Source organism: Cupressus sempervirens, chromosome 5 (genome assembly GCF_028749045.1).
Source record: "Cupressus sempervirens isolate cs-2001-9-10 chromosome 5, ASM2874904v1, whole genome shotgun sequence".
Taxonomy (NCBI): domain Eukaryota; kingdom Viridiplantae; phylum Streptophyta; class Pinopsida; order Cupressales; family Cupressaceae; genus Cupressus; species Cupressus sempervirens.
Genome location: NC_143122.1, coordinates 288,042,739 through 288,114,827, shown reverse-complemented (window position 1 = coordinate 288,114,827; position 72,089 = coordinate 288,042,739).

Genomic DNA, 72,089 nt, shown 5'->3' with positions numbered 1-72,089 from the left:
TTTATGCCATTAAATCCCTTTATCTTAATTAAAAATATTTAATTAAGGAATCCCTCCCAAAAATGTTTAAATCTTATTTAAACATTATTTCCTTATTTATTAATTATTTAATTAATAAATTGACCAAAAATCCTAAAATAAATAAAAAATTTATTTTTTGCCCAAAACTTGGCCAATTTCCTCTTGACCAATAACCTCTTCCAAAATCTTCTAATCCTTCTTTAATTTCGATTAAAGGCTAATCCCATCATTTCCTACCCCTAATCCCAACTCAAAATATTTAATTAAGATTAAATATTAATACTCATGTTTATTAAAAAAGTTTTAATAAATATCTCGTCAAACCAAACCCTTGAAATAAATAAAATTTTATTTATTTTCTAAAAATTTAATTTATCCTCATCCTAAGAAGTTCTAGACTCTTCTAGAAAGTCTTCATCCTCATCCTAGGAAATTCTAGACTATTCTAGAAAGTCTTTATCCTCATCCAAAGTCTAGACTCTTCTAGAAGATGTCTTTAAACCTAATCCTAATCCCCTCCTAACCTTGTCACATTCCCCAAACATGGGTTAAAACTTACTAACCCAAGCCAAAGTTAACAAATATCTCCTCCTTTAAATGCCATCCACTTGCCTATCCCTAAGCTAATCCTAAACCATCCTAATCCATCCTCTAATCATTTGCACAAGCCTAAACAAGCTTAAAACCTTCCTAATCAAGTCCAAGTCGAAATTGCTCTCATCACCCTCAAAATATCTTCAACCACAAAACTTTATAAAGCCCACAAAGTCATAAATGTTCTTACAAAGCACTTATGAAGGGTCTTTATGAAGATTTTATCCCTTGAGCCTCCTTTGTTGACTCATCCTTCCCCTTTCCTCCATCCTCTCACCATGTGACATGTGTCACTCCTTGATTGGCTATAAAGAAGCACAATCCATGTGCTCTCTTCTCATGCAATCTGAGCCCTCCATGAGCTTTTTCCCATCCTTGCATCTTAGCCCTCAATCCCTCAAGCCTCTTGCCTATAAATTGGATCCTTCCCCTTTGCAAAATAACACAATCCATGAAGTAAAGTTATAATGCTATTTTGAGAGCCAAATCCATACTAAAGCCATCTATCCACACCAAAAATCCACAATCATCCATTGAAGCCTTTGAAAGCATATTGAGCATACATCCTATCCATTTAGATAAAGCCACTCAACAAGAGAGCTTCTCATTGAGAGAACCCTTTAATGGCTCATATTTTCAATTGAGAGTTCATCTTAGTCTATCTTTAAGTTTATGAATTTTGTTTAGTTTGTAGAAGCTTTATTTAAATTTGGTTTCTATTAGCATACTAACATTGCTCATATACATTTTGGCACACCCGATGGGACCCCGCATGGGTCATCTTCATTAGCTTTTTTAGTCAAATTTTGTATGTCATTTGCTGATTTTGGCTAATTTTGCTTATTTTTGTGATTGGTAGGATTGTATAAATTGGTTTTGTAGGTCCACATGAGCATGAAGAAGACAAAGGAACTCATAGTCTATCTCATAGTATTTGCAGATTTTTCAAGCTTATAGGTGGACAAAGCACTTGAAATTCTTCTTCCTCTTCTTGTCTATATTCTTCTTATTCCATCTACTTCTTCTTCTTCTTCTTGTGGGAGATCTTGGCCATTTTTTTTTTAAGGAAAAAAAAATCATACACACTTCTTTTTAGTGTTTAAAATGAACCCCCAAATCATACTTAAATCCATTGAAAAATTAAAAATTTGCAAAAAAGAAAAAATCTTTTAACAAGTGAAATTAAACCAATCTAATCATTTGCATCCTTGCAACATCAAGGTTTTAGATGCATTCATGCAAAGTTAGGAACACTTCATTTTTGGGAATTTAAAAAGAACTTCAAGTTTCCATTTCAAAAGGTTCAAAATCAACACTAAGTGCACACTAAAATCTAAATCAAACTCAAAGCATCAATCAAGGATAAAATGAACCTCATTTGCAAATATGTTAAAGTTCTTTTAAAAATCTCATGAAAACTAAGAGTCCTAAATGGTTGCCAAAATTGTCCTAAAAAGCTTTGTTATTTGTTCCAAAAAAATGTCTTGTTGCAAAATCTTGAATGTTTCTTAGGTTTTTAATGCATCAAAACAATCTAGGAATATCATTTTTGGGCTTAAAATATGCAAACTAGAACACAAAATCTTGAATGAAAAGCAAAGTCCAAAGATTCATTTTCACTTTTGAGTCCAAAAACAATCTTGAATGATCTAAGGTTAAAACAAAGCACTTCAAAGTTCTTAAAACAACACACAAAATCTCAATCTTGAATGCTCAAAGGAAAAAACTTGAATGTTTAATCACTTGTCTTTGAATGCATTTTGCTAAATCACTCTTGAGTGCCATGGATTAAAATCAAGTTTGTTTTTTTTATGAATGCATGATTAAAACAACAAATCCAATCTTGAATGCCATAGATCAAATAATCATCTTTTGGAGCATAAAAAGAATCCACATTTTTGTAATCTTTTAAGTTATAAAAACAAATAAAAATGCTTTGAGTGAGTTTTTCGTTGGACTCACCCTCTTTAATCACCCATCAATTTAACCATTGGTTGCAATCTCAGTGTCATCTATGGGGATGGGTCCACCTAAGAGGGTGTTAAGTGCTCCACGCAAATCAAACTCCACTCACTTGGGTTTTTAGTGGTTTTTCTAAGTTAGAAAATTCTTTGAATGCGCATTAATCTCGCTCACACTTCATTTGGGCATAAAAATTGGACAAATCTTGACATGGAGGGCCTCCAGGCGTGCGCTTGAAATCGAATCTCACACACCTTTGTTTTGGGCTTAAAATAAACTCACACTCAATCTTGAATGCCTTAAAGAAAAATCAATCGATACTTGACGTGGAGGGCCTCCGGGCGCACGAGTTTACCTTCTTGCTGACCCTAACTCTTCTTCTTGTTCACATTCTTCGATCAATTTTATTTTTGTCGATGCTTCAAAGTTGGAATAAACATTGTATCTTAAACATGAGTGCTTGCAAAGTCTAGATCAGAAAACTTAAGCGTCAGTTGGTAAAAGAACAAGCGTGTTTTTTAGCCCAAGATCATCCAAATCTTCTCTCCCCTTGTCGTCTTTCAAGGCCATCTTGGGTGCATAAGATTAGGATCCAAAATCTTGTCTTAGCTTTTTAGGAGGCCTGCTTGGGGATTTCATCACCCCTTGGGACGACCTCAACTCCAGCGTTTCGGCGGAGTATAAAGATCAGGAGGTGAATGAAAAGACACCTCTCTTGGGATCAAAATTTTGTCACTCGAGCTAAGCCTCAAGGAAATTTATACCCTTGAGAAGTGAAAGAGGAGAAGTGGGTTACCGCTCCTCTCGGCTGTGTGACATCTTTTTGGTTTCATCTACGGATTTGGGCTTCACGTACCTTGCGTATATCGACTCCCTAGCTAAACCAAATTTCATCCTTGTAGAAAGCTTCCTAGGATGTTGGTGTGTTTGACGTGCTTGCTCCAAAATTTTGTCTGCTTGTTTGTTCATAGCTTTTGAATGAATGTTTGCCAATTTTGGTCGAAATCCCAGAAAAGCAAAAATCTCCCAACTCAAGGCATATTAGCATAGTCACTGCCTTACCAGAAAATCATCCAAGCTCCCCCGATGCAACCGAATCTATCTGGTTCTTTGCCTTAGAACAATTCCAAATCTAAAGTCCATCCAAATCATCCCCCCAGCCAGCTAGCAACCCAATCCAAAATCACCCAAGCCTTTAAAGAGTTGTTGTTACTCTGCCAAAATTTGCTATCCAATCAATCTATCCTACCAATCAACCAATCTCACCAAGGTTATCCCTCTAACAGAGCATTGTCTAGGGTAATCCAGCTTTGTCTACTTGTATCCCTCATCACCTTGAGCTAAAGGTTGGGATCCACAAGTGGTCAATCTCGTGTCATGCCATAGGATCACTAATCTATCCTTAAGTTGACACAATCACCACGAATCCTGCACATAGGAAAGCAAAACTCTCACTTTTTGATAGCATACCCTTGAAGTCTTCCACCCACAAGAAAGCCAAAAATCTCCAGCCAATCCTCCTTAGGTCTGTCATATAGCTTTGACTCTCCCTAGGAAATCTTTCATCAGCCAATCCAAAATCTGTGCTTAATCCAAATCCAACCATGAGCTTCCGTGTTCATCCATATGCAAGACCCCATCCCCATCAAACTCATCATCAAAGCATGAAGTACCAATCCTATCATGATGTGTTTGGTCACATTGTCCTTGCTCCCGCCACCTCCTATTCCAATGATGATGAAAATCTTGTTGACTATGACGAGTATATTGAAAGCCTTAGAAACATTCCCCCAAGCATCCCCCAAAATCCAAGAGTTATTCCAAACTATCTAGTCATGCCATCTTATATTCCAACTTCCCCTCCATCACCCCATCAACCAAGCTTCCAATCTTCCACCCCCATCACACTAGCTATTCCTGTCAATCCACCTCCACCTTCGACACACGAGTCTCCAAGGAATCTCCTAGAGGAAATACAAGAAAAGTTGCCTCCAACAGTCGATAAGCCATGTCATCTAATCCAACCATGTGAAGTAGTCAGTGATGAAGCTTCCCCATCTATAATATCACCTCCATCTCCCATAGCTATCATCCCCATACCATCCATCAAATTGCTTAAAATCCTTCCACTTCCCGCAAGCATCAAAATCCCACCACCTGTCAAATCCCTCCAAATCCTATCCACATCGCCTCTAAGCATTTCCCAAATCTCTCGTAATGACCCTTATGCATCCATCTTCTACTCACCCATCTCCACTACTGAATCTCCCATCTATCCATCCGTTGCCTTTGAAGAATCCATCCCTTCACCTCCTATCACACCATCCACTCCAAACCAATCCTATCAAGATCCTGCCCAAAAGCATGTTGACATCCCCCAAAGCATAAATGAAGATATCATCGTACCATGTCTTTGATCCATAGTGCAGTCACCATCTCCTCCATCTCCAAAACCTCGAGTCATATCTCCTCCACTACAAGATATCTTGTCATCCCACCAGCTACATCAAGATCCTATCCTTCCATCTCCCCCGCTCCATGCTTCCATCTTACCACCTATCCAAGCTATTCCACCATCTATAATCTACCCTCTTGGTTCACTTACATTCATCCACAGTGGCCCTCTCTCAGCAGAAGAATTAAGAACAGTATCTCCTCATTGCAATACACCTAATAAATCACTTCTACCATTTTCTGCAAGCAAAAAGTTTCCTTAGCTTGTTCAAATGCTCAATCGATGGCACAATCAAGGTCAAGGTTTAGGACCACAAGAGCAAGGAATCAGAGAGCCTATTATTGCACATAAAAATCTAGGATTTCATGGTCTTGGATATGTATCCAAAGGCTCACCATCTAAAGGTGTTGGTACACCACACCCCCAAACCAAGCCTATCTCCAAGCCCACCATGCCAGCCTCCCATCACTCCTTCAATAAATCTTATGTCATCCCCCCTCCACCATCTTTGCAACCCAAAACAACCTACCATATCCCCCCTTCATCCGCTAAATCCATTTTGGGTCCCTATGTCCCAAAATCTACTATCCTCCATCCTCCTATTAGCCATCATAAAAATCCTATTCCATCCATTCCTATGCAAGATCAACAAAAACACATATCAGGGCACATCATCCATCATCATCCCCCTACATGCTCTTTCATATCCTCTCCATCTCACAAAGCTTCTCCTAACCATCTTCCCAAAGCTTACCACAGCAATGTAAATGCCAACTTCAAAATGCATAAAGCTAAAAATCCACATCCTAGGCAATCATATGTCTATTCTAAAAGACATACTCCAAAAAGGCAAAAGCCAATCAAAGAATGCAAAACAATGCAAAAGCCTATGAAAAGAAAATCCAAAACCATGTGGATCCCCAAGAAAAAAGTTGAAACCCAATGCATAATGGCATCCACCATTGCTAATCCCCCATCTAGTGACTCATGTCCCCCATCTCCTAACTCCATCTTAGGTGCCTATATCCCCAAGCACACTTCCACAAATCCTCCATCACACCCGCATCTACCATCTATCCCCCATATGCTCTTTTCACACCTGTCCCAACATGTGCCAATGTTGCTCTTGCAAGCATCCCCATCTCATGCTCCTTTCCAACCTTTTCATCCCTCCATCTCTTACCATCAATCCCATCTAATCCAATCTATTGCATAAATCACACATCCGGTGTACCAACAGCTAGCAACAAAATTGAACATTTCAATAGCCAGTGAAAAATCCCAAAAATGCCAAAATAGCTGAAGAAAACCAAAATCATTTCAGCTAAGTCCAAAGTCAAAAAGTCAAAAAAGAAAAGAAAAATAAAGCGTCCACTGGTGAAAACTTGGCAATTCAAGCGCCTTGGACAAGTACCATGATGAAAACTTGGCAAACAAGTGTCATGCGTAATCCCGCCATCCCCAGCTTAGCCTATCACCCTCATGCTTTTGGTCATCTCTTGACATCCACCTCCATCTTCCAATCTATCCACCTATCCTCCATCCTCCAGCTTCCATCTCACACCATCCACTAATCTTATGTAGCTTCAACCAATCATCTCAGCTATCATCCATCTCCCTAGCCCCTTCAGCTTTTTCCATCCTAGCTTCAATCCTATCACATCCATCATAAGACCTCCTTTCGCATGTTATCTTCTGATTGGGGGCACTATATTCCTTGGAGATCTTGTCTTTTCCATCCTCCCTTGTCATTGGTATCTAGCTCTAGGCTATCCTCATGCAAACCCAATGTCATCTCTTTATATCCATCATAATCCTAGCTATCTACCATCCTATCCAGCCATCTCATCCTACTCCTCTAGCTATCCTTGGTCACAAAATCTCTCATCATCATTGGATGCATCCTGCCAAATCCATATCTTTTGCTATCACCCCACCCTTAGCTTTCGCATCTTGCACAACATCGAACCATCCCACTATCTTATCATCCTGAGCTTTTTCCTGCTTGTAACTATCTTGGTTTGTTAGCTTGTACCATATCTTGATTAGCTCACTTGTAAATATCTTGGTCTGTCAGCTTGTACATCCTCTCTAGCTTAGTACCATTGCATCTATCCAACGTTCGTGTCAGTTCATCCTTGATCAACATCTTGCACCCATCGCACATCTTGGTTAGCTATTCCAACGCATCCTTTAGCTAGATTTCCTGTCACCAAAGTGTTATCTTTCTTAGTTCAGCTTGCCAGACACATCACTCATCCAAATCCACCAGCTTCGGTGCTCTCCAATAGGTCCTTGCAGGATATAGCTTTCCTCATGTCTGATCTTGGTCCGTTAGTACCTTGTCCTACCCATCTCGTTGGCAAACGGCTCTCTTTTGGATTTTCACTTTCTTTTGATTTGGGATCTTCCCTTTTGGGTCTTGAAGTATCTTTTCCAAGCAATCTCCTTGTTCCCTCTTCAAGGTTGCCACGATCTTCCATATCATGGTATGCTGCGAATGGGGAAATTAGAGCATAAGGTCTTGATCAGGTCTTTCGTTTGTTTTTCTTTTATGCTTGTGGGTTCTCCAGTGTCATTTCCATGCTGCTTCCTCTAGGATTCATGTGTGATGCTGAGGCAATCCTTGCGTATTTGTTTTGAGTTAGTTTGTCAGTCCTTTGGATGGTTGGTGAAAAGGCCTTGATGTTCTTGGTAACCTTGGCAATTAACCAATAGTCCTATAGCAAATCTAGTGCTCAACTACATGGTGGTACTTCTCTTTGAAGTATCCCCCCGCTCAAAAAGTTTCAATGGTTTTCCTTCATCTCCATTATCCCCCATCCATATCCAGCATCCGTCTCTCCTACCCCAGCTTATGCATCAGTATCTCTTTGAATCACTCATCACTCTTAGCTTTAGGGATCCACAATCCTAGTCCTAGGGATCCACCAATCCAAATCAATCCACCAAGCCTCATCTTTCGAGATCCACAATCCTAGTCCTAGGGATCTCCGAAACCCATCTTCCACTAATCTGACTCTTTGAAATCCTGTTGCATCAGCTTTATAATCCCCTCATCCATCTCCCTATCCTGGATTCTTTTTTATAGCGCTCCACTCCTTCATCCTCTGCAATCCCTGAGATCTTAAGCTTGCTTCCTCTTGTGCCTTTGATTCTCCCTTTATCATTCTCCCATAGTAAGAGTTTGAGCTAACTAAACCTCTTCTCTTAATCCAATCTGAGTCTCCTTGCTCATTCTAGATTCTTGTATTTTTCAAGAAGCCACCGAGCCTCGCTTTCTCTCTCCGCTGCCTTCTTGAGGGGGCATCTCACAGTCCATTCTCTCCTCTTCTGCTCTAGCCTTGGGCATCTTATTTTCTTATCTTTGATGGCATGCCACTTGCAGCATCACATCAAAGAGGGGCAAAATGTAGACACCTAAAAACCTTTAGAAAATAAAGTATTTTTATTTTCTGAAAAAGTCCTGATGACATCATCATTAATTAATTAATTAATTTTTATGCCATTAAATCCCTTTATCTTAATTAAAAATATTTAATTAAGGAATCCCTCCCAAAAATGTTTAAATCTTATTTAAACATTATTTCCTTATTTATTAATTATTTAATTAATAAATTGACCAAAAATCCTAAAATAAATAAAAAATTTATTTTTTGCCCAAAACTTGGCCAATTTTCTCTTGACCAATAACCTCTTCCAAAATATTCTAATCCTTCTTTAATTTCGATTAAAGGCTAATCCCATCATTTCCTACCCCTAATCCCAACTCAAAATATTTAATTAAGATTAAATATTAATACTCATGTTTATTAAAAAAGTTTTAATAAATATCTCCTCAAACCAAACCCTTGAAATAAATAAAACTTTATTTATTTCTTAAAAATCTAATTTATCCTCATCCTAAGAAGTTCTAGACTCTTCTAGAAAGTCTTCATCCTCATCTTAGGAAATTCTAAACTATTCTAGAAAGTCTTTATCCTCATCCAAAGTCTAGACTCTTCTAGAAGATGTCTTTAAACCTAATCTTAATCCCCTCCTAACCTTGTCACATTCCCCAAACATGGGTTAAAACTTACTAACCTAAGACAAAGTTAACAAATATCTCCTCCTTCACCCACCCTCATTAAATGCCATCCACTTGCCTATCCCTAAGCTAATCCTAAACCATCCTAATCCATCCTCTAATCATTTGCACAAGCCTAAACAAGCTTAAAACCTTCCTAATCAAGTCCAAGTCGAAATTGCTCTCATCACCCTCAAAATATCTTCAACCACAAAACTTTATAAAGCCCACAAAGTCATAAATGTTCTTACAAAGCACTTATGAAGGGTCTTTATGAAGATTTTATCCCTTGAGCCTCTTTTGTTGACTCATCCTTCCCCTTTCCTCCATCCTCTCACCATGTGACATGTGTCACTCCTTGATTGGCTATAAAGAAGCACAATCCATGTGCTCTCTTCTCATGCAATCTGAGCCCTCCATGAGCTTTTTCCCATCCTTGCATCTTAGCCCTCAATCCCTCAAGCCTCTTGTCTATAAATTGGATCCTTCCCATTTGCAAAATAACACAATCCATGAAGTAAAGTTATAATGCTATTTTGAGAGCCAAATCCATACTAAAGCCATCTATCCACACCAAAAATCCACAATCATCCATTGAAGCCTTTGAAAGCATATTGAGCATACATCCTATCCATTTAGATAAAGCCACTTAACAAGAGAGCTTCTCATTGAGAGAGCCCATTAATGGCTCATATTTTCAATTGAGATCTCATCTTAGTCTATCTTGAAGTTTATGAATTTTGTTTAGTTTGTAGAAGCTTTATTTAAATTTGGTTTCTATTAGCATACTAACATTGCTCATACACAAGGGTGACCTATGACTCTCTTTGACTCATTAAACGACAACATATGTCTCTAGGGATCCTAGAACCCTTAGGGACATATTTGAATAGGTAATATGGGTCAAAGGGGGTCATAGGGTGACCTATGACTCTCTTTGACCCATTAAATGACAACATATGTCTCTAGGGGTCCTCGAACCTCTAGGAACATATTCGAATGGGTCATATGGGTCAAAGGGGGTCATAGGGTGACCTATGACCCCCTTTGACCCATTAAACGACGACATATGTCTTTAGGGGTCTTAGAACCCCTAGGGACATATTTGAATTATTCATATAGGTCAAAGGGGGTCACCTATGACCCCCTTTGACCCATTAAACGACGACATATGTCCCTAGGGGTCTTGGGACCCCTGGGGACATATTCGAATCGTTCATGCGGGTCAAAGGGGGTCATAGGGTGACCTATGACTCCCTTTGACCCATTAAATGATGACATATGTGCCTAGGGGTTCTAGGACCCCTAGGGACATATTCGAATGGGTAATATGGGTCAAAGGGGGTCATAGGGTGACCTATGACTCTCTTTGACCCATTAAACGACAACATATGTCTCTAGCAGTCTTAGAACCCCTAGGACATATTCAATGGGTAATATGGGTCAAAGGGGGTCATAGGGTGACCTCTGACCCTCTTTGACCCATTAAACGATGACATATGTCGCTAGGGGTCCTCAGACCCCTAGAAATATATTCGAATGGGTCATATGGGTCAAAGAGGGACATATTCAAATTGTTCATATGAGTCAAAGGGGTCCTAGAACCTCTAGGGACATATTCAAATTGTTCATATGGGTCAAAGGGGGTCATAGGGTGACTTATGACCCCCTTTGACTCATTAAACGACGACATATGTCTTTAGGGGTCCTATAACCCCTAGGGACATATTTGAATCGTTCATATGGGTCAAAAGGGGTCATAAGGTGACTTATGACACCTTTTGACCCATTAAGCGATGACATATGTCCCTAGGGGTCTTAGGACCCCTAGGGATATATTCAAATCGTTCATATGGGTCAAAGGGGGTAAGAGGGTGACCTATGACCCCCTTTGACCCATTAAATGATGACATATGTCTCTAGAGGTTCTCGGACCCTTAGGAACATATTCGAATAGGTTATATGGGTCAAAGGGGGTCATAGGGTGACTTATGATCCCATTTGACCCATTAAACGATGACATATGTCTCTAGGGGTCCTATAACCCCTAGGGACATATTTGAATTGTTCATATGGGTCAAAGGGGGTCATAGGGTGACCTATGACCCCTTTTGACCCATTAAACAACGACATATGTCCCTAGGGGTCCTAGGACCCTTAGGGATATATTTGAATCGTTCATATGGGTCAAAGTGGGTCATAGGGTGACCTATGACCCCCTTTGACCCATTAAACGATGACATATGTCGCTAGTGGTCTTCGGACCCCTAGGAACATATTCGAATGGGTCATATAGGTCAAAGGGGGTCATAGGGTGACCTATGACCCCCTTTGACCCATTAAACGATGACATATGTCTCTAGGGGTCCTAGAACCCCTAGTGACATATTTGAATTGTTCATATGGGTCAAAGGGGGTCATAGGGTGACCTATGACCCCCTTTGACCCATTAAATGATGACATATGTCTCTAGGGGTCCTATATTTGTTAGGGACATATTCAAATTATTCAAATAGGTGAAAGGGGGTCATAGGGTGACCTATGACACCCTTTGACCCATTAAATGACGACATATGTCCCTAGGGGTCCTAGGACCCCTAGGGACATATTCGAATCGTTCATATGAGTCAAAGGGGTCATAGGGTGACCTATGACCCCCTTTGATCCATTAAACGACAACATATATCTCTAGGGGTACTATAACCCCTAGGGACATATTCAAAACATTCATATGGGTCAAAGGGGGTCATAGGGTGACCTATGACACCCTTTGACCCATTAAACGATGACATACATCCTTAGGGGTCTTAGGACCCCTAAGGACATATTCGAATTATTCATATGGGTCAAAGGGGGTCATAGGGGGTCATAGGGTGCCCTATGACCCCCTTTGGCCCATTAAACGATGACATATGTCCCTAAGGGTCCTAGAGACATATTCAAATGGGCCATATGGGTCAAAGGAGGTCATAAGATGACCTATGACCCCCTTTGACCCATTAAACGATGACATATGTCCCTAGGGGTCCTAAGACCCTTAGGGACATATTCAAATCATTTATATGGGTCAAAGGGGGTCATAGGTTGCCTTATGACACCCTTTGACCCATTAAACGATGACATATGTTCCTTGGGGTCCTAGGACCCATAAGGACATATTTGAATCGTTCATATGGGTCAAAGGGGGTCGTAGAGTGACCTATGACCCCTTTTGACCCATTAAACGATGACATATGTCCCTAGGGGTTCTAAGACCCCTAGAGACATATTCGAATTGGTAATATGGGTCAAAGGGGGTCATAGGGTGACCTATGACTCTCTTTGACCCATTAAATGACAACATATGTCTCTAGGGGTCCTAGAACCCCTAGGGACATATTCGAATGGGTAATATGAGTCAAAGGGGATCATAGGGTGACCTATGACCTACTTTGACCCATTAAACGTCAACATATGTCGCTAGGGGTCCTCGAACCCCTAAGAACATATTCGAATGGGTCATATGGGTCAAAGGGGGTCATAGGGTGACCTATGACCCCCTTTGACCCATTAAACGATGACATATGTCTCTAGGGGTCCTAAAACCCCTTGGGACATATTCAAATTTTTCATATGGGTCAATGGGGGTCATAGGGTGACCTGTGACCCTCTTTGACCCATTAAATGATGACATATGTCCCTAGGGGTCCTCGAACCCCTAAGAACATATTTGAATGGGTCATATGGGTCCTTTGACCCATTAAATGACGACATATGTCTCTAGGGGTCCTAGAACCTCTAGGGACATATTCAAATTGTTCATATGAGTCAAAGGGGGTCATAGGGTGACTTATGACCCCCTTTGATCCATTAAATGATGACATATGTCGTTAGGGGTCCTATAACCCCGAAGGACATATTTGAATTGTTCATATGGGTCAAAGGGGGTCATAGGGTGACCTATGACACCCTTTGACCTATTAAAAGATGACATATGTCCCTAGGGGTCGTAGGACCCCTAGGATATATTTGAATCATTCATATGGGTCCCCCTTTGACCCATTAAATGATGACATATGTTGCTAGAGGTCCTCAGACCCCTAGGAACATAATCGAATGGGTCATATGGGTCAAAGGGGGTCATGACCTATGACCCCCTTTGACCCATTAAACGATGACATATGTCTCTAGGGGTCCTATAAAGCCTAGGGACATATTCAAATTGTTCATATGTGTCAAAGGGGGTCATAGGGTGACGTATTACCCCCTTTGACCCATTAAACGACGATATATGTCCCTAGGGGTAGGACCACTAGGGATATATTCGAATCGTTCATATGGGTCAGAGGGGGTCATAGGGTGACCTATGACCCTATTTGACCCATTAAACGACGACATATGTCGCTAGAGGTCCTCAGACCGCTAGGAACATATTCGAATGGGTCATATGGGTCAAAGGTGGTCATAGGGTGACCTATGACCCCTTTTGACCTATTAAATGATGATATATGTCTCTAGGTGTCCTAGAACGCCTAGGGACATATTAGAATTGCTCATATGGGTCAAAGGGGGTCATAGGGTGACCTATGACACCCTTTGACCCATTAAACGATGACATATGTCTCTAGGGGTCCTATAACCCCTAGAGACATATTCAAATCGTTCATATGGGTCAAAGGTGGTCATAGGGTGACCTATGACACCCTTTGACCCTTTAAATGACGACATATGTCCCTAGGGGTCCTAGGACCCCTAGGGACATATTCGAATTGTTCATATGGGTCACCCTTTGACCCATTAAATGACGAGATATGTCTCTATGGGTCCTATAACCCCTAGGGACATATTCGAATCATTCATATCGGTCAAAGGGGGTCATAGGGTGACTTATGACACCCTTTGACCCATTAAATGATGACATATGTCCTTAGGGTTCCTCAGACCCCTAAAGACATATTCGAATTGTTCATATGGGTCAAAGGGGGTCATAGGGTGCCCTATGACCTCCTTTGACCCGTTAAACCTATGACCCCGTTTGACCCATAAAACGATGACATATGTCTTTAGCGGTCCTAAGAATCCTAAGGACATATTCGAATCATTCATATGGGTCAAAGGGGGTCATAGGGTGCCTTATGACACCCTTTGACCCATTAAACGATGACATATGTCCCTAGGGGTCCTAGGACCCATAGGGCCATATTTGAATTGTTCATATGGGTCAAAGGGGGTCATAGGGTGACCTATGACCCGCTTTGACCCATTAAATGACGACATATGTCCCTAGGGGTTCTAGGATCCGTAGGGACATATTCGAATGGGTAATATGGGTCAAAGGGGGTCATAGAGTGACCTATGACTCTCTTTGACCCATTAAATGACAACATATGTCTCTAGGGGTCCTAGAACCCCTAGGGACATATTCGAATGGGTAATATGGGTCAAAGGGGGTCATAGGGTGACCTATGATCCTATTTGACCCATTAAACGATAACATATGTCGCTAGGGGTCCTCAGACCCTTAAGAACATATTCGAATGGGTCATATGGGTCAAAAGGGGTCATAGGGTGACCTATGACCCCCTTTGACCCATTAAATGATGACATATGTCGCTAGAGGTCCTAAAACCCCTAGGGACATATTCGAATTGTTCATATGGGTCAAAGGGGGTCATAGGTCACTTGACCCATTAAACGATGACATGTCTTTAGGGGTCCTATAACCCCTAGGGACATATTTGAATCGTTCATATGGGTCAAAGGGAGTCATAGGGTTCCTTATGACACCCTTTGACCCATTAAATGATGACATATGTCGCTAGGCATCTTCGAACCCCTAAGAACATATTCGAATGGGTCATATGGGTCAAAGGGGGTCATAGGGTGACTTATGACCCTCTTTGACCCATTAAACGATGACATATATCACTAGGGGTCGTCGGACCCCTAGAAACATATTCGAATGGGTCATATGGGTCAAAGGGGGTCATAGAGTGACCTATGACCCCCTTTGACCTATTAAACGACAACATATGTCTCTGGGGGTCCTAGAACCCCTAGGGACATATTCGAATTGTTCATATGAGTCAAAGGGGGTCATAGGGTGACCTATGATCCCCTTTGACCCATGAAACGACGACATATGTCCCTAGGGGTTCTAGGACCCCTAGGGACATATTCAAATTGTTCATATGGGTCAAAGGGGGTCATAGGGTGACCTATGACTCCCTTTGATGCATTAAATGATGACATATGTCCTTAGGGGTTCTAGGACCCCTAGGGACATATTCGAATGGGTAATATGGGTCCAAGGGGGTCATAGGGTGACCTATGACTCTCTTTGACCCATTAAACGACAACATATGCCTCTAGGGGTCCTAGAACCACTAGAGACATATTCAATGGGTAATATGGGTCAAAAGGGGTTCATAGGGTGACCTATGACCCTCTTTGACCCATTAAATGACGACATATGTTGCTAAGGGTCCTCGGACCCCTAGGAACATATTCGAATGGGTCATATGGGTCAAAGGGCCCTATGACCCCTTTTGACCTATTAAACGATGACATATGTCTCTAGGGGTCCTAGAACCCCTAGGGACATAGTCGAATCGTTCATATGGGTCAAAGGGGGTCATAGGGTGACTTATGACCCCCTTTGAGCCATTAAACGGTGACATATGTCTCCAGGGGTCCTAGAACCCCTAGGGACATATTCGAATCGTTCATATGGGTCAAAGGGGGTCATAGGGTGACTTATGACCCCCTTAGACCCATTAAATGACGACATATGTCTCTAAGGGTCCTATAACCCCTAAGGACATATTTGAATCATTCATATGGGTCAAAGGGGGTCATAGGATCACCTATGAAATCCTTTGACCCATTAAACGATGACATATGTCCCTAGGGGTCCTAGGACCCCTAGGGATATATTCAAATCATTCATATGGGTCAAAGGGGGTCATAGGGTGACCTACGACCCCTTTTGACCCATTAAATGATGAGATATGTTGCTAGAGGTCCTCAGACCCCTAGGAACATATTTGAATGGGTCATATAGGTCAAAGGGGGTCATAGGGCAACCTACGACCCCTTTTGACCCATTAAATGATGAGATATGTTGCTAGAGGTCCTCAGACCCCTAGGAACATATTTGAATGGGTCATATAGGTCAAAGGGGGTCATAGGGTGACCTATGACCCCCTTTGACCCATTAAACGATGACATATGTCTTTAGGGATCCTAGAACCCCTAGGGACATATTCGAATCATTCATATGGGTCAAAAGGGGTCATAGGGTGACCTATGACTCCCTTTGACCCATTAAACGATGACATATGTCTATAGGGGTCCTATAACCCCTAGGGACATATTCGAATCGTTCATATGGGTCAAAGGGGGTCATAGGGTGACCTATGACAGCCTTTGACCCATTAAATGATGACATATGTCCCTAGGTGTCCTAGGACGCTTAGGGACATATTCGAATCGGTCATATGGGTCAAAGGGGGCAATAGGGTGACCTATGACCCCCTTTGACCCATTAAACGATGGCATATGTCTCTAGGGGTCTTATAACCCCTAGGGACATATTCAAATCGTTCATATGGGTCAAAGGGGGTCATAGGGTGACCTATGACACCCTTTGACCCATTAGACGACGACATATGTCCTTAGGGGACCCCTAAGGGCATATTCGAATCATTCATATGGGTCATAGGGGGTCATAGGGTGCCCTATGACCCCCTTTTACCCATTAAATGATGATATATGTCCCTAAGGGTCCTAGGGACATATTCGAATGGGCCATATGGGTCAAAGGGTGTCATAGGGTGACCTATGACCCTCTTTGACCCATTAAATGACGACATATGTCCCTAAGGGTCCTAGGACCCCTACAGACATATTCAAATCGTTTGTATGTGTATGGGTTAAAAAATGAAAGGATATATATATAGTATTTATACTATTTTATGATAATAATAATAATAATATAAATAAACATTAAATATTAATATTATCATATCTATAGTAATAATAATAATACTATTATAGCTATAATAATAATATATATATTAATACTATATTGTAGCATAATAATAATAATAATATAAATAAACACTAAATATTTACACTATTATATCTATAGTAATAATATTAATACTATTATGGGTATAATAATATTGATACTATATCTATATTAATACTATATATTAATATTACTATATATTAATACTATTATATATTAATACTATTGATACTTTATATTAATACTATTATACTATTAATACTATTATATATTAATACTACTATACTATTAGCTTAATAATAAATCAAAGTCGAAAAATTATAGCAAGTTTTTATTTTGATAATATTAATATAATTATGGCAAAAGAGGGAAATTATAGCAAGTTTTCCCTCCAAAAATTCACTTTGCAATATCGGATATCCGATTTCAAATCGGATATCCCATTTAGGATTGGATATCCAATTTTACTGGCACCAATTTCTAATAATTCCTTGTTCCTGCAGACCTGACAACATCGCTTTTCCACTTTTTTTTTTCACGAGTTTTGAAAAAAGTCGTGTTTTGGGGCCCAACTAATCAAAAAAATTTCAAAAATATAACCTTAGGTGTTCGAATTTGTCATCTGAATGGGGAGCAGTAGTCGTCGAAAGGATAAACGTAAAAGGAAGATATCTAATGAAGACATTGCGACATATAGAGAAAGGGACACAATGGAACACCAAAGAAAAAGACAAGGTATGCTAAATATCAGTCAAGTTGACGATGAATTAATCAAAGGTGAAATCATAGAATCAAATAATGAGTATGTACAGTTGGGGAATGAAAATGTACCTATTGAAAATGATAATGCCAAAATTGAAAATTTGGAGAATGAAAATTTTGAAGAAAAAATGCCACCAAGTCATAATCCAAATTGCATAATTGACCATGTCGAAGATGACAATGCACAGGAACCTAATGGACAAGAACCTTACATATCTCCTAATTATAATCGGCATGAAGGTTCTAAAACACCAAAATGGATAATTGAAATTGATGAAACGATTATTGCTAGTTTGGAAGGAAAAAAGTCAGAAAGAACCATTCGGTTATGGGCTTCAAGACTATATCAGATGTTTTTTGGCAACAAGACAGTGGTAGAGCAATGTCAGTTTTTCATGCACTTATTAAAGATGCAAAAGATGAGACCTATGCTTTCCAAATCGAAGATTCGTGTCAATAAAAAGTTGGAAAGAAATGCCATTATTGTGAAGAATCTTTTCAGTGCTTTCAATAGCATTGGAAAAAATAGCAGAGAGAAGGATAATAGAGCTGCTCAAAGGGTCATTACAACCTCTTTGGTAAGTCATCATTTGAGAAAAGGGTAGATATATGAGACAAACTTGTATTGATTTGAATCTAAATCATACTACTTTAAGAAGAGCACTTAGTCGACGAGAGAAAATTGATGATCCTCTTCAAAATGAAACATGGGCATTTGGTGGGAGACTTCCATGCTTTGATAAGAAGCTATCCGACGATGTGAAGGAAGAAATTACACAATTTTGGCACTCTAACTCACGAGTATCACCCAATGCTAAAGACGTCTTAAAGTTGAGAATTGGCATTAGAGATCGCACGCCACATCCTAAACACCATTTAGAAGTAAGTCAAACTATGTTGTTCAAACAATTTAGAGAGAGTCATCCAAGTCTTCATATATCACAAAGGGATTTTGAATCTTTGAAGCCATTTTATTGTGTGCCACTCAAAATTTGAAATACATGTTGTTGCAAATATCATGTTGAGTTTTCTATGCACCATGAACTATTACGCTCCATCCGTTCTACTTTGCATAGTAAAGAAATGTTGGAGGATTGTGGGGCTAGTGAGCTTCCAAAATCATCAAGAGACTTGCTAGATCAACTCTTATGTCGTAGAGTTGATGGTTGTTCCTTTTATAGAAATGCTTGCTTAAATGAGAAGTGTTCAAAATGTGCTGGCTTATCCAAGTTTGACACATGTTTCTATGAGGGGTGCGAACAAGATCTTGGAAAGACAATACTAAAAAAAAGGTATATGAAATAGTGAAATACACAGTGAAGAGTGGGAGTGAGAGCTCTAGATGTGAATTGGTTGGAAAAGATATCAATGTGGCTAATTTTATTTCAGATTTCAAGGAAAATCTTTTTTACAAGTATGCAAGACATAGTCATAGGTCTCAGTGGTTGGATCAACAATTTAGAACGTGTAAGGAGACTTTTCCCGTTGGCACTATTATATCAGTTGTTGATTTTGCTGAGAACTACACATTGCAACCTCAAAATGAGACACAATCTCAGTATTACAACTCCATTCAGATTGCAATTTTTGTTCACATAACATATAGACATGCCCCTGATAGTGCGGAAGATAATCGAAAGATTATTAGAGAGTATCATTTTTATATGAGTGATGATAGATCTCACTCTCACGAGTTTGTGCAACATTGTTTTGAGAATTTTTTTGATTTCTTACATGAGCATGCAATTTCTATGGATAGACATATTATTTGGTCAAATAACTGTACAGGTCAATTCAAGAATGCTCGCATGTTTTATTGGTTGTGTAGGATGCATGTAGAGAGAGGGGTGCCTCATATTTGGAGTTTTTTTGAGTCTAGCCATGGAAAAGGGCAACATGATGGAGTAGGGGCATGTGTGAAGAGAGCTCTAGTTAAGGGGCAACTGAATATTTCAACAACAGAGCTTCTTGATGCTCATAGCATTGTTGATTGGTGTAGTTTAGCATTATCACAGGGGGGGACTCTTGATTCAATGGTACGCAGGTTCTTTTGGTTGGTTGAGGAAGGGTCCATAGGTGATAGATCAAATTGTGCTATAATGAGAGACTCATCAAAAATGCATTCATTTCGGAGCTCTAATTTTAGTACATGGACCATTTGGACACGACAACTAGCTTGTTTTTGTCGTACTTGTTTTCAGTGTGATTGGGATCACTGTGAGTCAAGTGAGTGGGTGGACACATGGGCTCTACATTATCTTACTTCATTTTCTATCATACCCTCTATAAAAAATGATGACATGGAAAGTTCACTTGAGCATAACCATCTATCATATCTACTTCAACCAGGACATGTCTTTGCATTGGTTGCACCACAGGGGAATGATGAGAAATCTGATTATTGGTTAGCATGTTGTGTAAGAGGCAAACAAAAACTTGCACAACCGATCACAGATGATGATGGATTCACGTATCCAACCGGTTCAGTGGTTGTTGCTGGAACATGGCTGCGGACATACATGCTTAGAAGGAACGAAATTCCTGCATTCGAAGACTATCAGAAGCACAAAATAATTCTCATATATTCACATCTTATTATAGCAACAAATGTAAAGTTATTGAAGCATCAAGGAAGACCAAAAGTAAAAGAACTTTTTACTAATGCTAATGCTGATCATGAAGCCCTATTGGAGACCCTAAAACAGAGAGAGGACCCTATTGGAATACTCGACTAGATATATATACTTCTTATGTTATTTTCTTCATAATGATTTAATGAATTGATGATTATCTTGTTTAATACAATAAGTTACTAATTTTTTTATGATATTGGAATGTAGGTACATCATGAAGAGTTGGAGGGGGGTGGTATTGGGGAGAATTTCTAAAATTTATGATGTATTATGATGTAAAATGTGTAGTTTTTGGTATATGGTTTTTTTATTTTGGTAGGTTCTTTGTAAGGAATTATAAGAGGAAGATATTGAACAAGTTTTTCCAAATCATATTTGCATGTGATACAAGGTTATAACGACAATTTTAAGAGCATTTATAACTATATGAAAGATAATTGCATGCGGATATCTTATTACAAATTTGGTTTTTTCCTTATTTGACATAAAGCTGAGATTATGATTATTAAAACTATTTTTATCAAACTAATCAAATAAGAAAAATCTAGAAAGTATGGATGAACAATTAGAATACTTGATTTCTTCCATTTTGCAACCAATCATAGCATTTGAAAGCATAAAGAGTCATAATATTGTATAATGTTTTGAAAGACTTTCATATTGAAAAGTTGTATGAAGCACATTTCGGATAAGCCATGAAATCCATGAAAGAAGATAGCATGTAGGAGAAGCAATTAAAGCCAATAAGCAAGATAGCACATGCATAATGACATGATATGAAGTTGGATATGAAGGCTATGAGTGGATGAGAAAGTAAAATAGGGTACGCATGGTTAGTTTGATTTTCTTTTAGTTGTAGCCCTTGAGGGTACGCATGGTCTATATGGAAAGAATTAGGTTCTTTGTTTGGTGGAGGCATTTTCGAAAGCTTTGAGACTTTAGGAGGTTCATTAGTGTTATAAGAAGTGAAGGTGTCAAGGAAATCATCACTTGACATAGGTTCATCAGCATGATCTTGTGACACATGAGTCATTAGAGGTATCAACAATCCCATCATAAATGAGATCTTGGATTTATGTTTCAACACTATGGAATCTTTAGTTTTATGAAATTTTCTTCCATGGAGATTAATTTAAGAATGCCCCATGTGTATGTAAAGGTCTTAAGGGAGATTAATTTAAGAATGCAGTATTCTCCTCTAACCTTTTCTCAAGTTTAGAATTGATTTTTATCATGTGCTTAGAGAGATGAAGGTAAGAAAGATTATTTGTCTCTTCTAGCTCTTTGTATTGAACATAAAGAAAGAGAGATGACAAGTGAACAAATTTAAGTGTAGTCAATAGATCAAGGAAACCATTTAGTGAATGAAATTCTTAGTATGCATATCATACACCATGAAGTTAGAAAATACCAATAGCTCTAAGACCAAAGAGCCATTTTAAGCATGTTCAAGAACTAGAGACATAGAAAATCAAAGTCAATTTATGAAACTCCCCTTAGCAAAAAATGCAAACAAATATTTGCATTTGACGTTTTGACTTGGTTGAAAAAGTTTGACAATAATTGATAATATTGCAAGCTTGATGTTCAAAAGCAATTTTTTTTCCAAGAAAGATAGTGACACATGGAGTAGTCTTCAAACAATCAAGCAAGGCACAAAGCAACCTTTCATGATACAAGTCAAAGGGGTCAACCTTTCTTGACAACTTTTTAAAATCTAACTCCTAACGGCTACAAGTCAGTGCCATTAGCTCCAAGTGGGTGGGTGAACCACAGTGACACCCTTGTTCGAACCACATAGACCCTCTATCGTCCGTGGCCACCCCCTGTCGAGGAGTCTCCAAGGTGCTCTAAGTGCATTTTGAGGTCGATCTTTTGAGGGTCATAACTCAGAGCTTGTGAGGGCTATCAATGAACTATCGAATGCTACAGGACGGTGATACTGAGGCCTAAAATAACCTATCTCATTTTTGAGAGATCACATTCCATTTGGATTCAGCATAACGATCTCGCTCGATGCCAAAACTCGCAGTGTGCCTTAGTTCATAGGTGCACCACAACGTAACTTTGAAACCGCTGATCTTGGCATCAAATCGTCAGTGCCATTAGCTCCGGATGGGCAGGTGAACCCTAGTCACACCCTTGTTCTAGCCACGAAGACCATCCATCATTTGTGGCCACCTCGTACTGAGGAGTCTCCAAGGTGCTCTAAGTGCATTTTGAGGTCGATCTTTTGAGGGTCATAACTCAGAGCTCGTGAGGGCTATTAATGAACTGTCAAATGCTATAGGACGGTGATACTGAGGCCTAAAATAACCTATCTCATTTTTGAGAGATCACATTTCGTTTGGATTCAGCACAATGATCTCGCTCGATGCCAAAACTTGCAGTGTGCCTCAGTTCATAGGTGCACCACAACGTAACTTTGAAACCGCTGATCTTGGCATCAAATCGTCAGTGTCATTAGCTTTAGATGGGTGGGTGAACCCTAATCACACCCTTGTTCTGGCCACGAAGACCATCCATCATTTGCGACCACCCCATATTGAGGAGTCTCCAAGGTGCTCTAAGTGCACTTTGAGGTCGATCTTTCGAGGGTCATAACTCAGAGCTCATGAGGGCTATCGATGAAATATCAAATACTACAGGATGGTGATACTGTGGCCTAAAATAAACTATCTCATTTTTGAGAGATCACATTCTGTTTGGATTTAGCATAGCGATCTCGCTCGATGCCAAAACTCACAGTGTGCCTCAGTTCATAGGTGCACCACAACATAACTTTGAAACTGCTGATCTTGGCATTGAATTGTCAGTGCCATTAGATCCGGATGGGCGGGTGAACCCTAGTCACACCGTTATTCTGGCCACAAAGACCATCCATCATTTGCAGCCACCTCGTACTGAGGAGTCTCCAAGGTGCTCTAAGTGCATTTTGAGGTCGATATTTTGAGGGTCATAACTCAGAGCTCGTGAGGGCTATCGATGAACTATCAAATTCTATAGGACGGTGATACTAAGGCCTAAAATAACCTCTCATTTTTGAGAGATCACATTCTGTTTGGATTCAGCATAGCGATCTCGCTCGATGCCAAAACTCGCAGTGTGCCTTAGTTCATAGGTGCACCACAACGTAACTTTGAAACCGCAGATCTTGGCATCGAATCGTTAGTGCCATTAGCTCTAGATGGGCGGGTGAACCCTAGTCACACCCTTGTTCTGGCCACGAAGACCATCCATCATTTGCGGCCACCCGTACCGAGGAGTCTTCAAGGTGCTCTAAGTGCATTTTGAGGTCGATCCTTCGAGGGTCATAACTCAGAGCTCGTGAGGGCTATCAATGAACCGTTAGAGGAGACAAGTTTGTAAGGATGGAGTGGCTTAGTTCTTTTTCTAAAATAAGTTAGTGGGAAGGCTTTATTAGAGGGTCTTGGCCAAACTAGTGGGGTGTTTGCCCACTCTCTAATTTTAGAGACAGGTAGGTTTTGGAGGGAGATTAGGGGAGCTCTACTACAACTATCCTTACCCTAGCTTGGACCAAGGTTGGTATCTCAAACTTGTTTCTTTTCCATTTCTTTCTTTTAGCATGGTTAAGCAAATATGCAAGTGTGGAGTTTATCAATGGAGTATGCATTGCATTGCATTGTGGAGTAGCATTCATGTGAGTGCTTGAATGGTGTTCATTCCATGTAGATTAGTGTGACACCATTGTGCATCTTGTTGTATTGTGTGGAGTATTGTGAGTATGAGGTTTGGATTTCATCTATTTCCCTGTTGTATTATGGGTGTTGATATTGTGTTGTGAAAATGTGATGTGCTCTTGAAAATTTCTTGTTTTATTTCTACTTGGTTTTGTTTTCTTGTTTTGTGCTTGAATATTGTTATGGGCGTGGGACTTACACTCACCCTTGTGGGAAGGGAAGAGAAGTCTAGGGTGAAGGGCTTAAGTTGGGTTCAAAAAATGTATTAAGAACCTTAGAGTATGGGCTCCATTGTATGCCATAACATTTCATATATTGCTGGGGGTGATAAGGAAAGTATGGTGTAGAAAGGAAGTTTGAGGAGTTACAGCTGATGGTAGTGGGTTTGGAGGAGGAAATGTGGAGGCCCCAAGAGGGCATTAAATGGTTCATTTATGATAGCCCCAAGAGGGCATGAAATTTTCTGAATTATGATAGCCCCGAGAGCGCATGAAAATTGTTTATTGCAAATATGGTTTGGTATGGGAAGTCTCCATTTTAGAACACACCTTCACCCTATGTTTATGGTTCCATCTGTGAAGCCATTGTGAAATAGTCTTGGGGGAAATTGTTCAAGTTTGAAATGTAATGTTTATACATTGAAAGATTGTATATGTATCCCAGTTTGAGCCTTGTTCCCTAGCACAGGGGTGGTCTCTTTGAGGCCTATGGTTGGGTGGAAAGCACCCATGGTCCTTGTTATTTTGTTGTGTTGGATATGTAGATTTGTGTCCAAGGGAGCAATGGAAATGGCTTGGAATGATCATCTTGCAGATTGATGTTGGATGAGAAAAATTGAAATTGTGCCCTCATTTGTGAAGGAGGATTCACCAGCTTGTTCATGTTCTCAACGATCATGTTGGACAATGTTCATGCTACTCATTGTCCATATCTTTCAATGTCCATGTTCCTTATGATTTTGAAAAGCCCCTTATGTTGCCCCATTGTGATGGAAGGAGATTGTATCATTGTTACCTAATGTACGTGTAGAAGAAATAATTGATAAGGTTGTATATGCATGTTTCATTTGGAGTTTATATTGTTATGAAAGCATTGGTACGAGTCATAGATTTGCTTTGACATCATTGTTATCATTTGAAAATGTGAAAGAAAGTTTTCTCCTTGTGGTATTGTAAATGACTAGTTGATAATAACAATCCATAGATGTTATGTGATACCATTGATTGTATAAATTTAAAACTTAGTAGATTGCTTACAATCTTGTTGTGCACTCAATAATTTGGAAGGAAAATTTTATGTTCATATCACATGCATGGATAACATTGATTTTAATTACCAAGCTTAATGCAATTCTAAGTAAGGAAATCATCAAATTAATTTTATGATATAAGAAAATGAAGTTTGTTGTAAGAGAAGACATAATAAAATCTATGAGATACATTGCTGTAGGCATGCATTTTCCTCTCTAGAAAATGTATGGTAAAGGCAAATAAATCCCTTCCTTAATACAGAGCAATATAATATTAAAGAATATTCCCAAATTCTAGACTGCTATCCAATAAAAATAAAAATAATAATAGCATATAGAGACTAATGAGTGTCCTAGACTAATATATTTTCTAAGTGACAAAATGGTACACATTACAATATTGTGACCTCTAAGTCACATCCAACACTCAAATAATAAATTAGTAATTAAATAAATAAAGGCATATTAGTGTGCATGTTAGAGAATATGACAAATTTAAATATTTAACTCAAAAATAAAATAAAAGCCAAGATTGATTGGATGTACATATAATAGGGTTAATATGAAGTAAGTTGTTGGGATGATGGGATTGGAGAATCAAGGATAAGGATGGATGGTGGATTAAAATAATAACTCAAATCTAGTTTTATCTAGTCAATAAAGCACATTGATACATTGATACATATATGTCAGAACGACAAGGTATGTTATATACAAACCTTATTTATATGCTTGTACCTAATCCTTGCATAAACAATTCATCTAACAAATTTAAATTGACACACTCAATACGATGGTGTAGTAGGATGTGTTTAAATATAGATCATGAATTATTATTGAGTCAAGTACTTTGAATTGGCCCTTAGACTTACTAAGAGTTCCTCATTTTATGTGCTTACTAATTCGTACTATGAAACTACTTTGAATCTTAACATGCTTTGATAATAATAATATTGATAGTGAGAAAGTGAGTTTATGGTGAATAGTTAGATGTAATAATGTAAAAGGTAAATGTAATAGTATAGTAATTATAGTAATTAAAATAGTAAATTTAAAAGCATGGCAATGTAGCTAGATTAGTTAGTAGTTGATGAGCTAGATAGTTAGTAATTGTCTTTTGTTAGAGTGAGTTTAATTTATGTATTGAAATAGTAATTTTTGTGTTTAGAAAACTGTAGTGAGTGCTAGTTTGGTGAGGAAGCAATGTTGATAGAATGCATAAGGATGACTAAATAGAGTAAAGAGGAAGAAAATGACTCAGTATTGGTCCAATCTTCGAGAGGACCTATAACCAGTAAGATATGGATGCAAGCACATGATACACATTTGGCACATAAAACAAATTGTTTATTCCATAAGTTGTGTAACTAATGTGTTGAATGATGGATACTATCAATGCAAGTGGCCCCTTCTCCATCATGTAGAATTCAAAGCTACCTTTGGGGCATATCTTTTCTAATTTCCAATGGTTAGATCCAATATAGTGTGGTAGATAAGTGCACATTTTCTTATTTGACTAAGGGTGCTCATGTGATGAGTACTAAATCTAAATTCTCTAGATACATGTGTTTAATCGATTAAGATATACTACACTTCCACACCATATAGTAATTGTCACATTAATATATATTGTAATGATTAATGAATGTGTGTACATTGGTAATGAGGATAATAAGTAATTCTGATCCCCTTCCCTTAAATGCTAGAATCACGACCTACTCCATATGATACAACCGATAGACCCTAATAGAATATTAGTATCAGAGGCTTGTTAGGATATGAATTACCTCACTAATTTATGAGTGTTGTATCTTGAACTTGCTCATTTGACTCGTGACGCTAACTTGAACTAGACTGTCATCCAATCTATTTGAAAACCACCTGTGACTAAAATGTTAACACCTTCACACTATCCACATGAGTCTTGAACTCCTATTCAATGATAACCTTGTTTTACAATATGTAATTTCTTATTCGACTTCATAAGCTACAAAAAAATAAAAATTTTGTTGTGTTTTTACTAGTAAAATTTAGGGCATGACACATGATCCACGATAAATTGAACAATACTAGATACTAAATTAATATGTATATCATTGTGCACATAAATGACAAAAATATATATCAAAATACATGTATCCATAGACAAAATTTTACACAAATATGTATCAAAGATCATGTATCCATAGACAAAGTACTCAAATATATATATATATCAAAATACATAGATCCATATACAAAATGTGGCTGATCCTGCCATTAGAATGTGTATAATATCAATGTTTTTGTATACAATGTGGCATATGCCATCTCAAAATGTCTCATGATGCATCCTACGAAAACTATACTATCCTAGGGTGTTGGTGGATGATCAAAATGCAGCCTCTTCGCTGCACTAGGTGGATCAGATGCCTCCTACATAAACAAAAAAGGAAAACCCAAAGTTAGACTACTAAATTTATATGATTCTACGTATCTAACATTGAATTACTCAAATGCATAATGATCTTTTCCGTAATGGAGATTAATACTATCAAAATTTCATAATAAATACCTCTCTCATCGACCTCCTACGCCAGTCAAGAGTCCTCTCGTATGCCCTCGGCAATGCTGGTACCTCTCTGATTGTGGGCTGTATATGTTCAAATACCTTTGTCAGATGAATCTACAATTTAAACTTTAACATTATAATTCATAGCATGCTAAATTTATAACATATTTAATCATGAATTCAAACTAAAACTTACTATTGTAGGCTCCTCCATAGGAGTGAATGGCCGCGTCATCAAATCTACATAACTGTCCCGTCGAACCTCATGTGCACTAGGAGTCTCCTATGAGATACAAAATAGTAGTTGTTAATATCATAAAAATTATTTTTGAATTTATTTATGAAGATAAGTGATGCAGGAGCATCCCATTCTCATTAGGGGAACATTGAAGATCGAAGGCATTACAGAGGTCATGGAACATCTCTTGAAGTCAATTGGGCAATCCTTGCACCAATTATGGCTCATGGAAGCATACAAAGTTATAATGTTGGACTCATATGTGGAAAAAAGTTGTAATTGGGCATGAGATAGGATTTTAGGATTTCATATGGTAAATGAGTCATTTGATAGGTTCATGTAGGTTGTCATGATCATATCTTGTCATTAGACAAGTCAAAACGTTCTAGAATTGAGTTTTGGGGTTTGAACAAGTAGGCCCTAGTTTTTAAGCCATTTTAAGGAGGGTTTTGAAGTTTGGGTGTTTAGGAGTGTGACCAAGACCTATAATCTTGAAAATCCTTAGTGTGCTGGTCCCTTTGTTGAAGCCTTGGCGTGTCTAATTCCTCCTTGTGTCCCAGAGTTGAAAGGTACATAAGTGGTGTCCAGAGATTTCTTGGTGAGGAAAGAAAGAGAATCAGTGAGTTGGCCCTTGGGAAGGAAGAAAACTTGTTGTGAAAATGCCTCCTAAAAATCAAATGGCTAGAGAACTTGAAGAATTGAGAGAAGAGTTGGCAAAAGAAAAAAGAGAGAGGAGAGAAATTGAAGCATCTAGAGTGAGGGAAGAAAGATAGATGAGAAGAGAGAGGCTGAAGCTTATTGCAAGGATAGAATCCTTAGAAAAGGAAAGGCAAGAATCTAGAGGAGAAGAGGTTAGAGGAAGAAATCATGGAGAGAACCATGAAGAAGAAGAGGTTGGTAATGCAAGGCAAGAGCATGAGACAACAGATGATCTTGAAGAAAGGAGATTTATGAGAATCATTAAGGCAGTACAAGGTAATGGTGGGAAGAAACATATTGATTTTCCAATATACTAGGGTAAAATGGATAGTGAAGAAGTGCTAGGGTGGATAGAGGCCCTTGAGAACTACTTTGATCTTGAAAAGTAGCAACAGAAAGACTGAGAGGAACATCACTCACTTGGTGGACTAGTGTTCATAATGAGAGAGAGGAAAGGTGGTGCAGGGCACCTAACCTATGTGGTAGGGGGGAACAAGTATCTATGTTATCGGACACCTTGCCACTCCATGAAAGTGAGGATTCAAGTAGATTAGGAAGTTGGAATAAAGGTTTGCTCCATATTTTACAAGTTGTTCTATGTTTTGTAATAAAGGCACATGTAAAGCCCACAAGCATTTTGTTGTGGTTATAAACCAAGTGACTCCATGGGACCAAAAGGCCTTAGAATAGGGTATTTAGAGTCTAAACAGTATTAGCAAAAAGTGGTTGTTTGTTTGTTTTATGGTTGGGAACACCTATATGGTTGTTCCAACAGTCATGTAGACCTTTTTATATGTCATATGTGATCTCAGTTGAAAGGGGGAGATCAGAGTGTACGGTGGTTTGGAGAAAAAACAATAAAAACTTCAATTTTCTAGAAATTTATTGGTAATCGCTCAGCTACTACGCTAGTACAGATCCATATGGAACTTTTATGATTGCTAAGTGTATGAAATAGTTGTAGGGGTGAGTTAGGAAACTTTTGGTTTTGGTTTGACTCAAAAAGGAGTTGGGGTTTAAAAGTTATCTACATTTTAGTAGAAGGTGGTTTGAAAAGCCTTATTTCCTAGACCCTTCCACAAATGCATCCCTAACTTGCATTCCCACCAGTGGCACCCTCTAAAACTAAGGGATATGCAAGTTAGGAGACTAGGAAACATAATTCTAGAGGTTGGAGGCCTGGAGAGAAGGGCAACTATTTTCCCAAGTCGGCCCTAGGTCAAGCAAGCCCATGTGCTTGACCGGTTTTTGCAAGGTAATTGGTGACAGTCATGGTTGCAAGCACTTCTGATCAATTTGAGTGTTGGAGTTGGATGCATTGACTATGTTGGAGATTTCCTTAAGTGTTTTGGGTCTTGGGAACCCACCTTGCCCATTCTTCCTTGAAGCCCTAGCCTAACTTGATCAACTAGGCCTAGGTACCAAGAAGCAGTTTGGAGGGTGCTGGAGCAAGATCAGCCCAAAAGATTTTGGATTCTTAGTAGGTTCCAAGAAGGATGTTTGGACCTATGGAGAAGTCCCTATGCTATTAAGGGATACTGGGAGAAAAGTGCAAAGAAGCTAATTGGAAGGCTACAAGGTTTGTAGGCCTAGAAGTGCAAAGGTGTGTTGGGAGTTTGGTGGAACCAAACAAATTAACTTGTTTGGTTTGGAATAGTATGTCCATGATTGTCTCCATTTCTGGTGATAGTTGGTGAGGCTTTTGAAGTGGGATTTCCTTATTTGGCTTGGAGGTTGAGTATACCCGGAGTGGGTAAGAGGACTTGTGGGAAGTCCTAGAATCTTAAGTTGGATTGTGACAACCATTTATTGGCTTGTGGAAGGTAGTTTCTGCAGACTCTGCATCAAAAGGGGATTGAATAAGATTTCAAATTAGGAGAGAATGAAGACCATGGTGAGAAATCAATTCTTGCCATCTGATTTAGCATTTCAAATTTAAAGATAAGAAGGAACAATTTGAAACAGAGGGATATGGATGTCATGTCCTATACTGAGAAATTCCATACCCTGAGTATTAGGGGAGGACTGGAAGATGAAGATGAGAAGGTGGCTAGATACATTAATGGCCTCAAGTACAATATTCAAGATGAAATAGGATTGAATGTACCAAGGACACTTGGAGAATGTTTTTAGTTGGCAATCCGGGCAGAGGAGAAGTTGAAAAGAAAGAGTGAGAGGTAAGAAAATTAGAGAGGAGGTGGAACCTTGAGAGGAAGAGGTGTAAGAAGTCAGTTTGACACTTCAAACAATCAAGACAAAGATAAAGGAAAAGAGATTACATCTGAGACAAGAGGAAGTTTCAGGGGAGGAAGATTTGGAAGTGGAAGAGGTAATAGTGTTTTCACAGGTAAATGCTTCACATGTGGAGGAGTAGGCAATCAATCCTACAAGTGCCCTGAGAAAGGTGTGGATTTCACGAAGGAGGAGAGGAGAGTCACCTTGACCCAAAGAGAAGAGGAAGAAAAGAAGTACGATAATGTAGACCTTGAACTTGAAGGAGAATCTTTGATGGTGAGAAGAGGACCACAAATGCAGCAGCAAAAGGAGACCAGACCATCCATTTTCAGGACAAATTGCATGAGCCATGGTAGGATTTGTAAGATGATAATAGACTCTAGTTCCTTTGATGATTTAGTGTCTTATGAAATGGTAGATAAACTAGAATTGAAGAAGTATCCTATTGATAGACCATATAGGGCATTTTGGGTCAGTGATGCACAAAATATTGTTGTAAGGGAGCAAGCAATAGTGGATTTATCTATAGGAGAATATAAAAGATCAAGCTATATGTGATCACATTCTAATGACATGCTGCCATGTAATCCTTGGAAGGCCTTGGAAAGCCTCAAGGAACACTATTCATTTTGGCTCATCAAATGTTTATATAGTACACAAAGATGGTGTGAAGTTTAAGCTAAATCCTTTGACCGGTCATGATGAGGAAAGAGTTATTTGTTTTGGCAAGAAAGAGTTTGTGGACTTGCAGGAGCAGAGGGAGAGTAAACATGATATGATAGATCTGCCACTAAAACCATCTCTTTTGGTTATGAAGGATGAGATTGTTCAAGACAAAACTCAAAATTTTGCTTACAAGCAGACAGTGACAGCAAAAGGAGTGATGATAGGAATAGTATGGTGTCCTTTGGTGACGAGAGTGAACAAAGAAGTGAACATATCCATGGAGGATAAGAGACAGGGTCAGCATGACCTCAGAAATGAAGTTATTCAGCCTTTGTCAAGGATAAAACATGACTGTTCACAATTAGCAGGCAATAAGGTTACCATGACTGGTAACAAGGATCCAATGCTTTTTGTTTCTAATGATTTGTATGCAGGTGTGCAGGGTAATACATTGCAGGTGCAAAGTTGCAAACATCCCTCTAGAAGGATGGGAGGAAAGAAGATAGCACCCCTTAACTCTTGGAACAAGAGTTGCTTTGAAGGTGGGGTGTTTGGTGCAGGGGCACCTATTAAATCATCTAAGAGAGCCTTGGTATCATATGGAGATAGAGGATCAAAGACATCATTGATTGTTAATTGGGATATATTAAAACCAATAATAGAATTATGTAATAAACTTTGTACTTTGAAAGAAAAAAGTCATAAAAGTCCTAGTAAGGACCTAAGGGCAACATGATGTAAAATGGCCAACAGAGCCATATGGGGTAGTCTTAGGATAGTTTCATACTTAGTTGCATTTAATAAATCCATATGACCAATTTTGAGTCAATGGAATAGTTTAGAAAGTTAGGGAATGCATAAAAACTATAGTTTGAAATTTGAATTTCAAATTCAAACGGTCATATTAGTTTTGGAGGGAAAGTAGTAATTTGGTATTTGTTTGATTAAATAAACCTTTGTAACCAACTTGGTCGGTTGGACAGGTGCATATAAGCCTATTTAAGTTGTAATGAACATATGCAAGACATGAATCATTATTGGTACGAAAAAAATCACAGAAATTGTATAGAACAACAATCATACTTTCCTCTTCATCAATAAAAATAAATAAAAAATAAATGATACTTATACATACAATGGGGCTCTCTGTACGAATGAAAATCCCTAATGATCTAGGACGCCGAATCTGTACAGGCTCATCGCCAGTAGCCACACCCTATATACAATAAAGAATGTAATTAAATGAGATTACCACAAATATTTTACAAGAATGCATCAATATTTAATCAATTAGAAAACATCTAATTACCTTTCCTTTGTCAATGCATGCTGGCTCACCCCCTACACTTTGTCCCCCCGGGGCAGGTGGTATCTGCAAGATAAAAGAAAGATTAGCAACCATATATGCTACAATATCAAATAGAAAAAAAAAATGCGAACACAACATAATGTACCGTAGATGTCTCAAGGCCAAATGAAATGGCCAAGAGTGTAGCATCATCTATCTATCTGAGCTCCTCCTTTGTCATCAACTAAACATGAATGAAGATCACATACATGTAAAAGTCAGTATGGCTTAAAAATTAAAATTACTCTATTATAAAAATTAACTTTAAATCACATATGTCATAACAAAAAAATGTATACACGTACCGACACTGAAGGAGTCCATGCCTCTGCATTCCCCTCCTCTCTCGCATCAGGGTCTGTAGCCTCTACATGTGCGTCTGGTGTATCCTCGTCTAATACAAAATGATACTCAAGAAGATCACCTATGGGACCCAGGAAAATATTCTTGCATGTAATGCAAGTGTGAGGCACACAAATGTGTGATGAGCTAGCTGATGATGAACTGGCACCAACATCATCAACACGAGGAGGTAGGACTGACCTAGCCTGAGATATCATTAGGCTACTCAGCCTATGAATGGCTCTGATGGTCTAAGAGCTAACCTCTGCCATAATATCTGGATGCTACACTCGAGGAGGGGGGGAGATATCAGGGGGGGGGGACAAAAGTGCCAAGTTTTTTCCATTGGGAAGAGGGTCTATCCTGAGGAGCTCCTAGTCCTAAGCCCATGTTGGGCTTCATGCTCCAATAGTTCACTTTAAGTTTCAACACAAATTCAGCATATAATTTTCTAAGGAAATAAAATGGTATGTCTAAATTTCCATGTGGAGGGATATCAAAGACCATCCACCAACGGTCCCAAAAATTTGCACGTATGGCGTCATTTGTGCACCATTTAATCGATAGTTTGGTTTTTTTTGGGTCAATTGGTATACCCGTTTTTGGGTTAGCAAAAAGGCTAGCCAAATCGTCTTTGGTTATGTTAAGGGCTGCGACCTCATCATAATCCAAACCATCATCAAACATCTGGTGCATTTCATCACACCAACGAAGAGTGGCATTTTGTTGGTTTGTAAGGGTTTCAATGTTATCCACTATGGTGTTTAACGTGGATAACATAAGAGCCAGTGCAGGTACATTATTGTATGTTCTATGCAAACCTCTCAACTCAGTGAGATTTTCATTTATCAAATCCTCGATTCAAGGAGGGTTTTGAGGAGGTAGAGGATCATTTGGTGGAGGGTTTTGTGGGGATACTAGATCGTTTGGTGGTGGGTTACAAGGAATATTATTCCCTGCCTCAGTGTCATCATTTTGATCAGCCATTCCTATTGAATTGCAAAATGTAATATATATTTAAAAAAAATCTAAATTTTAACCATTTTTGTCAAAAAAACCCTAGATTCAACTAAAACAAACAAAATCATGTTAAAATCTATTAAATTTAGGTTAAAAATGAGTCGGGGGGGGGGGGGGGGGGGGACATACCTGATATCTGATATCCGATCCGCTATGGCAATACTAGCCCCAAATTCACGTAAAATAAGGGCCCGTGGGTTTGTGATTTTATTTAATCCAATGTACAGGTATCAGATATCTGATATAGCACAATAACATAAAATGAGTACAATATATATAATATAACATATAATATATAATATATATTACATTTTATATATTTTAATATTATATTTTATATTTATTATATTAATTTACTATATATTATAATATAAAATATTATATTATATAATAATAATATTATTATATTATATTATTATAATTTATAATATATTATACTTTTTTATTATATATTATATTATAAGATATTACTTTTTATTATTATATTATATCTTATATATATATTATATTACATTACTATATATTATAATATATTAAATATTATATTATATTATTATAATATAATATGTTATTATAATATAATACATTATAATAATATTATTATAGTATAATATTATAGGATTATAATATAATAATAATATAATTATTATATTATAGTATAATAATAATAATTATTATAATATTATTATATTATAGTATAATAATAATTATAATAATATTATTATATTATAGTATAATAATTATAATAATAATAATATTAAATAATAATAATATTATTATTATAATATAATAGTATGATATATTATTTAATATGATATATTATTTAATATACTAATAATAATAATATTATTTAATATAATAATAATATTATTATTATTTAATATGATATTATTATTATATCTTATTATTATTTAATAATAATATTATATTAAATAATAATAATATCATTAAGTAAATATTAATATTAAATAATAATAATAATATTAACTAATATATCATGCTATTATATGATTATAATTATTAGTTGAATATTTGATTTAAAATCGGATATCTGATATCATATCGAATATCTGATAAGGCTCGGCTTAAGCTTCTAGGTTTGGTTCGTGGATAGGTAAAAAAAAGTCAGAGCAAATTTTGAAGCGCTTTTAGGCGTCTTCAAACTCTTTTTTTTTCACATCACCACTTTTTGGCACACCATGATCCTGCACATACCCCACTACTAATGTTCAAGAAAGGGAAGAGGTAAAATTTCATATTTTCCTTCTATTAAATTTTATTGCTGTTTCAAAATATGATATTTTTTTCATCCAAGAAATTGTCAAAGTTGTCTTGTCAGTGGTATTTCCTTCTTCGAGTATAGGACATGCATATGAGGTTATGGTATGTATTTGTTTTGTATATATATATTAAAGGATTGCATTTACAAATGAATACATTTTATTTTATTTTAGTTTTATAGTAATTATCAACAATTCTGGGTTATTAACATGTGTTATTTATCTTTTACCTATTGCAGGTACCTTGAAGACTGTGTACAAATCCTTTCTCATTTCATTTTGTTAGGAGTTTTGAACGTCAAAGATGGGTCAAACATGACAAAGGCTAGAGGTATGGATGTAGATTCTTAGTTGAAGCTCTTTTGTGATCGAAATTTGGATTGCTTGTATGTATGATAGAAATCCCTAATGCCTACTCTACAATTATAACATTTTATCACTTACCATATAGGTTGTGCCTCGTGCTAGCATGGGGTCTCCGACATAGGTTGTAGTACATATTTTTTTTTTTACTCTATTTAGAATCCCAAATACCTAGTGTACAAATCTAACATTTCATTTCTTACTATATAGAATGTGTCTTATATTAGCACCGATTCATTAATGGTTGTGCCTCCTACTAGCACATGAGATCCGACTGAGGTTGCCATACATTTTTTTTTCTCCATTTGGAATTTCTAGTGTCACTCTACAATTCTAATACTTTATCACTTACCATACAAGATGTGCCTCATACCAGTATTGTTTCAATAGTGGTTGTGCCTCTAACTAGCATAGGAGATCCAGCTCACGCTTTAGTATGTATTTGTTTTTTACTCTATTTAGAAATCCCTAACACCTATGTCTACAAATCTAACATTTTATCACTTACCATATAGGTTGTGCCCCCATACTAGCACCGTTTCATAATTGGTTGTGCTCCCATGAGTAGTGATTCATCGGTAGTTGTGTCTCGCATTGTCACTCTACCTCATCCTTTTGCTAGGAGTCCTACCCATCCATGGAGGAGCCCATTACTATTATCATTCAGTCCAAGTGTGGGACAAGTGATGTTGGCAAAATAAAATAAATCAAGTTAAGCATTCCCAAGCGAAAAAGACTAAATACTTTCATACCTGCTGTAGAAATACATGTGAAACAAAAGTAGAATCTTGTGGGTCACAATAAAAAATTATAATAATTGTTGACATATTATTTTATTTACACTTTCCAATAATTCAGTTGGTTTATTAAATCCTGACAACAATGTCCATATGATCTAATAACTTGATCAGGTTTTACAAAACCCAATTGAGTTATGTAGAACTATTACACAAAGAGAGTGTTAGAAATGTTTAGAGTAACTGAGAGCGGGGGGGGGGGGGGAAGGGTGAATCAATTACTCAAGGTCAATATGTACCACTTGAACAATTAAACAATAAACACTCATTGTTCTACCTATCCTGTTGTTGCTTAGTCTCTACTATAAAACTATCTTAAACATAACTTGCATTGCATAATGAAAACATTATCAAATGTAAAAACACATAAATAATTCATCATATTTTGACACTAGGATTTTATTTGGAAACCCAATTTGGGAAAAACCACTAGCAATATGTCACTCTTTTTCACTCTTTCGAAGTGATCCCTGTTAGGATCCAACCCTGTTAAAGGGTACAAAATACACTATTAATTGTGAACTTGCTAAAGTATTAAATCACCCTATTAGAAGTGACCTTGTCAAAGGACTTTGATCATTCCATTAGGATGTCACCTTGTTAAAGGATTTACATAGGCTATTAAGTCTTAAATTTACTGTTAGGTCAACCTTTGTTAAAAGGATTTCAATACAAACTATTTACATTGATAATGAAGAAAACAATAGGTTTTGATCTATGATTACAACTCACTTTTGCAAGTTTAGATATCTGTTTGGTCCTTATGTTGTTTTACTGATAAGATTTCCACTGACATCTCTAATCTTGACTCTCTTGGAAACCCTTCAAGCAATCAATCCACTATTCTCAACAACACGTAAGCCTTCTACTCAGTTTCACTTATCAATATCAGCATCATCTCTACAAGATTTCTCCTTTAGCTTCGCATTCACTCACACACTTATGCATTTATGATCCACCTTTGTATGTATGTGCCTTATAGACTTGCACTTCTTCAATCCCCCTATAATTTGTTTAGCTCTATACCTCTTTATATATGCAATTATTGCTTTACTGTTTCCTATCACCATCGTAGATCTTAAGGTTTACAATCAAGTTCAACTCGATTCATTGTATCTGTCCATCTTCTTGATCATCCTTTATAAACTTATCTAGAATCTGTCTGTTAGGTCTTTACCTAATCCTCTCCTTGAATTTAATGATCCAACTCATCAATCTTATCTTCACCACAATTTACATCTTCTAAGAAATCAATTATGTTGGCTTGATCTTAAAATTTTCTTAAATTTATTTTTATATTATCACTTGACAATCTCTAAATTCTAACACTCGGTCATCATTGAATTACTTGGTTGTTGCAAAGATATCTGGATCGGCATCAACTATCTTGCTCAGTCGATGCTAATGCTCAGTCAACACTAGATTTTCTTGTCACTAACTATAGCTTGGTTGACACTTGCATTACTTGACATTCCTTAGCCTTTTACTCTTTTACTTGGCTTGGCTTGACTTTATTGACATAAACAATTGCTTTGGTTTATCAAAGTGTATCTAATCAAATGCCCATTGTAACTCCCTTTTCATAACTTCAACCTTTCCTCTAGGTAAAATTGTTATGATCAACTTCTCAAACCTCTTTATCAATCAAATAGATATGACATTTAGATTAGGTAGCAATATGTATCATCAATAGATCTGACATCAATGTCAAAACAACAATTGTTCTAATTGTAAGTTTCCAATGATTTCCTTCTTTGGCATTGATGGCAACATCTCAAATATCTCAATACTAGTAATCTCTCTCTCTCTCTAGTAATCTTTATCTTAAGTAATCTCTTCCACTTTATATTTCTCCCTCTTTAGTAATCTCTCCCTCTTTGGCAACAATTGCAAAGACATGTAGCTATCTGAGCTTCAAACTCTTCATACATCATAATTATGTAAATTTTGCATGTTTGGTTGATACCCGTCATCTATCTATGACTAATCTATTTATGCTATACTGAATTATCTACCCTAGGCATGTCCTAAAGTAGAGTTGTATTGCACCACTATGTAGAATATTTTGATTAGCACATGTGACACAATGCACCTTGTCTTCTTAAGTAGCTTTGGTTAGGGAAATTACCCCTAGTTTACCTCTAAGATATTCATGAGCATCTTTTGGTCAGGGTTTTGTAAATATATCAACAATCTATTCCTTGGTATTCACATATTCTAGCATCACTTTTTTGTCTTGAACTAATTCTCTCAAGTAGTGATACTTGATAGAAATGTACTTTGTCTTGGTGTGCATTAGTAGATTCTTTGAAATGTTAATAGCACTTGTGTTATCACAATAGATAACCACTAAATTTTTAATCTCTTCTTTCATACCTTTTAGTAATTTCTTGATCCACATTATGTTTGAATAGTTCACTACAGCTACCACATACTTGGCTCTGGCTATTGATTGGGAAATACAATTCTACTGGTGCTTTTTATGTCATCAATATTTCTTGCCCAATTTGAGTCAGTGAAAACCTTCAGTCCAAATCTATTGCTTCTCTTGTAATATAATCCATAGTCTTATGTACCTTTGAGACATATCAATATCCTTTTTATAGCCATCATGTGATTCTCTTTAGGATTTTCTGAAATCTAGCAACTATCCCAACTGACAAAGCAATATTTGGTCTGCTTTGAACAAGATATTGCAATTTTGCAATCATGGATCTATATAGGGTCTAGTTCACATCAGTAGAATCATCATTCTTAGATAGCTTATGTCCTATAGACACAGGTGTATTCATTGGCCTTGAATCTTCCATACCAAATGTCTTTAGTATCTCCTTGATGTATTTAGATTGTACAATGAAAATATCAAACTTCATTTGACACACTTGTAATCCAACAAAGAATTTGATCTCACCAAACATAGACATTTCAAATTCCTTCTTCATTTCATCAATAAATGATTTGCATAATACTTCTCTTTCTCCAAATATTATATCATCAACAAATATTTTAGATAACAATACTTCATTTTTCTTGCCATTCTTCAAATATAGGTTACTATTATCATTTGTCCTTCTAAAATTGATGGGGATGCAACCCAAGAACAGAATGGACACAACAGAAAAAGGGAAATTGTATTAACTAAAAAATAAGCTAGTACATTCAGTATAGAGAAAATAAACTTCAAAACATGCCCTAAGGGCTTACAATAGCATAAATGTGGAGATAATTTCTTCTTTCAGTACCTCCTCTCAAACTCCACTCCGAACTGCCTTTTACAATGCTAGGAATCTCCTTAAATAGACCCCAAAGGGTTATGGACTAGGAATACATTCTAGAAAGTGCTAGTAGGCATCCACCAACCAAATAGAAGGCTCCAGAAGCTGCGTTAGAAGTTGGCGCAAATCTAGAAGAATACAGAAACGGTAACCGAACTTTCGGGAGGCATAACTTTTGAACCATAGCTCCGATTGATGAACCGTTTACATTTCTAGAAAGCTCTCAAAGTGCTCTATAGCCCTATGGATGAGCTTTGCTGTCCCCCATTTTTTGGCCCTTTTTGAGGTCATTTAATGCCCCTAACCTGACTTTGAAGCATTCTTAGGAGGTCTCCAAAACCCAAAAAACTGCAATAACTTTCAAACCGTGGGGCCTTTTGACCTGATTCTTTTTTTGGAATGCTCTAAATCACAATTACATTCATCTGGCCAATTCACACCTTCTAGTTTACCAAAATGATGGCCCAATTACATACTCTTATTTTTTCAAGATTTACTAGCACATTGATAGTGGAACTGTGAGAGTTGGAACCTTTATTTGACCCAAATGGGTGTCCAAAAATGAAAACACATGAAACAGAAACTAAGTCTAAGTACATTTTTTTGGGTGACACAGGATTGCCCTTATAACTCTGGATGCTCCTGCATCAAAAATCAATTTTCATCAAATAGGTATGTAGTATTTCATACCATGCTCTTGGGGCTTGCTTCAATCCATAAAAGGTTTTTTTCCATTTACATACCATGTTCTTCTTGTCTAGATCTACAAATCCTTTAGGTTGTTCAATGTACACTTCTTCCTTAAGTATACCATTGAAAAATGTAGATTTAACATCCATTTGATATAAATTGAAATTCTTGTAGGCTAAATATGCAAGTAGAGTTTTGACTCCTTCAAGTCTTGCCATAGGAGAAAAAGTTTCTCCATAATCAACTCCTTCTTCTTGTGTATATCCTTTGCATACCAATCTTCTCTTGTTTCTTATTACTTCACCATTCTCATTAATTTTGTTCCTAAAACCCACTTTGTCCCAATAACATTTTTGTCTTCAGGTCTTGGCATTAAAATCCAAATATTGTTCTTCTCAATCTGGTTAATTTCTTCCTTCATTGCTTGGATCCAATCTTCATTGTCTAAAGCATCTTTTACTATCTTGGGCTCAAACTCACATAGTAAGCATGTCTCATCTTTGAGTCTTCTTCTTATCATAACACTTGATTCAACATCTCCAATGATTTGTTTAGGTTATTGATGTCTTTGCACATATTTTTCTAGCATAGGTAGTTTCCTTCTTGATTCTTCTTCAAGTTCATCTCAAAAAATAATCTTAGGCTCATTTCCTCTTCCTTATTTTGGCTCTCATGTTTTGCATGTTTGAGATTTTCTATTTGATGGTTGACATTGCTATCGCTGACTCGACATCTTTAGTCTATTGTTTAACACCCACTCTCTGCTGCTTGGCAATTTGCATTTGCACTCCATCATTTTCTGTCTATTGGGAACTTGTAGCTTGATTTTTTTTGTTCATTTTGAGTGTTGGAAGCATCATCATCCACATAGATGAATATAATATAGTCTTCAGGTTCTTCATTACATGAAGTGTAACTTCTTCCTACAAACTCATCAACTTTCACATTTGCACTTTTCACAACTTTGTTAGTGTTAGAATTTAAACACTTATAAGCTTTTCTTTTGGTGGAATAACCTAGGAATATGCCTTCATCACTTTTTGCATCAAGTTTTCCATTCTTATTATCTTTCAGTATGTAACATCTACTACCAAAGATTTTGAAATATTTCACATTAGGAGCATAACCATACCATAGTTCAAAAAGTGTAACATTTGTACCTTTCTTGACTTGTACTCTATTTAGGGTACAAACAATAGTACTAACCACTTTTCTCCAATATTTCTTTGATACACTCTTCTCCATCATTGATGTTCTTGCACAATCCATTATTGGTTTGTTTCTCCTTTTAGCTATTCCATTCCAAGGAGGGGTCCTTGGTGCTAACACCTATCTTTTATTTCCTCTATCATTGCAGAATGTATCAAGAATTCATTTGAAATGAATTCACCACCTCTTTCAAATCTCAAACACTTCAGACACTTCTCTATTTATTTTTCAATTCTAGCTAAATACCACTTACATAACTGAAAATCATCAGATTTAGCTTTAAGAAACATCACAATCATCATTCTAGAGTAGTCACCAACAAATAGAATGAAAAACCTATCTCCATAATAACCTTGAACATCAATGGATCCACATAGGTTAGAATGAACCAATTCCAAAATATCGCTAGTAGTGTTTGTTTTTCTCTTTAAAATAGACTTGGTTATCTTTCCCAATTGACATTGTTTACACATAGCATTGTCAAGCTTCTTTAGTTTAGGCAACCCTCTTACTGATATTCACTAAATTGTCAAATTTCACATGCCATAGTCTTTTGTGCAATAACCAAACATCTTCTTGTTGTGCAAACATACATGTATCACTTGATAGGTCTACATAGAATAAGTTACCTTTTGTCTTCTCACCAGTTCCAATTGTCTTACCATCACCATCATGTATCTTGGCCTTCCTATTGTGAAATTCAATTCCATAACATGATTTGTTCAACTATGAAACACTCAAAAAATTATAGTTAAGTCCTTCAACCCAGTAAACATTGTCACATGTTATCTTGTCAATTAGTTGAATAATACCTTTACCTTTTATAACACATGGGACATCATTACCAAATTTAACACATCCACCATTGTATGCACCAATATCTTCAAATTTATCTTTATCAACAGTCATATGATTGGAACATCCACTATCAATTATCCATCTATCACTTTTGTTCACATAAGAAATTAATACAGTTTTCTCATCTTCATCAGAATCATCTTTCATAGCAATAGAGACAACTTCATCATTATTTCTCTTAGATTCATTGTCAGTTCTTTCTTCAGAAATATAACAATATTTATTACCTTTTTCATCCTTGCTTCTCTTGTAGTCTTTGTCATCTCTTCTTCCTTTGTACTTGCTTTCCTTCCTTTCAGCCTTATCTTCTCTGTTAAGACATTTGGGAGCAATATGGCCAACTTCGTTACATGAAAAAAAATGATAGGTAATTTACATTTGTATTTAACTCTTCTTCTTCCAAATATTTTTACAATGAGGGATTTAAGTTCATCAATCTTATCATTAGAACTATCACTATCACTCTTAACATGTTTACGCTTCTTTTTGCTATTAACTGGTTGTGACTTGAAAGAAAATTCAATGGTAGTAGGTGCGTAGTTATCAAAATTAGACATCTCAAAAGAAATAATTCTACCAATTACATCTTCTAATGTCAAATATTTACCTGGTGTACATCTTGGTTCTTGGATTGTAGAGACTCTAATGGCATAGATAGGCAATAGAGTCCTCAATACCTTACTTATCATTGTTTTATCTTTGATTTCTCCATTTACACCTTGAAATGCATTAATAACCTCATTGACTCTTGTGTAGCATTGTAGTATGCTCTCACCTTCCATCATTATCATGTTATCAAATTTACCTCTTAGGCTTTTTGATTTGACTCTTAGGACACTCTCATCACCTCCAAATACGGTCTTCAATCTATCACACATCTTCTTTGCACTGTCACAATATTTTAGGTCATTAAACTTGGCATAGCTTAGGGCTGAGGCAATCTCCAACATTGCTTGGTTGTATTTTGGCTTCTGTTTCAGTTGTTCAACAGGGAGAGGAGTAGTTTTTATCTTTACATATTCATTTCTCATAAAATTGACAGCATCACTGATATAGGATATGTGCAACCTCATCAAGGTCTACCATGCAGGAAAGTTCTCCTTCTTAAACTTGGGCACATCTCTCTTATGACTCATGATGTTTAGCTTTAAGTACCTTCAAACTTTTCTTGATGACCATTGAACTCTGATACCAATTGTTGGGGGGGGGGGGGGGGTGGTGTAAATTAGTTACTCAAGGTTAATATATACCACTTGAATAATTAAACAATAAGTACTCACTATTCTATTTGTCCTATTGTTGCTTGGTCTCTACTGTAAAACTATCTTAAACATAACTTGCATTGCATAATGAAAACATTATCAAATGTAAAAAGCATTAATCACAGTTTGAAACTAGGATTTTATGTGGAAATCCAATTTGGGAAAAACAACTAGCAAAATGTCACTCTTTTTTACTCTTTCAAAGTGAGCCCTATTAGGAGCCAACCCTATTAAAGGTTACAACACATAATGTTAAATGTGACCTTGTTAAAGGATTTAATCACCCTATTAGAAGTGGCCTTGTTAGAGGACTTTGATCTTTCCATTAAAATGTCACCTTGTTAAAGGATTTACACAAACTATTATGTCTTCAAATGATGGTTAGGTCAACCTCTATTAAAAGGATTTCAATACAAGCTATTTACAATGATAAGAGAAAATTGTAGGTTTTGATCTGTGATTACAACTCACTTTTATAGGTTCAGATCTCTGTTCGATCCTCATGCTATTTTATTGATAATCCTTCCATTAACATCTCTGATCTTGATTCCCTTGGAAACCCTTCAAGAAACTAGTCCACTCTTCTCAACAATAGTTAAGCCTTCTTCTTATATTCAATATCAATATCAACATCATCTCTACAAGATTTCTTCTTTACCTTCACATTTACTCCACACTTGTGTGTTTCTGACCCACCTCTATATGCATGTGTCTACACTTGCACTTCTTTGATCCCCCAATAATTTGTTCTGCTCTATATCTCTTTATATAGGAAATTCTTGCTTTATCATTTTCCATCACCACTGTAGATCTTGGTGTTTACGATGAGGTTCAACTTGGTTCATTGTATCTATCCATCTTCTTGATCATCCTCTCTTCTCTAGAATCTGTCTATTAGGTCTTTACCTAATCCTCTCCTTGAATTTAATGATCCAACTCATCAATATTATCTTCAACATAGTTTACATCTCCCAAGAAATCAACTATGTTGGCTTGATCTCATGATTTCCTTGAATTTATTCTCATACTATTACTCGACAATCTCTAAATTTTGACACTAGGTCATCACTGAATTACTTAATTTCTGTAAAGCTTTTTGGCTCCGCAATAACTATCTTGCTCAATCGATGCTAACGATCGATCAACATTAAATTTTCTTGGCACTAATTGTAATTCAGTTGATGCTTTCATTACTCAACATTCCTTAGCCTTTTACTCTTTTTCTTGGCTTGGCTTAACTTTCTTGACATAAGCAATTACTTTGGTTTATCAAAGTCTATCTAATCAAATGTCCATTGTAACTCCCTTTTCATAACTTCAATCTTTCCTCTAGGTGCTATTTTTGTGATCAACTTTTCAAATCCTCTTCATCCATTAAATAGATATGACATTTAGATTAGATATCATCAATAGATTTGACATCAATGACAAAACAACAATTGTTCCAATTGTAAGTTTCCAACAGAAAGATGGGGGACTATTGGAGAGAGAGAGAGAGAGAGAGAGGGGGGGGGGGATATGGGTTAGGCATTAGAGGTTTGAAAAGAGAGAGAGAGTGAGAGAGATGGAAGCTAGGGGATTGAAAGAGGACAAGGGTTAGGGATTAGGGGTTAGTGATAGAGGGATAGGGGTTAGTGGTTTGAGAGGATAGAGAGAGGGGGGTTAGGAGTTAGATAGAGGTACAAAGAGAGGTTAGGGGCTTGATAGGAAGGGAGGAAGAGAGATAGATAGAGAGAGGCAATGTTAGGAGTTAGATAGAGATACAAAGAGAGCTTAGGGGTTAGACAGAGAGAGATAGAGGCTAGGGGTTAGGGATTAGGGGTCATTGAGAGAGAGGAGGGTTAGGAGTTAGACAGAGATAGATATAGGGGTTAGGGGTTTGTGTGTGTGTGTGTGTGTGTGTGAGAGAGAGAGAGAGAGAGAGAGAGAGAGAGAGAGAGAGAGAGAGAGAGAGAGAGAGAGAGAGAGAGAGAGAGAGAGAGAGAGAGAGAGAGAGAGAGAGGTTAGGGGTTTTAGAGGGATGGAGAGAGAGAGTGGTTTAGGGTCAATGAGAGAAGGAAGTTTGGGGTTAAAGATGTGGGGTTAGGAGTTAGATAGAAAGAGATGCAAGTTAGGGGTTTGAGAGGGAGTGAGAGAGAGTGTTAAGGGTTAGCCTAGAGAGAGAAGGGTTATAGGTTAGAGGGAGTGGGTGTTAGGGGTTACTGAGAGAGTGAGAGAAAGGTTCATATTCATAACCTAATATGAACCCCAACAAAAGCCTAATCTAAATCCTAACAAAATCATGGTTAGAATAGTATCATTAGTCATAACCTTAATCATACTTCTTTCACTAACCATGATTATAACCCTCACCCTAATAATTCCACTAAACCTAACCATTATCATGTAATATTATTCCTAACCATGATGTATAGCCTAACTCTAATCCTAATTCTTAAACTAATTCTAAACCCTTTACCTAACTATAATCCTAGAATTATCCAAAACATATTTATAAATATTAATCCATAATATTAACCCTAACTTGAAATCTCAACCTAATAAAAAACCCTAACCTGAACCATAAAACTAACCATTCATTTTAAACCCATACCCTAATACCAATCCTAATCATAACAATGGATCTAAAATTGTTGGGAGAGGAAACTTGAGGTTGTGGGTCACCCCTATGGTCTTGGTCTCAGTTTTGAATCTCCCTCTAGGTTACTCTGGTGGAAACAGAGTTTGAGCTATCGGTCTTTCTTCTAGTGGATTAGTCTCTTCCCACCTCACCTCTATTTGAAACTCAACTTTACATCTGTAAACCCAAGGTAAGGCTAGGTGAGACTTTGGGTTAGGTCACAGGGACACCATTGGGTTACAAAAAAAGGATCTTAAAGCCAAAACTTGATCCTAAAATTAATTTCTAAACCCTAATTATAAATGCTAAACCCTAAATCCTAAATATTGAGATAAATTATAAACCTTTATGGCAAACCCCAATCCTAAATGCTAAACCATGGACCTAAATTCTAAACCCTAACTGTAACATGAACCTTACATATAATCATAATCCTAACAATTCTATAAACTTAAACCTTTATCCTAACCATTATACTAATACTAAAAATAATGTATATCCTAAACTTAATGACAATCTTAATTCTAAGGCCTAATCTAAACCCTAATAAAAACCCAAACCTTAACCATAATACTAATTGTGATGTAAATCCTAACTTTGATGATACATCAACTTCGTCAAAAGTATCATCATCCTAGATATGTACATTATCATAGTTATATACACTCTTGTCTTTTCTAGGATGGAATCTTGATGTTAGAAAGCCTAGAGTAGTTTTATACTTAGGGTCCTTGAAATCTGCATGAATTAGTTTGATTTAGGCCTTGTTATTCTTCCCTATAAGATCTTTCCCTTTGTAACCCATGCATTGCATTAGTTCATATTCCTTTTCATATATTCTAGTAGAAATATCACAATGTTATACTTCTTTGTCTTCATCCTCTCCTCTATAGAGCCATGCCAAAATAAATTTCTCTTTATTATTGTATGTGAGAGATACAAATGACTAGTTAAAAATACCATCATAAATAACATAATTTTGTGGAATTGATGGTTTCATAGCTTTATAAGGTTTTCCATAATAGCAAGGAGATGGGGTGAAGATATGTCAATAAGAGTACAAATTCCATCTTATAAGCTTTTTCTCAGAAGTATTTCATCATAGCTACATATTTTTTTTAAATCTAGTTGTTCATTATAAGGTTCCATGTTTTGAGGAACAAGGGTTTCAACTGACTATTTTAGTGCATTGTAGGAATAACTAGTATATATAGGAATACTAACTTCAACTCCATTACATGGATACTTTAAATATTAATGCTATCTAGAAGAAATAACTTGTATTTCATGAATCCATGGTCTTCCTACAAAATGTTGTAATCTAAAGGAAGATCAAGCACTTGACATATTACATCTCATTCCAAAAGTCCTACCCTGATCAATAATACCACTAGAACCTTAGAGGAACACTCTTATTCATCATAGGATTTGGTTATTATTTTCTTTCTAGGATCGACAACATGTTTAGAATATCCTAGTTTTGTGATAAAATTGAAAGTAACCATTTCCTCCATATATCAAAACATGTTTAAAGCAACATTTTTGGATTGTGATTTCAAAATGCAAAGGTTGCTTATGTGGATGACACAAGGAGTTATCTTCTTCTTCAGAAAAAGATAGCTAGTGAGGTGAGGTTATTTGAGATACCATGGATTTAAACTAGTCCAAATATAAATATTTACTTATTTTGGTAGTTGTGAGGGTTTTTTCCAAGATCTCCCTATGAGTAGGTCAAATATTGAGTGGCTCAAAGATTGAGATTTGAGCATTGGTTCTCTATAGTTATTCAAGAACACTGAAACTAGTAGAAGGTGATGAAACAATTTTTTTGTATATCGAGGGCTTTAAAGAATTTGTACTTTGTTTTTAGTTGTAGATGTTAGTTATTCCGAAGATGTTGGTTGATTTGAAGATAAAGGGTCAAATTCCTTTAGAGTAATTTTTCTTGAGACCAAGTCACACAATTTGCAAATTCACACTCCTTAGCCTTCTTTTTTTAAATGATCACATTGCAATGTTTAGATTATGATGGTCTAAGCCCATTAATGCCATTTTCATAATTTTGTAAGTGTAGTTGAATTTATCATTTCCTTTAGGATTATAAGATTCCCCCTTATCATACTTAGGGAAGGGCTCTTTGAATGCTTTTTAATGCACATTACTATTATGTCCATTAACAATGCTATCACCATAACCAATGAGATCCTAAATGACATGATTGGTTGTCATGTAGTTATTACTTTTTTGATTTTTTTTTCCAATGGTAGTCACAATAATAATCATCTTTCCACCATTTAGGTGTAAGTTTAGGTTCATAAGGTCTTGAATTGTCATGTAATGTGATGTTGTTTTTTTCAAAAGAGTTTTTTCAGGATGAATTGCGAGATTATCCTAAAGGAGTAAAATCATGTTTATGTCTTGGTGCCCATGGGTGTCTTTCAATAAGTTTCCATCTTTATTAGGAGGTTGTATTACATTTTCACTAGCTTTGGTGGCCTAGACACCACTAGTCAGATTGAAAATTGTTAGTTTTGGTTTTGGATTGGTGATATCAACCACTCCATCATTTATAATGTCTCTAATACTCCTTGTATTTTATAGATTTTGAACTATCTTTATTTTCTTTATAGAGAGAGATTTCACCAATTCTTAATAAGTAGGTATTCTATTTTAAGGGCACTTTCCACCATCATGTCAAATGTAGGTGGGCCTTGTAGTTGGATGTTATATCTCAATTTAGGAACGAGATTATTGATATAGATGTCCATTTTCATAGATTTAGGTATTTGATGGATATCAAGAAAAGAACTTCCTCCATCTCTAAAGGATAGTGAGGAATGGTTCCTATGTTTCTTGTTTTATATTATGGAGACCTAACATTGTCACATGATGTTGTATGTTGTATGAGTACTATTGGAGAAGTAACTTGATTAGTTCATCAAAAGTTTTATTTCGAGTAGATAATTTTGAAAACCATTTGACTATCTGACCACCATGTCTTAATGGAAAGAGATTCATTAGATAGGTTTATTCATGCATGAAATCCATATAGAGATCACATAGAGTTCTTAGATATGATCTTGAGAATTTGAGTTTCTTGTATACATGTTGAATTCAGGAATCTTAAATCTAGAAAGAAATGGATGCATTTACAAATTATTATCAAGGGGAAATGGAAAAATTGTGTCAAGAGAATATCTCATAGAAGGTTTATATTTTTTCCCTTTTCATTTCTTGCATTGTATATTTTAAAGCTTGTAACTGATTAGTGATGATTAACATTGGTGTCTCTTCTTCTTTAGTGATGACAATTTCAATGTTTTTGATAAGAAAAATAGGTTTTGTAGGGATCTTGAAACCAAAAAGTTGTTACATATTAGAGGGCTATAAATAGAACCACAAAAGTCCAGAAATAGAACTATGGCCAATAGAAAGGCCGAATCGAAAGATAGGCAAAAAGCCAAACAAACAAAAAGACCTAAAGAAACCAAAGGATGGAAATTGTTAATCCTTTACTTATTCCTTCACCTTCCTTTCAAGGTCTTGCATAGTTTCAGCCACTTCATAGGATTTTTGAATCTACTCAGCCATTTTCTCTTGGTTCTTCAAGAAGGTCTGATCCAACTGGCTATGGGTTATGTCTATTATGGTTTCCTCATCCATCCTGTCTTCAGCTTTGTCCTTTTCCTCATTGTTAAAGTCCACAGGTAGTTTAGCTTCTTCTCTAGCAAGGTAAAGGAAGTATTTCTCTTTCTACTATTTCATGAGGATTTTCATAATCTTATGGAAGTATTTATTATTTTGACATTTGGGTATGTGGAGGATCATAGTGGGCCAAAAGTTGGCAATGTGAAAATAATCTAGTCTAAAAATGTCCAAAAGGGTTTAGAAATTTGTGTTGACTTTTTTCTACCAATCCTAACACTAATGCAAAAGAAAACTTTAACTAACCTTATTAGATCACTAATATATCAAATACTTGATATAGGTGTATGGGTTTAAAAAAAAACCAAACACTTATTTTTTCATTTTATCCAATTTAAATGACATTCCAAATTGAGTTTTGAGCAATTTTATTGGGTATATGATATTCTATAGCCATTTTTTCATCTGAGATTCCATCCCAGGATAAGTAAGTTAATTTTTGTTTTGTCTTTGCACTTCATTTTATTCATTTTTGTTAAAATTTAGGTTATTTTAATGAAAATGCATTTTTTAAAATAAAAATTTGTTTTATAAAATGTTTGTTCAAATTATAATTATATACTTATTTACAATATAAATAGCATGGGTGACACCAATTGACCTTCAAACACTCCCCCATCAAACAATGACCCCCAAAACAATCCACAACCACCTCCAAATGAAATATTAGCCCCACAAACCCTCCAAAAATTCATAATTTAATATAAGAAAACCTAATCAATTAAGGACTATCCAACAGTCTTATAACAATATCCCTGCATTGTCTCCCATGCTATCCACCATCAATACTATTGTGGGTAATATTTAGACCATTGTTGAGCAACATAATGCAAGTCTTCATTAGCCTTACCGGATGCATGCCCAGTTTGATGACAACTTAGATTATGATTAGGTTGCAACCCTTCATATTAGTAAAAGAGATTTAGTAGACCTATTTGTTGACCCCAAAACTAGTAAAAAGTTTTGACCGTAAGAAACCAAAATTGTCAATAAAATGGTGCACCAATGAGGCCATTAAGACTCATTTTTGAGATTCTTGGTGGATGGTTTTTGAAAAACCACCACACAACAATATGGAGGTACTCTTTTATTTCTTGAGAAAGATGTATGTTGAGTTTTTTCTTGGGAAGAAAATGAACTATTAGAGCATGAGGCCCAACATGGGTGTAGGAGGAGGAGCTATGAATGGTAGACCATTTTCCTAGTGGAGGAAAGACAACACATATGCCCCCCAATAGCCACCCTTTCTCCAATGCAACATCATGATGTCATTGGTAAGGCTATCTTAGAGTCTATTAGAAACATTCATAGATTGAGCAGTCTACTAGTCATATGAGATAGGTCATTGTTTTCTCCTCATGTTGATGATGTTGATATTAGTACATCAGGAAGTACCCCACATGTCTGTGTGCCCCATACTTACATTATATGAAAGAATCTTTACTTGGGTCTCATTAGTGATGTAAAGTTTTAGTTTATAGCTAGAGTTCCTCAGATTATTGGCTGAATTCCTATGAGTCTTTCCCACATGATGTTGGGAAATCTATCACAATTTGGCCAATGAATAGGATTGATATTTGGTGATTGAATCCTCTAATGTTTAGGTCCTATAAAACCTAGGAGGATGCACCTTCACATTAACTATTTACAATGATTTAATGCTTCTGAATGCAGGCTTTCTAAATGATGCCCTTGAGATGGCAAGTAATTCTCAAGGATAAATCACAAGTGTAGAAATAAATACTTTTGGAATACTTTAATAGGTGATTGAAAATATGAATCAGAATGGATAAATGACATGTAAATGAATAAGGCAAAGAAATGTACACAAATTACAATTGTGTATTGACTCAAATGAATCAAAGAAGACAAGTCCTTTATCTAGTTGGGAAAATGGAGTCAACCTTGCATGAATTTATCATCAAACTATTTTAGAGATGGCTAGACACATCATCAACTACTCGACAAAGAAATTGAAAGATATGAATCCTAGTCTAAATGACTTTAACCCTAGTGATGGAGACAAATTAGACAAATATCACATAGTATGTAACATTTGACAATCAAATATGCATATTAAGTTCAATCTATCAAACAGTAGTTCTAGATCTAGGAGGACAATATGGTACATGCAAATATTGAAAAACCAATTATTAAAATTGAGATAAAAATAATATCTTTTATTGATTCAAAAAAGGAAGTACAATTGAGCCATGCTCAATTGCATTACCTGATCAAACGTAGAATCATTCAACTAGTATCTCATGATCTTTATAATGTTTTTATTATGATCACTATATCTTAAATGATCCTGGTATCCTTTATTAAAAATCAAAGGATGCATAGAAGCCTCAAATCATCACATCGCTTACTAACTAAAACGTAAATGCAACTGAACACATTTAATATTACAATGCAAGGTTAAAATATTAATCTAAAATATTTGTGTCAACTTTGCCACTTTCTAAAATATCACATGCTTTGGATTTGAAAAAGTGATTAAGTCTTTAATAATCATATATATATTTCATTCCAACATATTTCCATATTCTTGATGAATTCTTTTTATCCTTGCTTGTCTGTATAATAGTTCTTACACAAAAATAATTATATTAGTTTACTATTTTAGTAAAAAAGAAATATAATCTTACCTATAAATATTTATAGCTTTGTAAAGGTTTAACCAATAACCCTACACATAATTAATCATATTAGGGTTGTCCTAAAAAGAATGTGAAAAGTAAGATTTAGGGAAATATTCATTTAATTTCCAAGAGTATAATAGGCTCTTCTTAAGTAATATTTTTAGAGATAAAATATTTTGAGATATAATATGTTTAGAAAATCAGTATATCAAGTTTTATTTGGAAGAGAATAAATTTATAGGATTTAACCTTAATTGAGATTGGAGATATAATCATAAAATTCAATGATGCCTTTAAAAATATATTTTTCTCCATTAATACATTAACCTAATATGTGAGAAATTTTACCTTAATAAATCAAAAATGTACTTTGAGAAAAAATATCTTACTAATATTTTAAAAGATGAAAGAAAACAAAATTTATTAATATTACCTTTCATATTAAAATTGGGAAGCTATAGTTGGTTCCTCAAATTGCTAGTCAGATTCCTATGAGTCTTGTCCACTCAATGCTATGAAATCCAACATAATTTGGCCAACAGATAGGTTTGATGCTTTGAGAATCAAATTCCCTTGATCTTCAGGCCCTGCAATACCAGGTAGCTTCATCTTCACAATAATTGTTCATAGTAATTCAATACTTTTGAATACAGGCTTTTTGGATGATGCTCCTAAGATGACAAGTTATTCTTAAGGAGAAATCACAAGTACATAACTGAATGCTTTAATGGATGATTGAAAATATGAATGAGAGTGAATAAATGACATACAAATGAGTTAGGCAAAGAACCACACAAATTGCAATTGTATATCAACTCAAATGAAACAAGCAAGACCAATCCTTAGTTCAATTGGGAAAATGGAGTTAACTTTGCATGAACTTATCATCATAATATTTTAGAGATGATCGATCATACTATCTATTATTGGATAGAGAACTTGAAAAATATGAGTCCTAGTTTAAATGACTTAAACTCTAGTGATGGAGACCAATTAGATAAATATTAGATAGCACATAATATTTGGTAATCAAAGATGCATAATAAGTTCAATCTATCAAACAATAGCTTTGGATCCAAGAGGAAAATATCATATAGAAGATATTGAACATAAATTTCCTAGATTGAGACAAAAAAATATAATTAATTGATTCCAAAAAGGAAGTACAATTGAGTCATGTTTAGTTGTTTTACCTACTCAGACTACAATAATCATCTAACTAGTATCTTCATGATCTTAATTGTTGGAAATATTATGATAGGCTAAGTTACTGAGAGGGGAGGGGTGAATTAGTAACTTATCAAATTTAATCCTTAATTAGCAATGTGTATTCCGATCTAATTGCATGTATGAGAAACTAAAAACATTAAAGCACACATAACACTTTTGACACACAATTTGGTGACCTAGAAACCTTCCAAATAGAAAGTAAAACTAGGGTGGGGATGATACCCACAAGCTTTAGTACTGCAGTATAAAGTTGGCTTGTTAAGGCTTACATTGATCACTTTTGATGATCTTCCCTATTAGGAGCAATAAGGATGGCTAGATCCACCTTGCTAAAGGATTTACAAACATACAATGAAGTATGCACTCGATAAAGAGATTTACATAAGACTATTAGGTCTACCTTGTTTAAAGGATTTGACTGATCCACCTATTAAGATGAAACTATCTAGAAATTATTTTTCTGAATGACATACCTTTGAGTGTAAAAATCACCTTGCTATGATAGATAAATCTTTGTTGCTCCTTATACTGCTTGTGGCCTTATACTTCACCTTTCTACTCTTCTCTACTCGTTATCTTACTTCTATTCATTCATTCTTACATACTTTGGATGTGATAAAATACAATACATAAATAACAATCTAATTAACAAATTACAAAGTCGACCACAATACAAGTTTACACAAAATGCACAAAGTTAGCCCATATTATAGGAACTCAGGTTCTAAAGACTGGCTTGGTGACGTTCTGATACTCGAAATCCACTATCAATGCTCAGCATCATCATGCACTCAGTAGATGTAGAGGCTCGGTCCATACTGATCAATTCCAGTAGTCTTGAACTTAGTCTGCACTAGTGACTTGGTGAATATTGTGAAAGTTGACATATAAACTAAATCACTTGGTTAACACCGAGTGGCTCAATTAACACTAGATTCTCACTCTTGTAATTGGGAACTCGATAAGCACTACATGACTCTATTTATATTGACAAAATTGGCATACATTGAGGTGCTTGGTTTATACTATTGATCATTACCACAATAGTGACTGCTTGGTGAAAACTAAAACTGTCCCTTGGACTTAGCAGCAACTGTAGAGCTTAGTAGATGTTGAAATTCTTGGTTAACACTATTAACTATACAATATGCTTGGTAGATGCTTACAGTTTGAATAAGTGTATGTCACTAATAATAAACATGATTGTAACATCAACAATCTCCCCCTTTAGCATTAGTGACAAAAAAAATTATCAGCCAAAATTGAATTCAAAATGTATAAGAATACTTTATTTTTATCCATCACCTTATGTATTTGACTCAATAGAGTATACTGTTTTTGAGATTTTTCAAAATTGGTTTTGTAAGAGATGTACATGAATAATACTATAATGCTCCCCCATACATAATATTCAGTATACCATACATTTAATACATCTCCTCTTTACACAATATACATTATACAATCTTCTCTCCCTTTTTGAAATTAATGCCAAAGATGTATGCCATATATTCACTATACAGTAATGCCAAAATATGACAAAGAATCTAAATGTACCTTCAAAATTAATGCCATTGTCTTGTCCCAATTCTCTTGCAATAACTTGCATGTGTGCAATGCAATTTGCACTTTTGCTGGTAGTTCTATCATGTGGTCTGCAATTGAGAAGTTATTGTCATGGATGAGTGTTTTTGCATGTGCAATGTGTTTCTACAATGCATCCATGTTTGGGAGAATCATGCCCTATAGTTCTATCAATGTAGATCTTGTTCTAGTGTCTTCTCTTAGTAATTCAAATTGCACATCAATTAGAAATTTGATCTTGTTGTAATGGGAAGAGCTATAGCTTGGGTCAAGTCACAACTGCTGTGCACTTGCCTTCATATCCTCATCAATATTTGATAGTTTATCTATTATTTCCTCAATGGAAATTTAAATATCACAAAGTTTACCGAATAGTGAAGACACATTGTTGCAAGAGATCTCTAGTGAGCCTAATATAGTAGATAATTATACTTGATGGATATCAATTTGCTAAGCAATATGTTCCAAAATTTTTTTCTCGAATTTCTTCTCAGCTCTCTGCAACAATTTGTCTTGACCAGTCATATCTTCATTAAATTTTTGAACTCCCTCTGCTAGCTGAATCAAAATTGGTTGAGAAGTGTCAACCTCTATATTTAGAGCCTTGACAAGGATATTCTTTGCATCTTCTATTATTTGAAATTCCTTATTTATTTCTTCTCCAAGCATTTTCTGCTTGGCTTTCTTTTGAAAAATTTCTCCAAATGCTTGCATTTGATTAGGATTGGGATTGGAGATATCCCACTTAGAAATAATAATCTTGTCATCAAGATCAATGTCTTCTTCCTTTTCTTTTCCTTTACCCAAAAATTTTGTGCTCGGTTGAGGCTTGGTCTCAATCGTCCTTGCACTTATTGATTGCATGCCAGGAATAGAAATAATTATGGAATTAGTAGGACTTGTTGAAAAGGTATATACAATACTTATTGCTGAAATGCCAATAGTAGAAATACCCAGAGTTACCAAAACTGATGTAGAGGGAAGTGCTTGTTACTCAGTAGATGAAGTGCTTGTTACTCGGTAGATGAAGTATTGAGCTGGACAGGTGCAAAGATTGTTGAGCACTTGTGCTAACTGTGTTTGTCACAATCAATCTTGTTGAAGCTTTCTCTAGGCTTGATGTTATCACTATTTGGCTTGGAGAATGAGAAAGTGAGGCTATGCCTACTACAATAATTTTCTCTATGTCAGTCTCCTTAGTATCTTGAACATCTAGAAAATCCTCCTTGATAGCTTCCTATCCCTGTTCTTCCTCTTCATCATCTACATTGTCAAAATGTGTAACTTCCTCATCATCAATTTCCTCATCTTTTTCTTGTTCATCCACCTCCTTATCACTAACATGCACTACAAAATCACTCATCTTGTGAAGAAGATAAATGTTCTTCCAAGTGTTTGTAGCATTCTTTACTATATGTTCAATGTCATTTAACAACACAAGACAAGTGTTGAATCTCAAAGTAGGCTTTTCTTCATTTTTCTTTAGAGATTCCTTTACCTCCTTGTCATTCAAACTTGGCATGAGTTGCCTTAGGGCTTGCTCATATATGTCTTTTTTAGTTTTCATGGCATTCTCCCATCTTGGCTTAATTTTCTCCATTAAAACATTAGGAATTTGATGAGCAAGCTGATCTGAGGAATATTTCCATTTTCCCATTTTAGATATTACCAAGTCTTCTATTTGCTTCTGCTCCTCTTTAGTCCTAGTTTCATACTTTAGTACCTTGAAGTTTTTTATCCCAAGTCTTGATTCTAATTCTTTCATCCTTTCTCGAAAGGTGGGTGGAGGCCTCTTAAAGATTATATCTCCTTCTTTATCTACTTTCTTCTTGGTTGATCTTCTTCTAAACACAATAGTGGATGTCTTGGCAGGCTTGGTAATAATTACCTTGCCTTTATTTTTCAATGGCTCTTCATCCTATTATTTCTATTCACCTTCCTCTATATCTTCACCTTTACCTTTAGTCAATAAAAGAGTGGAACTAGTTTTTAGTTTGGCAATTATCTTCTTTCCTTTGTTGACTACCTGAGGGAGTTTGAATACAAGTTTAATTCTAGCCTTTCCTTCATCATAAGTACCAAAATCATTGATCAGTGCCTCAATTATGTCCTTTTTTTCATCTATATTTACCTCATAACCAAGAGGTTTTACCTATTGGAAATGAGAATGGAGTAACTAAGAGGGGGAGGGGGTGAATCAGTTACCACAAAAACATTTCATAGTCCCTTAGATGTCTAAAATCTTAATCTTAGTTACAGATTACTGAAACTTGATAATGCAACAAATACTAATAATTATTAAGAACTGATAACCAAAACAATTCAGCAATCATGAACACTAGAGACACCAGATTTAACATGGAAACCCAATATGGGAAAAACCACCAATGTAACTAGTTACTGTTTTTCACTCTTCTAAAGTGAGCCCTGTTAGGAGCCAACCCTGTTAAAGGTTACAAAACACACTGTTAGGTGTGACCTTGTTAGAGGATTTAATCACCCTGTTAGGAGTGGCCTTGCTAAAGGTCTTTAGAACAATTCAACTGAACTGTCACCTTGTTAGAGGATTTATAGAATGGCTGTTAAACCAACTCTGTTAAGAGATTTTGAGTTCAATGTTACAATGGTTAGAAAGCAACAATGAAATGACCTGATATAGTGTGCAACTTATCTTTGCTGATTGCAGATCTCTGTTATGCTTGACTAGATCCTTACTGATCAAATACAACTTTGCAGCTCCTTTAACACATCTGATCCTCCATCAGACTTTTCTCAACATTCGCCTCTTCATACTATAACTCACATTCATAACTTTTTCATAATCACACTTCTCTATTTTTGATTTGCAACTTGAGTGACCATATATACCTTCCAGATTATCTTAGTCGGCTCAAATCACTGACCAATAATCAAACAATATACAATAGTCAGCTAGAAATAATTAAAATTACAAACTAACAAATCCCTTTACTGGCCGATCCTACTCGGTTAATACTGTTCAAAAAATAATTCCTGTGTTAACCAACTGAGCTCGGTTAATATAGCGAACTCCGTGACAATCCTTCAATCACCTGGAGAACTCGGTAAGTATTGAGTTTCCATAGATGACTGAGTGAGCTCGATGGAAATTGTCTTGGTAATCACTGAAACCTTCATTTACCTTCTTGACTCGATAAACACCAAATCCTTCGTTTACCTTCCTGACTCGGTAAATACTAAATCCTTTGTTTACCTTTCCAGCCCGGTAAACACTAACTTTTCTTCGCTTACCTTCCTAGCTCGGTAAACACTAACTTTTCTTCTCTTACCTTCCTAGCTTTGTAAACACTAACTTTTATTCGCTTACCTTCCTAGCTCGGTAAATACTCTGTCACAGTTTCCTTCGATCACCGAGTGAGCTCGGTAAGTACTGAACTTCCTTCGTTAACCAAGTTAGCTCGGTAGAAGCTATCTCTACAGTGTAATATACAACAATGCTCGGTAGAATCTGTAAACTACTATGCTTACCTTCTGAGCTCAGTAGACTCTGTCTAATGACTGATATGACATTTGTGTAACATCAAAGACAACACTCAATTTAACCAATTCTATCCAACATTACACATACTATCCTTGGTCTAACCACTTGAATATAAACTTTGCCACTATCAACCATAAAACAAACATCATCTTTGTAATCATCAACTAATTTCTTGGGAATCTTGAATCTATTATTCATCATTTCTTTAAATGCATCAAAGTAGTTGTCCATAATGTTTGGATAGTTCTCTCCCATTTTAGCCATATACTCATTAATTTGATAAAGAATAGGTACATCCTTTCTCCATACTATTGTACCCTTAGATGGGAAAAAAATTTATACATTGAAAAATAGACAAGTCAAAGTGAACCAAATTTACATGAATTATTTTTGGAAGTTATTCTACTCTCCATGTTCTTGTTGAATTGGTTCAACATTAACTTGGCAAAGTCAAGTGATAGATTATTCTTGACCACTTTATATGCTAAATCTATTACTTCACATGACACACTATTTAGTCTTCTCAAGCTATAAATCTTGTGAGCAATGACATGTATTCCAAACTTGAGTTCCATATCTATCACATTGTTAATCTTCATTCCTCTTCCATCCCACTTGGCAAGGCTTTTCTTCTCCAATTCAACTCGACTTAGGGTATTGGTCATTTTTTCTTTTGCCAACATAAGAAGACCATTAATCTTGTGGATCATCTTCTTGGTTATCAAAATGGGTTGATCCAACCATAGCTGAGCATTGTGCACTCAACTAAGGACATATCTTATCCATTTGATTTGAAAATGCTGTGGCATATGCGAAATGTGAGCTAAACCTTTTGTTTCAAGATGTTGATGTTTCGATTTTAACACACCATTGACACATAAATTTTCAAGGGCTTCATCCATTTCTAATGTATTGATATCTTGAATAGCACACTTAAAATACAAATGGATATCATTGATTAACAATACCTTTGTGGAATTTGTTATTGAACTCCACTCGGATCTAGGGTTTCAATGATAGCAGGACATAGTTTGAAATATGGTGCCTTCCACTCCATGCCTCGAACTAACATGTCAGATCCTTTCTTCAATTTTCTGCTGGTGGATGCCATTTTTGCTCGGTATAGTTTTCAATGACACGAAAGCCTTTAATAATTCACTTGAATTTCTTGGATGCTTTATAGGTTTTCTTGTACAGATAGCTCTCAAAATTTTGCGATGAAAAATGACTTCAATTTTTCCCTTTTATCAAATTTTTCCATAAAAACCCTGGTACGGTTGTTCACTCAAATGATAGACTATCATCCACTTTTCTTGCATTGAATGCTCGATAGAGTCATTCATGACTCAGTAACCATACAAATCTTAGTTGCTCTCGACATTGCTAGACTGGGTCTTACAACCTGACCTCACTTGGTAAGGCCTGTAACCTAATCATATTCAGTAATGGTGATTCCTATGCATCTTGAATGATGATTTGGACCTTTCATTCTACTAACTGGAGCTGATGTGAGATAGCTTCAGAATCCTAGTTCCAGTTCTTCTATGGGAGATCAAGTGGAAAAGGTGGAGTCACCCAATTCTTGAGTGACTTGTTCATCATTGCCCAGACTTACATTCTTAGAAGATTTTGGAACCCATTGTTGTCTCATTTTTTTCTGATGTTATCAACTTTTTCCTTCTTTTCATCTTCAATTCTTCTAGTATTCATACAGTTCTTGGCAAGGTGACCAAGTTCTATACAAATGAAACATCTTATAGTAGTGTCTCTTGTCCTCATGTCATGTTTCACACAATTTATTCCAATGTGTCTAAATTCTCCACAGTAATGACATTTGCATCAAGAGTTATAGTACCAACCAAATATAGCTTTCACAATTTGTTCTGCTGGGTTTAGTATCTTAGTTTTGCATTTTGAGGATTTGTGCCCATGCTTCTTATATTTGTGACATTTGCCTTCAAACTTAGGTTTTTCTTTGCATTCATTAGCCTTATGACCATGCTAGCTACAATTGTAGCACTTTCCATTGAATTTTTCTTTCCAATTGCTCCAACATTTGTTTGATGTATAACCTATCTTACCACAATGACTACAATTAGGTCTTTGATTATTTTGAGCTCCTTGCTTGGATGATTCACCTTCTTCTATATATCCAATTCCTACTTTACCCTTTTGTCTAAAGTAATTTTTCTCATTCAATCGATTCATTTTTGCTTGAGATTTCATCATCCTTTCATTGGTTTGCCTTTCATTGTTTAAATAATTCAACAACCTTTCATTTTCTAATCTTAGATTCATGATTTCTTCATTTACATTTGTGAGTTGATTAATGAAGTCAGCTTGCTGAAGGGATAAATGTTGAATCTCATTATTCTTTCCTTCTATTTCTTCGTTGATCTTTTTTTCTCTTCTATAACTTCACATAGTCTTACTGACTAAATTTCTTGCTCTCTTCTTAGTTTTCTTACTTCTTCTTGAAGTGAACCATTCTTTTCTAATAGTTCTTTAATTGCTTCATTAGCTTCATCTGGACTGCTTGTTGAATGGATGTCTTCAATTCTTTTCAAGGATTGAGAGAGTTGCTCCTTTGCTTTCTTGAGTTGTGCAATAGCCATTTCCAAATCCAGTTTCTCATTATCAATAGCCTTGTTAGGTCTCTATATTTCCATAACCTTTGATCTTTGCTCAAGTTGTTAAAATTTTCTTTGAGAACCACAAAATCTCTGATACCAATTGTTGGAAATATTATGATACATTATTTAAAAATATGAATTTGAAAAAATTTCAATTTGACATGTACAAATCATTTAAATTAACTAGTCTAACTTGGATTTTGTCTTTTGTGTTCATACAAGAACTAGCAAGTCTAGAGATTGCATTGAAGAGGATACATTTTGATGAGCCATTGACATCATAGGGTATTTTAGTTTTTGAGGAATTCCTCAAGGGACATTTTGAGATGGAACATGCTATATTTTATATATAATCTTTGATTTCAGAGACATATTTTGATGGTATGTGCCACATTTGTGTATCGATGTACATTTCAACATACATTTGCATCATATTTGTATATGACTATATATTTTGATATATTATATTAGTGTGATTTTTTGTGCATGTTTATTTGAATGGTGTATGGAATCTTATTTGTTTTAATCATCTTTAATAATATCTTGTTAAATGGAATATTTTTCATTAGCATCTTGTTCATGGATTATGAAATCTTATTCATTTTATTCTTATTGAAATAATTCATTGAACATTGCAAGTTTTGGCATCAAGCGAGAATTTTGTGCAAAATTAAAACCAATTGGAATCTCATAGAGTTGAGATAGAATATTGAAGGGTTCTACCACATGGTCTTGTAGTATCTTATAGTTCATCAATACCCCTCACAGGATACCTTTTATGCCACTTAGAAGATCACTCCCCAAATTTCCTTAGTAAATCTTGGGGATGCTTTAATGTGGGGTGGTCTTGAATGTTCAATGTTATCCATGGTTAAAACATTGGTATTACTTGGGTTTACCTACCCATCCAAATCTAACAATACTGAGGAATTGATGCCACAAAAAGCTGTTTGAAAGTTTCATAGTGGTGCACCAATTTACTTAGGAACATTGCAAGTTTGGCATCAAGGGAGATTGTTGTGTCAAATTAAAAATAAATTCAATTTCCTAGAAGTGAGGGAGGTTATTATAGATATTGATATCATCGTCTTGTAGCATTTGGATTTGAGTTATGACCTTCAAAAGATCATTACTCAAATGTGCTTAGTGTACCTTGGGGATGCTTTAGTGTGTGGTGGTCATGAATGTTCTAGGTTCTATGTGGTTGAAAAATTAGCATCACTAGAGTTCACCCACCCATTCAGAGCTAATGACACTGACAAATTGATGCCACTGCGAACGGTTCAAAAGTTGTGCAATGGTGCATGAATTCATTAAGGAACATTGTAAGTTATAATATTAAGGAAGATCACTATACCAAAAAAAAAAGAATCTCCCAAAAAGTGAGAGAGGCTATTATAGACATCAATATCATAGTCTTGTAGCATCTGAAAGCTCATCAATACCCCTCACGAGCTTCCAATTATGACCCTTAGAAGATCTTTGCTTAAATGTACTTAGTGCACCTTGGGGACACTTTAATACAGGGTGGTTGCAAATGTTTTAGGTTCTCTATGGTTGAAATAGGGGTGTCAATAAGGTTCACCTGCCCATATGGAGCTAACAAAATTGATGAATTGATGCCACAATCAATGGTTTAAAAGTTGTGCAATGGTGCACTAATTCACTAAGGAATAATATAAGTTTTGGTATCCTGAAAGATTGTTGTGCCAAATTCAAATGAAATTAAAAATTCCAAAAGTGAGAGAGGTTATTGTAAACATTGATATCACATTCCTATAGATTCTAATAATTTTTTGATACTCCTTAGAACATCTAATTTATTACCCTTAGAATATTGCTACCCAAACATTCTTAGTGCACCTTGGGGACACTTCAGTGTGGGGAGGTCATGAATGTTTTAGATTCTTCATTGTTGAAATATTGGCATTACCAAGGTTCACCTTCCCATCTAGAGCTAACACCACCGATGGATAGATCCCATGTAACAAATGGTTCAAAAGTTTCTTAGTGGTGTACCAATTCACTAAGGAACATTGCAAGTTTTGGCATCAAGAAAAATATTTGTGCCAAATTCAAAAAAAAATTAAACTCTCAAAAGTGAGAGGTTAATGTAGACATTGATATAATGGTCTTGTAGCATTTGAAAATCATTGATACCCCTCTAGTGCTCTGAGTTATGACCCTTGGAAGATTGCTTCCCAAATATTCTTAGTGCACCTTGGGGATTCTTTGGAGTGGGGTGGTCATGAATATTCTAGGTTCTCTATGGTCGAAACATTGGCATTACTAGGGTTCACCCGCATGTCTATATGTTATGTGGAAAAAAATAACAATCTGAATGGAGTTATAAGATTGAGACTATGTCTCATTTTGGGTTTGTAATGTATAGTTCTCTACAATGTCAACAAATGATATAATATTGCCAATAAAGAAAGTGTCCATACAAATTTTAAATTGTTGATCCATCCATTGATACCTATGAATATGCATGCCTTATATAATTGTAAAAAATAATTTTGTTGAAATCCATAATAAAATCAACCATACACATATGTTTCACAACCAACTCAGATATATAGCTTTCACCTCCACTCTTCATAATGTGTATTTCAATATTTCATATACCTTTTTGAAACTGTTGTCTTTCCAAGATCTTCTTCACACTCATGGAAACATCTCAATTTTTTGATAAACCACCACATTGTGAGCACTTCTCATTTAAGAAATTGTTTCTATAAAAGAAAAAACCATCATCTCTAGGACATAAGAATTGATCTAGTAATGATCTTGATGATTTTGGATGCTCACTAGTACTAAAATTCCAATAGTTCATTTATACGAAAAGTAGAAGGGATGGAGCATCATATTTCATGGTGCATAGAAAACTCCTCATGATATTTGCAACATGAATTTTTAATCTTAAATGAAACATAATAAAATGGCTCCATTGATTCAAAAACTCTTTGTGATATATGCAAGGTGTTGGTTCTTTAAGATTTGTTGTCTATTAGTGTTAAAAACTTAGTCATATATAAGGTAGAATTAGTTTGTCATCACTATTACCGAGTTGATATATATAGGCCGAGTCATGTAAAGACTTGTAAATAATCATGTCTATGCCAAGCTCTATAGGATCCAAGCACGTCTCTAGTCACCGAGTACTTCCATACAAGCTAAGTTTAGTGAATGTTGAGAAGTCAAAAGCACATAGATGCCAAGTCATATAGAAGGAGACAAGTTAGTTAAGGCCAAGTAATAGTAGGAAGATAAGTTATGTTCAAGCATTAGAGAAAATGTGTGCTGAGTAACACAGAGTGAACAATAATGTCTAAAACGATACAAACTTTAAGGTTAATTGTTTTAAATCTATATGTACATGACATTTAATGATCATAGAGTTTGTTACAATGGTTGTTACACATTTTGACGTGGATCATCAATCCATATGAAGGGAGGTCAATCAATTAGATGAAGAGGAAAAAGGGAAGAATCTACAAGACTCTAAAAATGTCTTTAAATAGGTAGATCCAAACCCTATTCCAACATGATGAGTAGATGAGACAAAGGAAGAGAAGTATATGCGAAGGAGTTAGGTTTTGGAGGATATAAGAAATTTTTGTGAAGAATTAGAGTTAGTGACCTAATGAAGCCATGGAGGATAGAACAAAGATATATCAGATAAGAGATCATATTAGATTAGAAAGAGGAGATCTGTAATCAACATTGTAAGTGTAGATTGAAGGGTTAGGTACTAAATCAATTTTGGAAAATTGAAGTAAGGTAAATCTCTTAATAGAGTGGTTTTATGTTTAGACCTTTTTAAATCTCTTAATAAAGTCCTTACTTCATTGCAAGTGTTAAATCCTTTATTCAAGGTAGACCTAATAGTCTTGTAAAGATCTTAACAAGCTAGACTCCTCACAAGTTAGATCATCTTAAGTGATCAAATTTGTAGTTCTAATAGACTAACTTTGTTTCTACAATAGTGAAGATTTTTGGGTATCATTTGTACCCTAATTTTACCTTCACCTTAGAGGGTTTCTAGGTAACCAAAATCTTTTGTGTTATGTGTTTACATTTCATGGATGTGATTGGTAGTTAGATTTACTTCAAAATTTGATATTGTAAGTTATGTTATACATAAGCTAGACATGAGAAGGTTAATGTAGAAAATAAAGTTTGATACATGACCATCTTGGGTTGCCTTGTAATCATGCACTTTTTTTTTCATTCTGCCAGTTACTGCTAAGTTCCAATTTCTAGTTACTACCGCATTCTAGTTGCTATTGAGTTATCTAGTGTGTGCCAAGCTATCCAGTATGTGCCGAGCTATCTAGTGTGTGCTGATTTATCCAATATTGGTTGAGTGTTCATTCATGTGCTAAGTGATCTTGTTATTGCTAATTCTCAGTTCCTTCTTTAGCCGAGTTTCTTGTGTTTTGGTTCTTATTGGGAGTTGACTTGCATATTTAATTTTGATTGTGAATTTAATGATAGGATCTTGTTTAGGGATGAGTGTTGACCATTTTGGGGTTGGTCTTTCTATTATGTAATGTTATAGAATATTTTGTAAGCCATTTTGGCAAGTATAAATAGGGAATTTAGGCTTAGGTTAGAGGAGAAGTGTGATTAGAACTAAGAGGTTTTGGAAGGTGGTATGCATATGTGTCTGGAAATACAAATTTGAAGTTTGATCATGGATCTAGAAGTTGTATTTTGTATCTGGGCCTAACCCAAAAGGCCTTACAGTTGGGCATGCATGTTGATTACTTGATGAACCAATAAAGTAATTTTGTTCTCTCTCCCCTTGGTGTTATTCTTTATTGTTTGCTTCCATTATGTTTACTCTGCAAGGTGGTTTGGATAGTTGGGTGTGCCCTTGACCCTAGTTATTTCTTTCCTCCTTGAATCAGGTGGTATCAGAGCTCAAGGCTCATCCTTATGGAGATTAGATTATGTAGAACCCTAAGTGAATTTGGTTGTGGGGTAGAAAATCTAAGGATTTGACCTACAGCTCGTAGAGGGTTATAATCTTGCAAGAACCTAATTTATAAAGATGGTTCAAGGTAGAGGAAATACTGATAATGCAATATTAGATAAATTGATATAAATTACAGCCAGATTAGATGCTGTAGAGACAACCGAAAGGAGAGGAGCACATCTTGATGATGTGAGTGATGATGAAGCAGTAGCATCGAATCCTAATCCAAAACTTAAAGAAGATCAAGATGATGTAAGATTGTTGAGAGTATTGTCTCGAGAAAATTCAAAGCCAGCTATAGAGGTTGTTCCTTATGATGAAAAATTGGATACCAATTATGTGTTGGATTGGATCTCAGAAATAGAGAAGTTCTTTGAATATGAAAACACTCCTAATAATAGGAAGGTGAAGGTTGTAGTTACTATGTTGAAAGGACATGCCTCACTGTGGTGGGGGCATTTACAAACTGATAGACAGAAGAGAGGAAAGGAGAAAATTAGAACTTGGGTGAAGATGGTAAACAAAGTGAAGAAAAAATTCCTTCTTGCTAATTACCAAGTTAGCTTGTTTAGAAAGATGCAAAATTTGAGACAAAGAGACATGACTATAAAGGAGTATACTGAGGAATTTTGTATATTGGACATCAGATCTAGACATGTGGATGATGATGCTGAGAAAATTGCAAGGTACATAAATGGATTGAGATCTGAAATTCAAGATGAGATAATTTTTGTGAAATTGGAAAGTGTGGAGGAAGCATACCAATATGCCTTGAAAGCTGAGGAGCTCTTCAAAAAGAAGCATGAGAAAAGACAAAGAGGTAGAGGCGTAACATGGGTGAAAGACCATAGCGGGAGGGGGGGATTTTAACATTTATTGAGTAAGGGGGCCACTGCCTTAGAATAGTAGGGTCTGCTGCTGCTCATGCTGAATTATAGATAGTTGTGTCAGACATGACTTCAAAAGTGGCCTTGTTTAATGAATTCATTTGGGCCCTAGAATGACAATTGTAGACCCCACATTATATAGGGATATTCTAGAGAGGCAGAGGTAGATCTTATGGAGAAGGTGGCAGATCTGATAATTCTATACAAGATAAGGGAAAATCTGAATGGAAGAATGATGAAAAAGGCAAGACCAAGTGGAAAGGTGGCGATTCTTATCGAGGAGGTAATATTTCTTACCAAGGAAGAGGTAATTCTTATTCTAGAGGTTGATTTCATGGTAATTGTTTTAGATGTTTTAAAGAAGGGCATAGATCCTTTGAATGTAGATCTTCTAAAAGTAGGAAAGGTATCAGAAATTTTGTGATTCAAGGAGATAGTGAGGGTTCACCAAGTGGACCTAAGGTTGGAGAAAATATGATGGTGAGAAAAGCCTTATATAATAAGGGAAGTGATGAGAAACCTATTTTAAGGAGAAGTCTTTTCAAAACCAGATGTAAGATGGCTCACTAGTACATTTGAGGTGATTTTACGACCAAAATTTGTGACCATTTATTAAAAATGTTTTAGATTGGTTGCAATATGGAAGGAAAAATCTCTTTTTAAAAAAAACCATGCTCATGTTGGTCAAAATTTTGACCAACACTTAGTTGAACATGTGAAAATGAAAAAGAGTTGTGCCCACCCATTTCATTGTTTTGTTAAATAAGGGTTTGGCCGCCCGTTTCATTGCATTTTGTTAAATTGAGAGGAGATTAGTGCAGAGGGTGAGAGGTAAATCGCTCGTAGGGCATCTCAATTTAAATGTGAATACGCTTGGGATACAGATGTGAACACCATCTTTCTTGTCTCTACTAGTTTGAAAGATTCTATGGAGCACGCGCAGGGGAGCTGCACAAGCAATTTAGGAGAAGAGGTGAAAATTGAGGAAGAGGCAAGGAATCAAGGTGCTTATCACATTTTTCTACCATTTTTTGCTCAATCTTAGCAATGGCACCGGACAGTTGGATTCAACCTTTCAATTATGAAGGGATCCCCTTCATATGTAGAAATTTCTTTAAAATATGTCACGTTGTTGCTAATTATGACCTTGTGAAGTCTAAATAATCTATTTCTTAGTGGGAAGATTACTCTTTCCAACATTATACTATTGAGAAGAATTCATCCATGCTGAGCTTGTCCTAGATGGTTGCTCATGATTATCCTATTTCTTCTCCTCTAGTAGGTGTAGTTGGGATAGATTCTTCCCAAATGGGGGATGATGCTATTGTAGGTATTTATGAGAATTTTCTTTCTACTTGTTCTCATTTTTTTGGCTTAGCATACACTATTGTCCTTGTTGGCACTATTGGTTATGTTGTTGCTTCTTTGGTTTTTCCTACTAGTTCTTTTCTTTCTGTAGGCTTAACAAGTAATAGTGTTCCATTTCAAATTTATGGTTTTGCTAATATTTTTGATAAGGCCTCAATTAGTGCTTCTTCTATGCTTCTTGAAGGTGTTTCTAGTGCTATCTATTTAGTGGATGTTGGTTCCTTTTCTATTGGTACTTTTGTTTCCTTAGTTTTTGTTGGCCCTTTGATTTGTGTGGGGACTCCATTACTAGATTCCATTTTCTAGCAAGTTGAGCCTACAAAGGTGAAAGAGGATTAGATTATTGTAAAAAGGAAAAAAACTCTAAATTTTTCTTCTCTTTTGATATGACTATTCGATCTCATATATGGGAAAGAAGAATGGTAGCTCTTAGTGTCTTTTTGTTGGTGATAGGACTTGGCTAGTTTTTTTTCTAGTCTATCCTTCTTTTATTTGGATGGATATGGTCTTTCACGATCTTGTCTCTTTTCATGCAAATCTATTTTTTTGGTCCATTTCAAACATGAAAGATGAATTAGCATTTCAAACACCTAAAGTTATAACTTAATTGTTTCATTAATAAAGATTCAAGAACCTATCAAACATTTTGTTTCTTTTTAGAGATGTGAACCACAAATGACTTTATACATTATTATTTCATTCATTAGAGGTTCACTCACCAGGTAGGGGTGCTGCTCCACCTACACTTGCTTTTATGACTTTGATTCATTTTCCATGGGCCTCTTTAGCATATTCTACCATTCCATTAGGTGTTCAATGAGAATATTCAATGGTTATCTACAACACAACTAGAATTCAAATATCTTATCAAAATGTGTGTTACCAAATATTGTTGCATTCCATTCACTTAAGAATTTCTTAAAATTACTCTTTAGGAAATTGTGTACAATTCAAATAGGCTTCACAAACCAACCTCATATGAGACACTAAATGATTTGAGAATTTCTGTAGTAGCTGTCATGACTGGAAGATTAGAATCTGAGCCCATTATAATACCCACTTCTGGGCTACCTATAAGAAATAGACAAAGGGAAGAAATCTTAAGACAATAGTCTATGTATGTATTGAAACAAATCATAGAATGAAAAATAAGACAGAAAATAGTAATGCAGAAGAATAGAGATATTGGAACTACAAAATCAATTGGGACAGATGCCTAAAAATATTGAATAAATAGTCAATTCGCAAAACTGCAAGCATATGTCATGATCAATGAGTTGATATTGTTGTACATCAAGGGTCTAATACAACAAGATGAAGAAAATGAACTTAAACATATTCATCTATCAATTGGAATTGCTCCATTTTTTTGATCTATGTGTTGCTAATCCTATGTATTCAAGGTATGATACATTGAGATGTTAGAAGGGAACTCAAGCTTGATGGATTGTGAAGTCTGATTTGCGGTCTCTGTGAGCTATTATCATCCAAAAAATATACCCCCTTTCATTCATCTATCCATGAACTATTTCTTGTGATTGTGATTGTGATTGAGCTTGTAACTCAATGACCTACTTTGGTTGCTAGTGTAGTTTTAGTCTTTTTCTTACTTAGATTCACTCCTCTATCACAATGTAATGTCCCCAAATCTTATTTGATATACTAACAGATTAGATCTAACAGAGTAAATATTATTCTAAATAGAATAGGAAAAGGTGGATTATAATTAACATGGACTGTCATCAACATTTATCTTCCAAATATAATTTTCAAGCCTCTTGGAGCATGTAGGGGAAGAAGCTAACATAGCTTATGAAATTATGTTATGCTCTTATTCTACGGAACCAATTTTTGTTGAGGTTGGACACCAAACATATTACCTCATAACCATGTTCATGGTTGATAAGGCACTATTAGAAAAGATTTCTCAACATATTCATTTTGTTAGAAAAGAGTCAATGAACAAAAAAATTCATCAATGCACATAAAAATTCAAAAATCATTCCTAATGGATATAAAAAATTAATGAAATAAGGGGGATATGATCATATTGTGTGACTTATGAAGATAGATATTGGAACCCTTAAAATGAACATCTAATATACTACTATAACCTTGTTAACATGTTTTTTTTTTACAGTAGATGATCTGTGATGCAACCACATTGTTCTTCGGCGTTGAGATCCCGATCATGTTTGGAGGCTTCATAGATTAAAATTTACAATTATTTTTGACTGATCTTTGAAGGATTCATAGATTAATTTACAATATTTTCAGTAATCTTCAAGGGCTTAAAAAAAAAATTCACTTTGTGTGATCTGTGAAGGCATCAAAGATAAAGTCATGATATTTTCAGTTATCTTTGAAGACTTCATAGATAGATATGTCAAATTTTCCTAAGTTCAAAGATTTCAAAATTTATGTATTTCATAGAAGGATAAATGCCACGGCGTAATTATATTGTTAGTATCTATTTTCTTAGAAACTAATTAGAGAGGAGTATATCATTGAATATATAGATTTTAGTGGCTTAAAATGAAATTCCATGTGGATGCATGGCTAGGATTGATATAATGCTTGGATATCCAAAACATCTCGGGGACAGGGGTATTGCAAAATGTAATGA